The sequence below is a fragment of the Delphinapterus leucas genome, chromosome 18 (assembly GCF_059928025.1).
Source record: "Delphinapterus leucas isolate spDelLeu-1000000601 "Yukka" chromosome 18, BTC_Dleu_Yukka2, whole genome shotgun sequence".
Taxonomy (NCBI): Eukaryota; Metazoa; Chordata; class Mammalia; order Artiodactyla; family Monodontidae; genus Delphinapterus; species Delphinapterus leucas.
Window position 1 is genome coordinate 7,505,666 of NC_143146.1, and position 72,089 is coordinate 7,577,754.

Sequence of the window (72,089 nt, forward strand, 5' to 3'; positions counted from 1 at the left end):
GCAAGTCAAATATTTTGTTTATCTTCTTATAGCTGAAGAGTTATAGGATTTCATAAGCTTCAAAGTGCAACCTTTTACACTAACATTTGTATAAACCTCAATAAAGCCTAGATTTTCTTGACTCACAGAAGGAAAAATATGTATAATCTGGGATAAAATGTCTTGTTAAACTTTTAACTAATTAAATATCATGTATTTTAAAAAAAGAAATTAATTGTCAACTATATAAAACTTCTAATGTTTAGTAAGAGCTTAAATGTCTATTTCCTAATAATAGCTCATATTTACGGCGTGCTTAAAATGAGCCAGATCTTGTTTTATGTACTTATAGATTTTAACTCATTTCTTCCTCATAGAAATATCATGAGGGAGTATTAGTTTTAAGCTGTAATTCTTATTGAATGGAGGAGGACACTGAGGCACAGGCAGGTTGAGGATTCATCCAGTTACACAAACAGTAAATGATTGAACTGGGTTTAGATCACAAGCCATGTGGGTATGGAAAAGGAACCCTTACTCACCTTACCCTAGCACTTCTCATAAGGCAGAAGAAGTTTTCAAGCAGAGTTTTGTGTTTTTTAAAATTTTTATTGGAGTATAGTTGATTTACTATGTTGTGTTATTTTCAGGTGTACAGCAAAGTGAACTGTTATACATACACATATATCCACTCTGTTAGATTCTTTCCCCATATAGGTCAACAGAGTATTAAGTAGACTTCCCTGTGCTATAAAGGAGGTCCTTATTAGTTATCTGTTTTCTATATAGTTGTCTGCATATGTCAATCCCAGTCTCCCTATTTTTTTCCCCTCTTTCCCCCCCGGTAACCGTAAGTTTGTTTTCTACATCTGTGACTCTATTTCTGTTTTGTAGATAAGTTCGTTGGTACCTTTTTTTTAGATTCCACATATAAGCGATATCATATATTTGCCTTTCTCTGTCTGACTTACTTCACTCAGTAGGACCATCTCTAGGTCAAATAGAGTTTTGAGGGTCAAATTCCAATTCTTTATGTTGTTGGCAGCATGGATAATAGTAAACAGTAAAGAATCCTTCTTCTGAAAAGATAAACACCAAATGCATAAAAATAGGGAAAACATGAGTTGTTTCTTTAGGCAGCAGTCAACATTTATTGAACAAATCTGAAAAGTGAGATTCCGCTTACATTCCAGTAGGGAGAGACAGAAAGTAATCAATCAATCAATCCATGATAAGTGCAATGTGGAAAACAAAGGAGAGAGCTATCAAAGGGTGAGGTCTTCTGGGTGGGGTGGCTGTATAGTGAGATGGCATTCCCATTCCCTTTGATAGAAAATTTCATCTGCTACCTGAGTTTAGATCTGAGAAAGAGGAAGGACCAAAACTGTGTGCAGGTGTATGTACTTGAAGAACAGTGGGAAGGAGAACAGGCCTAGAGCATTACAGGTGAAGTGGTGCTTGATGGGGGAGAGGTTGGAGAAGAGACCTTGGCCTGATCCTGTGGACCTCTTAGTTTATGGCTTAGGGGAGAGGCAGGCTGGGAAGGGACACGATTGGCTGTAGGTTTGTAAATAGCAGGTCCTGGTTACTGGGCATAGAATGGGTGGGGCTGGGAACCAGTGCCGAGGGTGAGAAGCGATGGAGTCAGGGCATATCGGGATGCAGAATGCAACATCTGGATGGCACTTGACAGTTCTCAAAGCACGTTTACATCCCACACAGCTGGCAATCAAGCTGTGAGAAGAAATACCATCCCATTGGAAGGAGCAGTCCCCTCTTTAAAAGTGCAGCACAAATCACAGAATAGGTCTGATTCAGCTCAAACACTACCCAAATATGGAAAGCACACATTGCCTAAATTCACTGCAAGGGCCAGCCGGTTTTTGATTTACAGCCGAGTGGAAACAGAACAAAGTAGGTGCATTGCTGTTTGTCAACATTCAACCTCTGGAATCAGAGAGTCAGGGCTCAGGGAAAACGATGCATCCATATTGACAGCTCTCATGACAGAGCACACACTGTTTTTCTCCTTGTAAACAACAGGTCCCTGGTTTGGTGGCCTCCAGAGCGTATGAAGGAGATCAAGGCTGCTAAGCTCCCCCTGGGCAAAAATACAGATAGGAACGTGTAGCTTGCACTTTCACAGGGCAGAGAAGGGACAGAATCAAAGTGTCCTGTGCCAGGACACGGACTGGCCCTTCCTTTCCGAGCCCAACCTGCCCTTAAAATACTTATCTCTATACCCTCCTTGTTCTTTAATTTCTGACAATAAATATTTCCAATTTATTCTTTTTTTTTTCTATTGTAAACAAGGGCATGTGCTAAGCTCTAAAACTGGAAAAGATAATGATAATAAAAATGGTATTCTCAAGGAAGTTAGAGTTGTGCATGGCAGATAAGAAAAATATAGAGCAAAGGAGCTATAACCAAGCAGAAGATTTTCTAAGAGAGGCACTTAAGAATTGCTTTCAATATGCTAAACAGGAAAAACTCAGCTGGAAAAGTCAAGAAGTTTTTAAAGGTCATTGAAGGATAGGCAGGATTTGGGGAGACTGGAGAACACAGATGATTTAGATAATAAGAGCATCAACTTGCTTTTCTCGTGCAATTCTTGTGATGTGAAAATTTATCTTAAGATTACTTGTGTAAAGACACACAGAAGTAGTCCTTTATCATATCTATGCCTAATTACAAATATCGTACCACATTTACCGGCTCTCGACGATCAAGCAGCATGTTTGAGACACATCAGTTAGATGTTATGACCAATCCTTCTCTTCGCTTTTATGTGCATGATGTTTTGAACTTGCCCTGATTCTCCGATGTCCCCTCCTTCCTTCTCAAATGCTCCCCTATCCATAAACACCACTTCCTCCGTTCCCTCAGATGTATTCTGCCCCTTCTTTTGTTCATCCATAAACCTCAGTTGAATGGCCATTTAAATGTGGGTTATAGTACAGTTCTCATACTAGATTGCAAGTTATGGTTCCCTATATCCACTACAAGACCTATCATCATAGTGTACACAAAATTCTTTCTTTTTTTTTTTTTTTTTTTTTGCGGTACACGGGCCTCTCACTGTTGTGGCCTCTCCCATCGCGGAGCACAGGCTCCTGGACACGCAGGCTCAGCGGCCATGGCTCACGGGCCCAGCCGCTCCACGGCACGTGGGATCTTCCCGAACCGGGGCACGAACCCGCGTCCCCTGCATCGGCAGGCGGACTCTCAACCACTGCGCCACCAGGCAAGCCCACAAAATTATTTCTTGATCATCGTCTGTTAAGTCAGATAATGTGAATGCAGTACTTAGCTCAGTGCCTGTCACAGGATAACCCTCAACAAGCAGTACCCTATTATTGAGTGAATTGGTGGTTGGGTGGATAAATCTGTTGTGGACAAATGCTTTTCATGTCTATTTAATAAAATAAGAATCTTTGCCTTGACCAGCAGTAATCTGCAAAAAATCAAAATAATACAATAAAGGAGAGGGGCTTTTACTTCCAAGATTTCTAGGAGGGAAAGGAGTGCTGTAATTGCAAAGCAACCAAGAAAATGGAAAGAAGTTCCTTAGGAGAGAGACTTAGCCAAGAGAGTGAGGCTGGAAGAGTAGATATAAAAAGCACTGCACAGTGCCTGGCACAAAAATAGTTGTAGGAAAACTCCTGTCAGTTGAATGTTCTCCACACAGAAGGATTTAATTAAAATTCATGAATTCATGGATTTTTTTCTGAGTTGGAGAGAACATAAAAGTGTTTGGAAGTCATAGAAAGAAAGGGCGTTTCTTCTTAAGCATAACATTGAAGCTACAAGGAAGAAGCTTTTGCTTAGAAAATGGGTAGAATTGGTATAGAGCTAAAGAAGAGGAACACGACTCGGGCAGCCAGACGCATGATGCCTGGGACAGGACTCGGTACCCTCACCGTGTACTTTCCGTTTGGTCGTTTGGTTGCAGATATTACACTGTAATTCTGACATTATAGTGATTTACTAAACTCTCAATGTTCATTTAAGTTGCATAGAATTGATAAATAATTGAGGAGATTCCAAGGGGCAGAACTGCATCCCATAGGTGGCAGTTGCTGTTGTAGGAAACCCTTAGTGCGTCTGATGCAGTTTGCTTATTTTTGGTGCAGTGTTTTGTTTTTGAAGCAATAGTTTAGTAGGCTGAATAATGTCCTTTCAAATCGACCTCTTCCTAATTCCTGGAAACTGTAAACTTTATCTTATATAGCAAAAGGAACTTTGCAGATGTGATTAAGTGAAAGATCTTGGGGTGATGAGATTGTCCTAGTTTATCTCGAGGTGAGACCTAAATGCTATCACCAGGGTCCTTATGAGAGGGAGGCAAGAACGTCAAAGGAGGATGTAGGAGATGTGGTGGCAGGATCATGAGATTGGGCTGATGGGAAGAAGGGGTCATAAGCCAAGGGATGCAGGTGTCTTCCAGAAGCTAGAAAACCAAGGAAATGTTCTCCTCTGGAGACTCCAAAGAAACCAGCCCTGCAAAGACCTTGACTTTAGCCTAGAAAGCCTGATTTGGGACTTGTGGTCTCCAGAACAATAAAAGAACATACGTGTGTCGCTTTAAGCCCTTAAGGTTGTGGTCATTTGCTACAGCAGCCATAGGACACTAATACAAATGAGTATGGAGGAAATCCCAATAAATATAATTCTTGTGTTAAAGAGGAGGGTGGGGAATTTAAAGACACTGCCTTTCCACAACCAGTCTGAGTGGCCTGGGATTGAAGGAAGGCAATGTCCTGAGTGGAATGGTCTCCTAATTTTCTCTGCAACTGGAAAAGAGAGGATGGAGGTAAGGAGAGCATGACGCCATTTTTCCTCTTGTGAAGTTCTTATGACCTGGGAATTTACATCCAGAATAATCTGGTTAAAATGTCCAGAAGTAGTCCCTTGACACATCTCCATTTGCGTACATATATGCTACCAAAGACACATGAGAACATGTGAAGGTCAACAACAAATATTTCTCCTCCATTTAATTCAGTTTTAAGCTGGTCCTACTGGTGTTACTCCAGGATGGAGAACAGGCGTGTTCTGTGCTCTGTCAATACTATTGGAATATTCTGGGAACAACCTGAATCCCACAGTTGTATTACTGTGCGACCATACACTGCGAAGTTTTGACTTTCACATACATTGAGGGATGCGGCAATCACGGTGTTTGCTTCACCATGCAGTCAGATTTGTTTACTCTATTCAATAAACCATAGTTGTTTCTACCTCCTATAGGGAAGGACTGTGCTAGGTTCAGGAACAAGACACAGTCGCTATTAAGCATCTCAGAGTCAAGGGAGGGAAATCGACAAGTATCTGGGGACACAGTATTCACATATTAAGGCAAGGGGTGGAGTAGGAGCCCAAAACCCAAATGCGACGGTGGGGAGAGACTTAAATTAGATAGACTCCCACAGTGATTGAAGCGGACAGGAGGAAGGTTGTAAGAATATACAATTTAGTTTAAATATAATCCATCCTCCCACTCCTTTTAAAAATATCTTTCAGAAGACATTTATTTCATGTGTGATTGTTCAAAAAACACACCGTTCTTATGTTCAGTAAAACCCGCGGGAAGTTCTCTGTACGGCAACCATTGACGCTAACGGACTGCTGTGGTTAAATCTGCCTGGGTTACTTTGAATCTGTACGGCAACCATTGACGCTAACGGGCTGCTGTGGTTAAATCTGCCTGGGTTACTTTGAATCTGTACGGCAACCATTGACGCTAACGGGCTGCTGTGGTTAAATCTGCCTGGGTTACTTTGAAAAACTCCAGTGACACACTAAATGCTGTATTTTGGATTGTAGGGTGGCAACTGCTGACTGCACTGACCCGGAGTACACAATTTTAGGGAGAAACGGTTTCCTGTTTCACGTCTTCCATTTCATGTACCGAGAAGTAATCTCAGCAGAAAACCATGGTGATCTTGGCATACTGAAATAATTCTCACCTTCAAATTTGTAAAGCCACAATATATTTCCTTTAGGAAGCTTTCATAACCTCAAAAAGAACTCTAAAACACCCAAATCCCTCAAATCCCTACACAGTTCACAAAGGAATATATGCCTTCCAGCAATATTTAGGTTTTGCCAGGAATGTCAGTATGATAGACTTTGGAACCATCCCATATTTTAATTCAAATTCAAATAAATCCTATGCCAGGGCCTCTGTGTAAATAGAGCTCTTTCAAGGGGGAATCAAATATAGAAGTAATTTGAAAAGAAACCTGAATTCTTCCTTTAAATAAACTCAAAGTAAAACTAAATTAAACGCTAGGATCTTATTTTCTTACCTAACATCTGGATCCTAAGATAAAGTTTAAGTCAGTCACATAACAGGTTGTTGTGACTCTTGTTGATCATGGCAGTTTATTTGAAACCAATTTACCAGGGTGGCGTATCTTTAACCTAAACTGACCAGTTGTCAGAATTGATTGAGCCTACCACATATTTTCCTGTCATTTACTTGCAGCTTTTCCAAAGCAACTCAAATGACTGTGCTAGCTTTCTGGAAAAGACTTTAGAGGAGAAAATATAAAGTTTTATTTTTCAAAGTTGCCATTTGTTCTGAGATCGTTAAATAGAAAGAATATGCCGAGAACACCAAAGGTCACTTTAAAGAGTATTTATGTATATTTTAAGTCTTTTGGAAAATATTTCAAGCACATTGGAAATTAGAGATTAAGAAGATCATACACATGCTGCGAAATCTTATACATATAAGGTATTTGAATGCACCAATTTTTAAAGCAATTAAGTGGTTTGGGGACCTCAGCTTCCCTCCTGAATGCATTGTACAGTTGACCTTGAATGACATAGTAATTGGGGCACTGACCAAATTTGATCAGAATTTACTCTGGTGTCAGTGAGGGAAGTGGACTGAAGGTAATAAGTCAGCAGGCAGGAAAATGAGTTAGGAGGACTTTGATAAAGTACATTTGACCCTTGAACAACATGGGCTTGAACTGCACGGGTCCACTTATACAGGGATCCGCTCTATATAAGTAGATCCATGGGTCCACTTACAGAGATGTTTTTCAATAGTAAATACTACAGTACTATACTATCTGTGTTCAATCAATGTCCAGTTAGCAACGGACAGGCTCAGAACAAGGTGACAGCAGACAGAAGGAACTGGATCAAAGATTACTCAAAAAAAAAAAAGTATAAAGATAAAATTAGCACAGATTGAGATACTAAGATCTATTTCTGCCACATAAAAGGTATTCTTAAGCAACAAGGATAGATTTTGTTTTTCTAGAACCTCTAGACTTTTCTTAAAGGGAAGCATTATAAAATCAAAAGATTATCTTTCCTGGGCTTTGATCCATCTCTAGTTAAATAAAAGAGAGAGAAAGCGGGACGGGGAGAGATAGAGAGAGAGAAAAGGTCTACGTACTCTCTGTGTGTTTCTCCTCCTCACTCTATCCAGTTGATATATCTTGGTATAACTGACCATCCCACCTCACTTGTGTAGTCACAAAGTCCTCCTAAACTCACTTTTCTGCCTGCCGACTTATTGCCTTTATTGGGTCCTCTCCTAACAAATTTCTAGAACACTCTCTACCTCCGCTGTTATCCCATTCTCTGCATTTTATTGCAATGAGTTGTTTAGTGTCTGACTTATTTAGAAGTTCTACTGGAGTCGGGGCTTGTCTATATCGCTCACTGTCCATCAATGCTTAGCACAGGGCATGGCTCCTAGAAAGCATTCAATACTCTTTGGTTGATTATGTGAACAAATGAATAGATAAATGATATGACTTCTAAGGGGTCATATAAGGAGTAAGGAGTGTGAAAGGAGCGTTGGCTGATTTATATCATTTTCTCATTGCTAAAAAGCAAACTCTACTCCTTTCTCATCTAGCAGACCAAAGAGTAATAGTAAGATTTTAATGACCTCTTACTTTGCTTATTCCAGCAAGATTCTTCCTGATTTATAGAATCTAATAAAAAAAAATGTATGATTTGAACATTGCACAAAACCCCAGTGAAATCAGTGCATGTTACAACCAAAGTTTTGGATGTAATGGCATGCTAATCTAATGGGAAAAAAAATTGGGTGCCTGATAAAATATCTACTTAGATTTCTTACATAATATCAACAACTATTAAAGGCATTTAAAACTGATTTTAATAATTATTTAATAGAACTGATATAATTGACCTGTTAAACCCACCAAATAACCAGTCAATAAATTGTCAATCTATAAGAACAATTTGATTTGTTTAAAATTATATAAATGCAAAATGTTTCTGGTTGTTCCTTTGGGATGATGGGGCCCCATTAAACTGTTGTCTTCACTTTGTGTATGTTTGAAATTTTTCATAATAAAAAGTTAAACAATACGTGACCAAATTTCTAAAATAAGACAAAAATATGGGAAGTCAAGACACAAAAATAAACTTTGTCATCTTTATATTTGTCCTAAAACTTATATTTCCATATGAACAGCCTGAAGATTTTCAAGGGCCCATTAATATTCAATGGTCTTTAAGTTTGAGATCAGCCAGGTAAGAATAGATTAGATTACAACACATCTGTGATGTTTTCCAGTTTTTTGACAATGGAGTCTGTCAGAATGCTATTAGTTTGAAAATACTACGTTCATTTTTACTCTGTGATACCAGCAGTGTTACTACACCCTTCAAAGGGCCCGACTCACTATTAGTATGTGGCTTACCTGCCAGTGAGAGTTTGGCACCTAAAATATAATTACTTGAGCTTTTAGCAATACATTCCTTTCATTTATTTTTACAGAAGAAAAATGTCAACACCAAGAGATTATACATACAATGCACTGAAATCTATGGCATATTTTGCATGGCTGTTTAAAAGATAACCCAAGCAAAATGCATGCAGTAACTTGACTTGTAACTCTGCTGGATGAGAGAAAATGTGTTATCCATAATACATTCGGGAGTGTTTGTGTAAGATATGCACAGTCCAAGTAACATCTCTGACCAGTAATTGGACTTCCCATAATAGCAGCTTGCTTAAGGCATATATCAAGAAAAATACGCTTCCTGGATCAATTTAGATATGGTAAAACAAGATTGCACACACATTACTAGGAGGAGGGGAGTTCCCTCCTCGTAGCCTCAGTAAACCATGTAGCCTAGCAGAATGACTGTTGTGTCACAGTGTGAAGTTGGTGAAGAAATATTCACTGAGGAGCTCTTATTTGCAGGGCACAATCCCAGATGTTGCCTTGGGTACCAACATCAATTAAAGAATCTGCATTGCCCTCTAGCACCTTTTAATCTATTTGGGAGATGTCATACATAAACTAAATTAATAGCCCTCATAAAACAAAACAGATTAAGTAGAAATATAGTAACTTTCGGCACTAAAATGATGTTTCTACTATAATACGGCATTGGTACATGTGCAGTAAAAACTGGTTTTAGAGTCAAGGATAATTAGCCAAAAAATGCATTTTTTATTTATTTTGTTTTTGTGAAAGGAAGGTTTTAGCTTCACAGACTATAATAGTAAAGACAAGAGGGAGACTGGGTACATGAGATACTGGGATCAGATAGTGGAAAACGTAGGCAAAAAATTATGCGATACAATCTCAGTATGGAAGAAAAAGCAAAGTAATTGGATTTCATTATAGGTGTACTGAGATGGGTCATATGTAGATGAGACCTTAGATTACACATACTCTAGCTTATTATTTCTTCCTCTGCTATTTTTCTTTATGAGCTATCTCCCTAACTACTACAAACATAAAAATACCCAACAGATACTAGAGCCAGATTAAATCTTTGAACACAAACAGGGCCTTATGCCCCATCTATACTTATCATGAGGTGAATTGTGTCACTCTCCAAATTTATATGTTAAAGTACTAACCATCAAAGCCTCAGAATGTGACTGCATTTGAATATAAGATCTTTAAAGAGGTAACTAAATTAAAATGAAGTCATGAGTTTGGGTCCAAATCCCATATGCCTCATGTTCTTATAAGAAGAGAATATTTGGGCACAGACACAGACAGAAGGAAGATGACGTGAAGACACAGAGAGAAGACAGTCATCTACAAGTCAAGGAGAAAGTTCTGAACAGATCTCCCCTGTGGCCCTCAGAAGGAATCGACCTGCAGACACACCTTGATCTCAGACTTCTAGCCTCTAGAACTGTGAGAAAATAAATTTCTGTTGTTAAAGCAGACAGTCTGTCGTACATTGCTGTGGCAGCTCTAGCAAACGAATTCAGTAGTTAAAATACATATACCTTCAAACAACAGGAAAACATGTTAAAATGTAAAATGATGCATCAGGCTTTTCTATCCTGTATATCTTTATATGTCAGCGCAGCACGGTAGAATAAACTGAAAACTGAGAATGTACCATCTACATCTACACATTTTGCTGGGAGGAGTAATTCAGTCTTCAGTCCTTAGTTTCTCAGAATCGCTCTATCTGTTATATAATTGACAAAAGGTTCAACACAGAATGGAGTTCGTCATCAGGCTACTTATGAGGGATAGTAAGCTGCCAGTGAACTGAAGCATAGGACAAGTACAACGGTACAGAGACACTCCACTCCACAGGGAGTCAAAGTTTTACTAAGGAACTATTTATGTTTTCTCTAATAATAAATAGATACTTAGTAGAAGAGAAGAAAAAGGACTTGCTTGTGCAGTCTTTAAATATTAGATAATTTTCCTTTCATTCTGTTGGGGGACAAAAAGGGACAACTGAATTTCTGCAAGGTAAATACAACATATTGTATTGGATTCTTAAAAATACTGTATTTGATTACAAACTGGAGATCCAAATGAGCCTGGTGGCCATGTTTACTGGAGAAATTTTATCCTGTTTACATTTATTGTAAGTGATTTTGTTAAATCATAGGGGATATCTGCAAATTTTTAGGCACTAATTTTCAAAGACGATGAAGCCCTCTGGGTGACTTCTGCATTTCCTTAGCAGATAGTTTAGTTTTAAACTACATACTTTCCCTTGGCAAAGTGAGAGATGAAAAGCCTGCTATAAGATTGATTTTGCATCTGTAATAGTCCTCCGTATCCGTGGGGCATACATGCCAAGACTACCAGTGAGTGTCTGAAACCGTGGATAGTAGCAAACTCTATATATACTCTGTATTTTCCTATATATACATAACTATGATAAATTTAATTCATGAATTAGGCAAAGTAAGATATTAACAAGAATAACTAATAATAAAATAGACAATTAGAACTTTATCCTGTAACAAAAGTTATATGAATGTGCTCTCTCTCTCCCCCTCCCTCCTTCCCTCTCAAAATATCTTATTGTACAAAGACAATGCCTTTTCCATCTTAACTAAGCACTTATTATGCACTGTGGCTGTAACTTTTGCAGTTTGAGCTGCGACAGCAAAACTAGCATAAATTTCTTTTCCCTCCTTCTCAGTTTTCATGGATAAAGATTGGTTCTTAACATAGATCTTAGCAACCTCAGCATACGATTTTTTCCCTTTCTTTATGAAGTTGAGGACTTTCACTTTTTCACTTATAGGAAGCACTTTATGGCTTCTCTTTAGCATGTCCAAACTGCCAGCATGACTACTCTTGCACTTCGGGGCCATTATTAAGCAAAATAAAGGTCACTTGAATACTAGCACTGCAGTATCATGACAGTTGACCTGATAACCAAGAAGGCTACTAAGTGACCGCTGGGTGGGGGGGTCGTGGTGGAAACAGGGATGATTCAGGACTTGGCAGGACAGAGCAGGACCCCCTGAGATTTCATCGTGCTGCTCAGAATGGCGTGCAATTTAGAGCTTATGAATTGTTTATTTCTGGAATTTTCTGTTTAATATTTTCAGACCACAGTTGACTGGGAGTAAGTGGAGCTGCTGGTAAGGGGTGGTGACTTACCTAAAAGAATGCTTTGGAAGAAGTACTACTAACTGAGAAGCTCTCTTCACAAGCACATGTCCAAAAATTCAAATGTCACTCAGATCTTAGAAGCAGTCTTTGCCCAAACATTTCCAGTAAAATTACCTTTACACTCTTCATTGTCATATTTTAGAAAGAAAAACTGTACTTTTACTTGTGGCTTTTTTTTTGCAAGATTGCAAGTTACTCAAATTGTGTGTTGGGCATATCCATTTTAACCTGGTAGAACGTGTAGATTTAAAAAATATTTTTACAATAAATTTTGGCAGTTCCTCAAATAAATGACCGGGGATATGCCCTTGCAATGTTTACACAAAGAAGAGGTGAAATATTTGGTCGCATGTTCTTATCCTTTAGACATGATCCTAAACATTTTAATTGACTAGATGATTCATTAAAAATTAATTAGTGTAATTAATGTTATCTAAATTTATCCCAAAACAAAGCATCTTCCTACAATAAATGCAGACAGTATCTATATATCGAATGTCAAAAAGGGGACAAATCTTTAGATAGTATAACATATACCTTAAGGGATTCAAATATTTCAAGGCAAATGCACTATTTTACCTTTTAGAAATGTAATTAGAATTCTTTAATCAAAATTTAGTTAAAACGAAACAAAAAGTAGCTAGGAAGCGTATGATACACTATTTTATTACATCTCTTCTAATGTGTTTGAGCCAAGCATATCTGACCTATAAAGTGTTCTGAATACTTGTTAAAATGTCCTGATTAAACAGTGATGGTTTAAGGGTAAATAGAAAAAAACGTCATTCCAAGAATTTTAACTTCATGGAATTTGCTCACAAGTATTTTCTTCACTGAATGTTGTTTAAATGAGAGTTTCACACATTATGAGCAATAATAACATTTAACAAGAAATAAAACTGTCACTGAAGAGCATTTCAAGCTAGTGTCTAGAGACCAAAAATCAGGCTTCATTCAAATAGCCAGCTAATGACAACTTTTTAACTGTCAGGCTAGTCAAAGTTTGACCACATGTGTGCAATTATAAAGCCTGAAATGTTTCATAATCTTTCCACTACATAGTGAATGAATTCTACCAGGCATTTCAACAGTCTGTGAGATACATATTTTATTTTTCTTCAATTAATTCATCCAAGTTACTCCTATACGACTTAATTATATTGCCTTTTTTGTAAAGTCCAAGACTTAGGTAGCCAACTACCTAAGGCCTTTTATTAATTGATACTATTTGTTGTATAATTTAATACTAATATTAATTACAACAAGGGTAATATATCAAAAATGTAATTTGATATTTTCTATTGATCCAAAGATAGATGTTCATATTTTGAAAAAGTAATAATGGTGAAATCAATTGCTTCTAATCATAGACTCGTAGGTTTGGAGTGTTGCCCTGCCTAAGTAAACATCCTAACCTCCTACCCATTGCAGTGATCTGTTCTGTCACAGCTGAAGGGTCATTCTGCCCCTGCTTGAATTCTTCTCTTGCACTCAGTCTCTCCATACCCAGCAAGTCCATTCTTGGAGCACTCTCAGGGCTACAGAGCACTTCCTTGAAGGACGTTAGACTCTGTCTTCCTGTAATTTCTACCCTTAGTCCAATTTCTGAAACTTACAGCTAAGTCTTCCCTCAGCATGACTGTGCTGCACGCATTTGGAGACAGTTGTGTGGAACAATTTCTGTTTGATCAGTTTACTCTTTCCAGGGCATTGAGTCAGTGCTAGTGCAAATGGATAATATACTTTCTTTCCCACTAGTGCTATGAGCTCCCAATATCAGGGTCTACTTTGAAATGGAATGTGAAGCTCCCACCATTCATAGACTATTGGAAATTATGAATGCCATGGGATTTGTAGACTCCTCAGATAAAAAGGGAATTCTTGATTGAGATGTGCTCTGGAAGCCCAGCTTGGACACTTGTGTAGAGACTGAAGTAGACAAAAATCTCAAATGGAGATTTGCAAAGAGTTTTTGTGCCTTAGGGGATCAGCCATCACTAAGTTCTGTCAAATACGCTGAGGATTTCTGCTGGTTGGAATCTTTTTTTTTAGCAAACTTTTTCACATTCTGTCTTAATTTTTCCATTTTGCTTATGTTTCTGGGCTACCATAATTTTATTCCCTTTTAATTGTTTTTTTCATATTTTGATTAGATATTAAAAATAAAACAAGTACTCCTAGTATGAACTAAGGCATTTCTTTTCTTTAACATTGTTTTCCTATATTTTGAAATTCTTTCCATCTTTCCATAAACAATGAATCCTAAAGCCATCATCACAGATAGTCAGGCTCAGATTATACTGAAGACTGTTATCAGTGAGACAGTTGTAATGTGCTTCTTTTGATAGTGTGATAGAAATTTTGGAATCTTGGTATTTCTTGGGCAGTGTTATATCAAAATTATTTGGGAAGGAATCATGTCCCTTGAATAAATAATCTTCCATATAAATATGTGCAGCTGCATGCACCCAGTAAGTTATAAGTGAGTGTGCATTCCACAAATGATATATGTCACGTAATCCATGTATATGCACGCATGTGTATGTATGTGTGTGTAGATATACATACAGATATACATATATCTTTTTTATTTCTCCATTTTCAAAATATTTTTCTCCTACATCCTAACATCCTCGCTTATGATCATATAATATTACAATTAATTGTAAAATGAAAAATGCAGTTGTTCAGTGCACTACTTGGCACACAGTATCAACTCATTACAGATATATTTCCATTTCACTAGACTTAATTGATCTTTTGTTTGAGCACTGGACACTCAATGATTTTTTTGGAGATTTCAGCCTAACTGATTAGGATGTTTACTATATGCAATGTTAGTAGCCTTAACTGTTTTTAAGATATTTTATTTCTGTCCAGAATTTTTTTTAAAAAAGGAAAAGAAAAAGTAAATTCAGTATGTTCTTGTTTATCCCAAGCTATCCCAGCAATACTTTGGTCTTTCTAACAGAGTCTCATAAACACAAGATGAATGAATGAATTTATCAAGTTCTATAAAAACAGCAGGTTCTGTGACTGCCTGCACAGACCCCGGCTCTTAATCATAGAATTATTCATTCAGTAGCAGCTGAGACTGGCTGAAGAATAGCTCTACACATTTTTAGAATTATTTTCAAGTAAACTGACATGCTGCTTTCTAAATGTAAACTAGATAGTATATAACCACGACGGCATTTTAGAAGTCTGATAAGGCTGTATAACATATGGAAAACTGTTTTTACCTGCAGTGATGAGATAAAAGAGATGATTTCATTAATGGAGCACAAACAAGGTTTAGTACTGCCTGAGGTGGAAAATTGTGATTTATCCTGTGCCACCCAGAATGGGATGAATGGATTAATGCCCCGAGGAATCATGTTAAGGGCCAGAAATTCAATATCAAGATGTGCTGGAAGTAGCAGGTGAAGGGGAGAAAACTTGGCAAGATGAAAAAGAAAGAGGGGGCTATGGAAACACATCTCAGCTCTTCTTTCTCTCTACAACATAACTGCAACATGTTATGGTCAAAAAGAACACTTGTTAAAAAGCGGACAAATGAGCTTGAAAGCAGCCTTCTATAGCTCAGGTAACACATAAATTATTCTTGGAGCCCTCAGGGAAAGTAAACAAGTCCCTCTTTTTAATCGTGTATGGTATGATAGAAAGAAAATCAAAGCTGTGCTAGTATCAGCTGTGTCATTGAGGGGTGTAGCCTCCAAAACCTCTCCAGGAAGAAAGGAAACAAATTACTATAACTTCATAATATTCTAATCAACACAAAATGATGGTTAGAAATAGGTAGTGGAGAGCAGACATATTACCTATAATACCTGCTAACGAGAAAGTCTTACAAGGAAGATTTTTAAAAACTACACTTTCTAAGTCTGTAGGTCTCCGCAAAGAAACTTTTTCTGACTAACCACTCCGTCCCTGAGATAACCTTCATATTCCTTTCCTATTTAATTGCCCATTTCCTCCCACAAAAATGAAAGTTCTAGAACACAGGGACATCATATATTTTCTTCCACCTTTATTGCTCATGCCTAGAATAGTGTCTGATTGCTGAGTAACAGGTACTTAATAAAAAGGTGATGAATAAATATACCCAAGAACAAATTAACTACAAAAATGACTTGTCCTGTCTTTTTCTCAAGTATCTTAAGAATAAATAGAGTGAGCTGTTTGCTTTCTAAAAGTAACACAGAAATGTAATTCACTACACTTGGAGATATCACAAATGATATTGTAGTCTTACTAGTAGCAAAATTAAGTTTTATCACAGAGTTTAATCAGTGAATGCATGGTGCTCAAAATACCTAAATGCATGAAAAGTATGGTTTTGAAAATATTTGCATGCCGCGGGTTGAAGCTCAGTGAGCGAGAGTCACTGGAAAATGCATTACACGTCATTCCACTTCCGCTTTTTGAATTCGAGAGTAGGGATGATGTAGGTGTATAATCTTGTTCTTGTATTTTGGTGAAAGACTACTCCTCTCTTAAACAGAACAAATGGTGACTGAAGTCAATGCTTTCTTAAGAACCGGTTTTCATCGGCCCAGCTACCCATCCATTCAGTCAGAAGATGGGAAGGGAGAATAATGTTTAGATTCTTTCTACAAAGGCCTCCTACAGTGACACAAAAGTAGTGGAAGGGTATTCATGATATTTCCTCCTTCCACCAACTGTGTCTGATTCAAGGGGGCCCCCAACTCTCTCCCCAGCTGCAGAGGCATTTTCTTTATTTTGAAAGTTAATTCCACTCACAGCTGGAACTCAAAGCAAAGAGTGAACATGGGGGGAGGGGGGGAGGAAAAAGCTTTCCTTGAATTTGATCTTGTACTTGTTACAATGACAAAAAGTAATATTCCTCAAGCCAAAAGGAGCCTCACTGTTTAGTTTCAGGTTACAGGCTTGGAAGCAGTGATCTGACAAGTAGCTCCGTGCTTTAACACACGCATAAGCATTATTTATCTAGGCGGAGGCCCACTGTGCCAGACAGCTAGTGTCATTTTATAAATACGCTGCCCCCTTCATGGCACCAAGGATAAAATACTATGAAATCTAACCATGATCAGAACCTTACTAGATGTGTTATTGTCATTCTTTCACATCTGTAGTACACACATTTGAATGTTTCCTTCACGTTTAAGGCACCAGCTAAAGACCACAGATGTCTACTATATATACAATAGATAACTAATAAGGATGTATAGCACAGGGAACTCTTCTCAATACTCTGTAATGACCTAAATGGGAAAATAATCTAAAAAAGAGTACATATATGTATAATTGATTCACTTTGCTGTACTGCAGAAGCTAACGCAACATTGTAAATCGACTATATGTTAATAAAATTAAAAAAAAAAAAAAGACCACAGATGTGCATGCAAATTTAAACCTGGTCTTTGTTTTAGTAAGTTCTATGAATTACATACTTTACATTCCTAAGATAATATGAGGGAGAAAAAGTAAATACTGGATATAAATAATAAACTAAAATGAATATTCTCTAAAATGTTCCAAGAGTAATTTCTGTTGATTGCTTTTTCAGAGGAAGCTATTCTATTTGCTTCCAGATCATATTCCTCAAAAACTCTCATCTTGTTTACCTGGTAGATACGTATGGAACAGCCTCCAAGCAAAGCCTAATTCTCTTTCACCTCTTTAGGAGAGAATTAGGATTAGATATTATTAGGACTAAATATTTTTAATATTGTAGAATTTCATCTTGCCTCTGTATCATATTAATACAGTTTAGCATGTGTATGAGTTTCCTCTTTTCAAGTATAAAAATTGCAGCAAACTTGATGCAAAACCACACGAATGCATTCATTTACAGTTCTGGAGATTAGAAGCCTGAAATGAGTTTTATGGGCCTAAAATCAAGGTGTCACCAGGGCTGGTTCCTTTTGGAGACTCCAGGGGAGAATATGTTCTTCATCTTTTCCGGCTTCTAGAAGCTGCCAGCATTCCCTGTCTTATGACCTCACCATTCCAATCTCAGCTTCCTTTTTATCTCTGACCTCCTGCTTCCCTCTTTGATTCCATCAGGTCTATCCAGGACAGTCCAGGATAATGTTCCCATCACAAGATCCTTAACTTAATAAAATCTACAAAGACACTTTTACCATGTAGGGTACCATAGTCACAGGTTCTGGGAATTTGACAGCTTGCGGGTACACTTTTCAGTCTACCACTGCATGCAAACCATAAACAGAAAATATATATTACCAAATAATTTTGCAATGCTGGGAAGATCAGACTGTAATTATTAACTATCACTCTGAAAACATATTACTGGGATAAAGTAATATCTAATTTCATCCATAAATGTATCTTCATTACATGCATGCTCTTTTGGCAGTGATCTTTAATAAAAATGATCAAATTCAAAATATTGATAAGAATGCTAAATCTTAATGGCATCACTTCTTCATAAGTATGAAGAATGTATTTTATTTCTTTGTGAAAGGCTTTTGGAAAAGAGTTGGGTTCTTAAATCTTTTAAAGGATTCTCATGTTGTTATTTTATGAATTTTCAAAATTCAGCATTTATTGTCTTCCTAAAGAAAGGTGTAGTACACAGTGAAGTGACTGTTCATGGACAGAAAATATTAACCATAAGTCTGTACATGCACAGTCAATAGAATTATATTGTTTATCTTTCATATAGGAGATTTGAAAATTGAATCCTAGAGCTATGCTCATATTAATAGTAATATAACACAGGTTAGGCATAGCAATTAAACTTTTTTGGCAGCAAAAAAAAGTATGTGGAGATGGAGTTTGCATCATATTTCTAAAACTACATTTTTAGGCACTACCTTAAATGGTTATTCTCAGGATTTTTGAGGGATGTGGTAGAAGTAGTTCTCTCCCTTAGACCCGATTTGTCCAAAGACAAATCGGCTGGCGTCTGCATCAGGACAGTGAGAACAAAGCCCGGATCGTTAGATGGTACCAAGAAAACTGCATCTTACCAACACTCGAGGTTTATAACTACGATCACCTATTTATCACTTTGGGGGTGTATGTGTGTGTTTGTGAATATAGTTATACAAGAATCATTTCCTTCATATTGGTTTTCATACACCAATCACATCATTTCATTGCCTTGCTTACAGCTCTCCCATGGCTCCTTTACGACGTCTTATCATGTCTCTGTGTGAACTGGTCCTGCTTCCTATTCCAGCCGTATCTGTTCCTGTCCTTCCCTTCTTTACCACACCCCATTACACCCAATACACTGCCTCCTACTTGTGCTTCAAAAGCATCCAGGCTGCTTCTGACGGAGGGTTCTGTGCCCTTAACATCACCTTTTTCTGTCACGCTCACTCCCACATCTTCTCATAGGTAATAGGTCTTTTCACCACTGAGATCCAAACCCTACCCAAGCCCTGCCTACTTTCATTCTCTTTTCAATGAAAACTAGGGTTTCATTCCTTCCGAGCACTCATCACCCTCCGAGGTGATTTTTATACTGGTTGTTTTCTGTCTTCCTAACTTGAATAAAAACTCCAGAAATGGAAGAACATTATTGCTTGTTTCATTGTGCTGTCCCAGCATATGGAACAGTGCTTAGCATATGTGACACTGAATAAATATAGCTTTTAATAATGATTTTATATAGTATTCACAAGCTCTCCTGCTTTCCCTAAGCATGAATAGCTGAGACAGTAAAAGTGCCAAATAAACTTTAGAAAACACAACATAGAATAGGTCTTAAATGGTTTTTAAAAGAAGGGAGTATCTATCACTCCTTTTCTTGCAGTTATCTTTCCAATTATTTCACTACAGGTGGAAATATTTCACCGTAACTCATATCTAGGGCATAAAGACATATGGAATACTTTATATGATATCTACAACCTACTACTATTATTGTTGTTATTATCATTACTATTACTATTATTATGTAAAATTTATCCTCAACTTTTTTATTATTTTATGTATGTTATCAGAACAAAGGCAGATAATCTTTCTAATCATCCAGTGAGAATTATAGCATGACTCCATCGGCCCTCCCTACCCCCCACCAAGAAAAATTTTAATCAACCTGAAAGGCTTGATTTGGAGCACAATGACAGACATTTGTGAGAGGGGTAGAGTCCAGAATGACTGTGAGAGATAAGTATGTATCTGAAATTAGGCATCAATAGAGAAAATTCTCTTTTATTATTGATAACTCAGGAAGTCTGCCCGTCAGCATCCTTTTGTTACTCTTGTCTTCATCTCCTGAAACTTGTCTCTGCATTGTACAATAAAGATGCTTGAATTTTTCTTTTTTTAACTCTTCATCATAACGTTTAGTCACAATGAAGAAACAAACAAAAAAGAGAATGAGAGGGAGTGTAAGTTCACCAGTAATCATCTATTCCATTTTGTTCAATAAATACAAAGTTGTAATAAACAGCATGCTTGATATATACTGGGACATATCCATGTGTTCCTTGCTCTAGTTTTATGGGATAGGCATTATTTGTGTTCCTATTTTAAAGGCAATAATAGGGAGACATATTCTTTCAATTCTGCCCTAAAAGAATGACAACTTTGACTTGAGTAAAACACATGAAAATACTACCTTTAACTTAATGGAATGGGAGCTCTTAAAAGCACTAGCTGACTGAGAGTCTTACCCTCAGAGGTGTGCTCACACGTGGGGTCCATGCGAACGATCGCCCATGCAGTGACTTGTCAAAGCACCTGCATAGTGTTTGGTTACTCCAGTTCAATGTTATGATGGCCAAGCAGGTAGACAGGCCTGTGGTATCAATGGGAGGATGCTAAGGATGCTGCCTGTATCTTGACAATGGCTCAGTTGTTTCCCTCAAATTGAAAGGGAAGTAATTAACCACGAAAATTCACCTATTTTTCAAATTAGTAAATTTGAATAATTCTTCTTTCCTAAGACTCTTTCTCTGGAAGCAATGACCCTGAAATAGGAAAAAAAATCATTTTAATGATTAGATAGTGTTGGAATTTAAACTCTTCTTTTTTTGAAATTAGTTGAAAATGTGCTAAATGAGCACTGAGAAACAACTTTGGCTAAGGATTTTGGACTTTCTTTAAGTTCTGTATTTTTCCTGCACTAGTAAAAAAACCCAGAAATAAACCTATCTAAACAGTATGAGAAAGAAAAATCTAATAAATAACGAAGCAGAAAATTAATTTTTAGACTACCTGCAGAACAAATTATAATCATCCTTTGAATGTCACGTACAGAAGTTGAGATATTAACTTCAGACATTTTCCCCACTATGAATCCCAGTTTTATTAAGTTTTCAATAGTAGATGAAAGTTTCACATTTTATTAAGTCTTCAGAAAATATCCCAGGAAACACTGTGCTTCAGTGAGTATCAAACAGAGGCACATATAAACACTCACACTGTGCATATAAAACAAATTAATTTTATTTAAAAATACAATTTGCTTCAGTGCCACTTGCAAAAGATATACTTTTCATTTACGAGAAATTAAATGTGAGTCTCCAGAAAATAAAGCATAATTATCTCTTAACATCACAACTCACACACTCATCTGGAGAGGAACATTTCTCATAATTAGAGGAATCGTGAAGAGTATCTGTCACTTGTGGATGCCTTTATTGATTTGGTGCTTATATAACATAAAGAAAGATCTTCAAGAGGTTCTCACGTATGGGCTACAACAGTGAGAGCTTCCAGATGTCATTTTTGTGAAGTCTTTCACAATCCTTGATCACAACTTTTGTTTGTGTAGGCAAATGCTTTTATTAAAATATGTTTCTTTCTCATTTTATAAGGGACCAAAGTCACTTATATTAAAAAGAACAATTGCAGGTGACTGTCAATGTTTGGAGGGGAAGAAAGTGACAGTAAAGAAAATGATAGAAGATGATAGATTCTTCTTTGAAAGTAGCCAAGTATCTAAGTTCTCATTGGCAGTTTAGCCATGAATTCTAATGCTGAATGCAGTCATCAATACTGACTAAAGTAAGTAAAAAGGTGAAACTGTAGTGGTAAACACTTGTTTTATCACAACAAAAATTTTGTCAAACCAAGTCTTGCAAAAAAAAAAAAAAGTTTAAAGTAGCAAATAATAAATCTCACTGTTTGAAGGGATAGAATACCAATAGTTGAATATTTTGTCCCAAGATAGTAGAACAATTTGAAATCAGACAGAAAACACAACAAAACTGTCTTGTGTATTAATATTGGGTCAGCTTATTGTCTTTTTAAGGGATGATCTGGGGATAGGCATCAAAATTTATATAAACTGAGTAATCATGACATAATGATGTCATAGCTTTCTTTCCTATACTAGTGATAACACTAACATATGTGAAATGTGAAACATTTCCTTTGTCTCATGTCTTGGGTTCCTGAAGATCTTGACATTATCCTGGGAAACGTTTCCCTACCTCAAAGCTGAGATCCACGCATTTGCTTCTTGGTGAGTCTAAGTCAGAAAAGAATTCAATGGGATTGGGAAATGTGGTCCTCATAAAGATGTCCCTATACTGAGTGTATTTGGGCTCCTTCCAGGTACTGACCGTGTCTAAACAGTCTCCATATCCCACACAATCCCTCACACTTCATAAAGCAGAACTGGACATAGATCTGTCCTCCATAACCATCTGCCAAAGGATGAATTTCATCACTTGCCTTAATATGCATATGCTCTTGTTCTGTTCATTCCTAGCAACAAGTTCCAAATCTAAGAATATGTGTCAGTGAGATTTTAGGTGATTCATTTCTTCCAACCAGACTTAATGTAGTACCTTTATGTAATATAACACCACCATCACCAAGTGATACAAGATTTAAGTACAAAAAAGAAATCTATTAAGTACAAAAAAGAAATCTACAAGCTATTGTCATGATTTAAGCCAATAAATTCCAACCAAAATATAGCTGTCTAAGTCAACCTCTACCTCAAAACCCACACACCAGCCATGTTTTAATTGAAATCATATATTCTAGTGCCAATGGTGTGTGTTTTTTACACTGACATAGTTTATTTCCACAACTGTTTCCTTTTAGCTATTCTATGAAATAAAATAAAATAATAAGTCAGATTTGGCACCAAATTTTGGACTTAGTGACATTTATTTCATAGTTTTTGAGCTCTTGCATTTGTAAAATTTATGCTTTCTCATATATTTCAGAAAGGGTGCTGAAAATGAACAAATAAGGATGCTTGATGCTTGGATCTTAGTATTTAAAATGTCGGTTTCACTAAAAAGAGTTACCAAGAACACATCAGATATTTCAGGTTGAAAAGAAGTGAAAGCTATCTGCCTCACATTATTCACAGCCAATCCAAACAGGCTACTGTGGTATTCATAAATCCCTCTGAATTAAGTCAAACATGCATAAAATCAGGCTTCCTTTGTGGTAAAAATTTCTTCCAGCTGAGCCCGAGGAGAGAATAAAAAGTTATCCAAATACCTATTGTTAAACCGAGGACGACTTTACAAAGTAAATGCCTTACCTCTGCTGGAGTCTTCCTGACAATTTCCTAATTTTAATAAATTGAATGTGAGGACTGTCGTCAGCCTTGTATCCATTCAGAAATGAAGATCACTGAAAATGTCATTGTATTAGCTTAAAATAGTGTCAGGGTGTTTAGTGTTTTAAGTGGGAATCTATTTTCTTCAAGATTCAGGTAACTCACTTTGAAGTAAACAAATGGCATACGTCCTTCAACAAGGCCTGGTGCTTCCTTGGAAGAAAAAAGTACAATTTGTTATGCTTCTATGAACAGAAAATAAATATGTTTTGCAAAGACAAGGTCCCAGTCTATTAAAAAAATGCACAATATGAGAGTTGCAAGTTAAGTTTTATTTGGGGCAAAATGAGAACTATGGCCTGGGAGACAGCGTTTCAGATGGCTCAGAGAAACTCTCCAAAGAAGTTGGGACACTGGTCAGTATATATGTGATTTTAGTGAAGACGGGTACGTGCAGTCAAGCACGCATTTTGGCAGCGGTTTGCTTCTAGTCACAAGGAGCAGATGTCACAGTAAATGATTTTAGTGCTTTTCTAGATATGAGGACATGCAAGAATTGGGCTCATAAAATCTTCTCCTGAAAATATCTGACTATCTAAAGGCTTGTTCTGCCAGTTTTTCCCAGAACACAGAGTGCCTCATTCCTGTTCTCCACTCTGAACTCTTTTTAGGGTGTGTTGATGGCCAGCGGCTGCAGTGGCTAGTGACTTAATGCTTGTAGAGGCAGATGGCAAGTGCCAATTTTTTGTTGGCAGTCCATGCCCCAACATATTTAAAAGAGAATACTGTAAAGCTGTCTAATATATAATTATTGAAAGGAAGTTGTGTTTCAATTTTGAATTGGACCTAATATGAGAAAGGAGAGGCTATTCTTAATATAAAATTTGGGAGTGAGGACAAAAACAATCACAGTTGCCAAAACAACAGATATTCAAAACATTCATGTTGAGGAAGATTTGTACCCATTACAAGCCAACAGACAACCACCAAACTTCCTACTGAGACTGGCGCAAAGATAGACCTGATTCATTTTCCGTTTCCAGATATTGTGCCATCTGAACATGTGGCTTATCTGATGGCACCGAAGGAGAGCAGAATTTGTCACCCCAAAATATACCGGTTTGGCATCAGAATTATTTTAGGCTGATTATTTTTAAGAAACAGCAGACACAGAGAAGATCTTAAAATCAAGGAGAAGTTACCCAATTTTAAGAAACATTTATATTTAGAAGAGAAGTCTCCATTCGTAAGGGTATCTCCCTCTCTGTACCAGGAAGAAAAGCATGACTAAATCTCTAGAAACTCTCATTAATGGAGAAGATGACAGCTTAGTTCTGCATGACAGCCATATCTTTGTTTATGGTGCTTTGCCTGATAAGCTGCCGTAACTGGCCTCTCTTCCCTAACGTCTTCTTTTGTCTTTACCTGAAGATGGTCTTTAAGGTGGTGGCTTGGGTCATTTCAAAGAGTGACTCAAATTTTCCTGGCTGTCTCTCATATGTACAGGAGGTATTCATGTTATTAAACTTCTGTTTTTCTCCTGTTATGCTATTTTTTTTATTACTGGGGAGTCTCAGCCTAGAAGGGTAGAGGGAAAATCATTTTTCCTCCCCTACATCATGGATGAAATCTTTCCACTTCCCTAAGTTACAGGAGAAGAATAGATGACAGTCCAGTAATTTTTTTACCAAACCCGCTGAGTTTGGGATTTGTAGAAGATGGTCTCCTCATTTCAGATGTATGGAACACAGCCAACTCCAAAACCCTTTGCCAATGCAACTTTCTGATAATCGCTGAAACTGTGTGCCCTCTAATTGAACATTTAATCCTGGTCTCATTCATTTATACTTTAGCCATGGAGATGTTAATTTGAAAAAAACTATTCTTCAGTACAAAGACCTGTCTTCTTTTTTAAGAGGTAGTGCTTTGCTAAAGGTTAGCAACACGTCTTTCTAAAGTAGTTAAATTATATTTTTCATTCTAGTGACCTCATTTCTACCTTGCGGTTGCCATTCTTTTTAATATTCAATAGGGCTTTAGAAAAGTGGGATGTTTTATAGCAGGACAGTAAGTATTGTAATATTTGTTAATATCAACTAGATGATTTATGAACCTTCCAAGTTAGAGATTCAGATTTCCCACAATAGTGGAAACCCCACTGTGGAGCATGCAATGAAATGGATTTACTCACAGGTGAGACAGTACCCTGCTAACACTACAACTTCTTTTAGATAAATGTTCTTCACAGTCTAAGATATATGCTGCTGGCCCACAAATGAAAACCATATAAATCTACAAATTGAAATATAGACTTGAGCCATGAGGAAAACAGTAGTTGCTGACTTGGTGTCAAAAATCCCAGATACTGTTGCTCCAGTGGAAGACTCATTAAATTCTTCTGTCCAGGAATGAATATTGAGAAATTCTCCAAATTCACAGAACATTATTGAGTTGATTAAAATACAATGGAATCTAGAGACTTCCTTCCTTGACCTCTGCAATTAAAGGAATGAAAAAGATGATTAAAGGATGGTGTATTGAACAATTAATATATGCAATGTCTAGAGGAAGAAACCAACATTCTTAAGAACTAGTAAAGCTGTCCTATGGAGGTTTGTAACATAAGGTTGGAGACAAACACATAAATCATTCTGACAGAAGAATCACTTTAAGTGGTGGATAGTTTCAAAGATTGCTTTCAGCACAGGGCATTAAAGATATATTTACTTCTATGCAATAGACGCATGTAGGGTGGTTGATTCTCTAAAAATACGGAGTACCTATAGCACAAATCCAAAAGAAGGTCAGGGTTTTTCACACCTTAGTGGTGTGGGGTGAATGCTACCATTCTTAAAATTGTTCTTAGCCCTGCCTGTTTTCTTCTCACTCACCCTCAGCGTTCAGTTTACAGTGCCTGGTATATAATATATCTCATTAATTACTTACAAGCTTAGAATTACAAGTCATGTTATGTGGAAACTCAAGGGTGCAATTCAGGGTGCATTAAGAAAACAAAGGTCTTATGTCATCCGGGCTAAAACTGAATTCTTAGGTATTAGAGAAGTTTCTTTAAAAGCAGGGGCATTGAAAATATATTTCAGTTTGGAACTCATTCTGAACAGAAGGGATAATAGTCAGAAGTTATAGGGAAGTATCATAACCAGACATCCATTTTGGGACCTAGGTCTCCTTAAAGCAGAATAAAAGATTTAGGGAAAAGAACTGGAGACAAGGAGTCTACTTGTAAAGGAATCACAGTCATTTAGAGGTGAGTGGAGCATTTCATGCTGCTAACTGCTAGAGGAAAATCACAGATGGTTGCTGAAGAGAAGAGTACATTCAAGTTAGGAAATGTTGAGTTTATAGAGTGGTCCATAGGATTTTGGAAATTTAGATCTACAGATTAGGAAGTTTACAATGCTACTTACAGTAGATTTGGCTCTCATAGTACATATATGGTGGTTAAAAATCATGGTGGCTAATATCATGGGCGAATATAGTCAATGTGTTGAACAGTGTGGTGCAGGGTTGTACAGAGAAAATGCCAAAGAAGGAAATTTGGAGAATATATTTAAGGGACAGGAATGGGGAGGGGGAGAGAGAGAGAGAGAGAGAGAGAGAGAGAGAGAGAGAGATAGAGAGGAGCGATGTGAGGGGAGTTTTATCGCAGAATCTGTTTCAAGAAGAAACAACTTTGAATTCTATAGGGGAGAATTCTACAGCAACTTAAAATACTTCACTTTCCTTAGCTCCATAATCACCTTCTACAGACCTGTTCAACGGTTTCCGTGCTAACATGAAACAAAGAAGCTAAATTTTCTTCTAATAATGATGACCAAGTAAGCCTCTAATATTTTTGTTCATTTCTTTCTTTTTCTAAATATTAAAAATAACAGCAACAATAATAACAGCATGTCTACACCTGTCTCCAATTCCATGCTTGTTCTTCATTCTTCAACCCCTTTCAACTTGTCTTCTATGTCCACCACTCCGATTTTTTTTTTTTTTTTGCGGTATGTGGGCCTCTCACTGTTGTGGCCTCTCCCGTTGCGGAGCACAGGCTCCAGACGCGCAGGCTCAGTGGCCATGGCTCACGGGCCCAGCCGCTCCGCGGCACGTGGGATCTTCCCAGACCGGGGCACGAACCCGCGTCCCCTGCATCGGCAGGTGGACTCTCAACCACTGTGCCACCAGGGAAGCCCCACCACTCCGATTTTGAATGGCCCTCCTGATTAATGATAATCAGCAACTCACCAAATGCAAATCCCTTTTGTGTAAATCATCTGCCATAAAATATAAGAAATATTTTGCACATTTTACAGCTACCTCCTTGAAATTTCTCTCTCCTGACTTGGCATTATGCTCTTAGGTTTCTTCCATTGCTCTGTACGTAATCAGTCCTCTCAAGTCTTTACCACAAGATTTTTACCACAATCCTTTTTTCTTATCATTGTGTAACAGGACAAGAATCATACACAGATATTTCAAGTAAGGACATCGCCAGTGCCTGCCCATGAAAAGAACGTGTTATACTATAGGTTAAGCTATAAACCTAACTCACTATATTATGGGACAGCCCATTCAAACATGGGCTGCCTGTTTAAATCAATCAGGTAGCTTTAAAATGACCAGTTATTGGCCCCTCTCAGGATAAATATATTTGTGAGACAAGAGGATATTTTGTATTTCTAAAAGTTCTCCATATGATTCAAATATTCAACCAGAGTTGAGAACCACTGATTTTGTGGGAAAAGGTTCTAAACATAAAATCATATACTGATTGTTATGAGTTAACTTGGGTTAATAATTGACTTCTCCTGGGAGCACAAGGGAACACTTTAGAAAGGGACTAAACATTTGAGGTCTCTGTTTAAATCTATTGATGAAAGGGAAAGGATTAAAATAAGTGCTGTTTTTCAGTTTGGCAAGGATTCAGAATTATAATCTGTAAGATGATTGGATGATATAAAGACATATTACAGAAGTAAAAGATGGGTTTAGAGGTGGACCAGTGACATAGTGGGCAAAAGTGTCCCCCAAGAATGAGTAGGGGTGGGAGATGTGAAGAGAATGATTTCCCTGATGTCCAAGTTTCTCAAGCCCTTTGTTCCAAAATACCTGCTGGTCTTATCTTAAGATAGCATGCCCTAGTGGCTAGAAACTAGCTAAAAAATCACTGATTCAGAACCCACACATCGTGAGTTCAATCTTGGCTTTGCTTCTTTTTTGTTTTGTGATTCCAGACAACTTAATTCACGTGTCTTATTCTGAATATTACCATCTGTGAAATCACAATGACTGTACCTAAGATCATGACCATGACTGGATGAGATAATTGATATGAAAATACTAACACATATTAGGAACTCAGTAGAGAGTTATCTTTTCATTTATTTATTTTCCATTAGAAATAAGGCACTTTGCCTATCCAATCCACCAGCTATTTTTTTAATGTAAATGGGTGCATTTCCATATCTCTAATTTTATGTATCTTATTTCCACTTCCTTCTTTAAATGTCCTTCTTCTAATCACCACATACAGATGCATTTTCTATCCTCAAAGACCTAAATCAAGTGCTGCATTTCCTGATTGTTCTAAATGTCCTGGCTTTGCTAAAGGTAGACATACAAATTCTAAAATCGTTATTTTTTCCCACATAGTAATATAGTACCCACTGATAAATTCTTATTAGATCAATGTTAAATATGTTATTTGTGCTTGACTATTTGAAAACCACAGAATAGGTATGTGTAAAACTGTGGACTATGGAATATTTATATAAATAAAGATTTCAAAGAATATAAGTTAATAATACTATATACTTTTGCAGGGGCAGCTGACAGGGGAAACAAAAAAGAACAATGAACATCCACCGTAAAAATTTGCCACAGTAAATAGAAATCATCATACCTTTCACTTTAAAATTCAGATGTATTTTAAAAGGGGAAGCAGAGGAAAGTGGGTTCAAAAATTCTTGTTTAAAACATGCCTTCCAAGGCCACCCACCCAATATTCTAACCTCAAACTGGCTAATTAGGTACACTTGTTTTATGAGGCTTGTGCTTTAAGAACTAGGATAACTTTTAATAGCATAGCCAGGAAAAACAACAGAAGTAGAAAAATATTTTTACAGTTGAAAAACTTGGCACCGGTTTTTCTGCAACTGAGAACATATTTTGGCTATCCGTTATGATGCCTGGAAAGACAAAAAGAATTAAAATGCACACAGAAGGTTTTCGAAAAGAAGTTTTCAGTAATTTGCATATTGGCACAGAAATGAATGCATCCTCTTGACTGTTAATTTAAATAATCAAACATATACAGCATTATAAAAAAAGGAACAATGAACCCCAAGGGATGTATAATGTAGCATAAAATTAAAAAGAGGTTGACCTGACTGACATTAAATTTGATTGAGAAGCTTCTCTCAAAGGGTACCTGAACTTTCAATCCTACAACGATTCATGGGTCAAGTGAATTTCTTATATTAGTGGAAGTCTTTCATGTCAGGAAAAATCCACAATCTCTGAAATAGCCCCAAAACCCATTTATTTATTTGAGTTGAATTAGAACCTAAAAGACTAGGATTATTCTCATATTCCAAATCATTTGTACATAATGTTTAATTACTATGAATTTTACTTAACGGTTAAAATTATTATGGGTTTTGATGGTAACTGGAGGTTTACAGATGTCAGTGAAGTCATTCAGACGGGGTCAGGAAGAGATTTAGATCTTAATTTAGTTTTTATTTAATCTTTAAGACTATAAACCTTAACAAATAACATAGAAAATAAGACATTTAATTCTAGTTGTATTCTGACAGCAATTTTTTTTATTTAAAATACATACATTTTACTTCTAATATATACGTTTGTATATGTAATTTATAATACATAAGATAGACATACAAATTCTAAAGATGTTATTTTTCCCACATAGTAATGTAGTAACCGTTTGGTAAATTCTTACTGGATAAACACTAAATACTGTATTCATGCTTGACTATCTTAAAACCACAGAATTGATGTGTGTAAAACTATGGGTTATGGAATATTTGTACAAATAGAGATTTCAAAGTACATATATACATAATATACATAATATGATATAAATAATACATCTAAACATGTACATAATATATATGTTATATAGAATGCATTATATATTATAATATGCATATGTTATAAGTATAAATATAATAGGTAAAATTTGTGTGTATATATAGGTACAAACACATGAGCACACATATATCTGTGTATATAAGAGAGAGAAAGAGATACAGAGAGAGACCTTGTACAGAATTTGGCTCATCCTGTTTGACAGTCATTATTTCAACCAGATAAAGATGCTCTCTGTGATCTCGGACGGCCTCCTCCTGCAGCGGCTTGAAACAGGATGTCGGTTCCAGGCCAGAGACTGAGGTTAGGCTGCAGCAGGGATAGCGCTGAATCCTAGCCACTAGACCACCAGGGGCCAGTGGCCAGTGACAAGGCCCTGGCCCATCAGCTGTGTAGATATGAATTTCCACATAGAGATGGAAAGTAGTGAGACAAGTATTTATTAGGAGGAAAAAGGGTACGTGTGAATAGACACACGGGAGGACTCAGAGAGAGAGTCACTCTCTTGTGGGAGTTTGAATCACTTATACAGGCCATATCTTCCATGTTTCCTTTGGCCAGTCATCTTGCTTTGTCTGGTTCTGAGTCTGTATTTGGTATATCTCAGGGTCCTCCCATATGTTAGCGCACATCTCTTAGCAAAGAGGTTTATGGGTAGGTTGACATCACCTACTATGGGGTGGTGCCCCTCCCTTTTTCATCTTCAAGGAGCTTTTCTGCGCATGTGCAGTCGTGAAGGTCCCCTTGACTTCGAGAATGAGGAATACGTAGTCTTTTATCTCTTATCTGGACAGGGCTTAGCTTCTTTTCCCTCCTGCTATTTTGGAGTATCTGTCCACAGGGGATGAACTCCAGTTGCTCAGCCTGGGGCCCATCTATCTAACGCCTCATCGGCACCAGGCTAATGGGATTTGGGTTGTCTGTGTCCGCACGGGAAGGATCCTGTGGGAGCCCAGCATAGCCCCACTGTCCCATGGAGCATTGTGTGGATTGGAGAGCTCAGGCAGCACCACCAACAAATGCGGGGGCTGGATAAAGAGGAGGGGTGTCAGGAACCGCACAGGCCGAATCGTTTGACAACACATCGAGAGGAATTAGGAAACAACCAAGAATACTAAAGAGTAGGGAGCTTTGGGGGAGGGTGCTGAAGCCCATTAGTTATAAAACTCAGGGATCTGGAGCTAGCAGACCTGAATGTTAATTCTAGCCGTTGACTGATGTGTCCTGGCAACATATGAATTGCTTCAGCAACTAAGTCCATAAAGGAAGAAGTGAGAATCCTGGATGAGCCTAGATTAAACTGAAACTGCTTGGAACAGAAGAATATCTGGACTGGATTAGAACAGACTCTACTCCATGAGCCACTTTGATGGAGAATTACCATCATTGCCTTAGTGATGACAGCCTTGAAATCAATATTACAACTCAGAATCCACCTGCTTTGTGGTTCCGTGTTTGGTAGTAAACTTTGTCGATAGCCCCCTTCCAAATGTCTTCTTTTTTGGTTGTTGTTTCTTTGCTCACATATCTTTATAGTTAATATATTTTTGTCTCTGAGTACTTTTCCTTAATAAATATATTTGTAAAGCAAAACATTAAATAAGCTTTTTTTAATTTTGATTTTTTAATATATTCCACCAAATTTTTACCAAGAAGTTTTCTAAAAGATTCATTCATAATTTGAAATACTCTAAATGGCAATTTTGGAGTTTCAAAATTAAATATTCAATGCTCTAAGAACTCTCATAATTTAAACAGTTCAGTTACCCTCTTCCTTTTTTTAAGTATTAAGTATCATTTTCTTTGCAAGATTTGTTTTATTAGTTGCAATTAACTAATATTAAATTGTCAAATAGTCATCTCTGGGCACACCCTTTGTGAGAGTAATCATTAACTTTCAACAAAAGTAAATTACAAGGAATATCCTGGTATTGTGATCACCCCCAAAGTGGGCTGCACCTCACAGCCAAAATAGTTTCCAATATTGAGACAGATGGTACCGTACATGCAGCAATAGAGTATGAATATATGTATTATTCACTTGATGAGGCTTTTTGGAGAGAGCAGGGTCATTTTAAGACCAAGAAGATCCTAAAATTGTTTGAGGATTTGGGGTGGTTAGGAGGTGGGGCTGGGATGAAGTTTCCCTGGTAAAGGCCATGGCTTGTGTGCTTGGAGCATTCAGGGTTCTTATGAGCTGGACAAGATGGGGGCAGAAAGAGAAGCGGGTAGAGGGCTTGAAAGCTATTAGCAGCCAAACATGATAACTGTAGTCAGACTCTATTATATTTCACTATTCTTCCATAACAAAACCGTGTTTGAGTAGTTCTGACCTGTGTTGTGCACTGAATTGTGTCCCCCCAGATCCTTATGCCAATGTGCTAAGTCCCAGGAGCTCAGAATGTGGCTGCATTTGGAGACAGGACCTTTCGAGTTAAAAGCGAGTCCTTGGGTTGGAGCCTAATTCAATATTACTGATGTCCTTATAAAAAGAGGAGATTGTGACAAAGACAACACAGATGGAAGGACAGCATGTGAGGGCAAAGCAAGAAGGTGGACAACTGCAAACCAAGAAAGAGGCCTCAGAGAAAAAGTAAACCTGCTGACACCTTGATCTTGGGCATCCAGCCTCCAGAATTGTAAGAAATAAATACCCAGTCTGTGGTGTATTGCTATGGTGGCCCCAGCAAGTTAATGTACCAGGGTTGTCAGACATGCTGGTCTACTAGAAATCAACAACATCCATCAATTATTTAGGAGAAAACATTTCTTTTTTGTTTGTTTTATTTTTTAAATTAATTTTTATTGGAGTATAGTTGATTTACAATGCTGTGTTAGTTTCTGCTAAACAGCAAAGTGAATCAGTTATACATATACATATACCTACTCTTTTTTAGATTCTTTTCCCATATAGGTCATTACAGAGTATTGAGTAGAGTTCCCTGCGCTATCCAGAAGGTTTTTTTTTTTATTTTTTATACAGCAGATCCTATTAGTTATCTATTTTATACATAGTAGTGTATGTATGTCAATCCCAATCTCCCAATTCATTCCACCACCACCACCCCTCCTCACCCCTCTTTCCCCCTTTGGTGTCCATACATTTGTTCTCTACATCTGTGTCTCTATTTCTGCCTTGCAAACCGGCTCATCTGTACCATTTTTAAAACTTAACATTTCTGAGGGAAAAAAAATATATGGTTCAAAATGCATTCAAGGAAATACAAATAAAAGCCACAATAAGAGACAAATGTCCACCGACTAAAATGGCTCAAATTAAAAACCTTCATATACCAAGGATCGGCAAGAATCTGAGGAACTTGAACTCTCTTACACCGCTGGTTAAAAGCAAAATGGTGTAGCCATTGGCTATTAACATATATTTACATACATATATGTTACACGACCAATCAAGCACACCTCTAGCTATTTCTCTAAGAAAATGAAACATCCATTTCACAAAGACTTGCAGTTGGATTTTCACAGCAGCTTTTTTCATTCCATCAGGAACAGATGAACTGTCCACCTGAGGATAGAATGTAAGGCTGAGAGACTACAAGGTGGGCCACACTGGGCATTTGATGTCATTTCTTCACTCTAACGACCTCCTTGGAAAGAAAAGTTTGTGTGCAGACTTTTTGTCATGACTCAATACCCTCTGTCCATGGCCATCTCTGCTTCCGTATGATATGGCTAATAGAAGACACTATTGATGCTTCATCTAGTTATTTTAGAGATAGCCATTATCGATCCCTGTTTTACTTCAGTAGTGAGAAAAGGATGATCTCCAAGAGATAAAAGCCATGTTAGATCCCACATGCCACGGAGCGGCTGGGCCCATGAGCCATGGCCGCTGAGCCTGCGCGTCCGGAGCCTGTGCTCTGCAGCGGGAGGGGCCACAACAGTGAGAGGCCCGCGTGCCACAAAAACAAAAACAAAAACAAACAAACAAACAAAAAGCCATGTTAGAGAAAAGCAGAGCGTTTTACAAATGTGTTGTAGTCCAGCAAGAAGGTCCTGGTCATGATGTAAGACTTTAATTTGAGTCCTTGTACAAAACAACCTACCAAAAGTTTTTGATTCTTACTTTAATTCTGTTTTGATTCTATTAGTTGCCTCATTGGGACAGTGTGACAATTTCTTCAGGCCATAATAATGTCAAAATTGTAGCTTTCTAGAATCCATCTGCTTTTGTTACTACCCCATAATAACACAACTGGGACCTGTTTTGAATGCTACTGACAGTGTGAGGGTCCTGACATATTATTTTGGAAATTTCTGCTAATTTATGTCACCAAAATCACTGATTTGAGACTGAGCGTTTGCCCAGGCATTGCGTAATTAACTTTTTATCAATTACTTGTTGAATTTGTAGATTGAACTTGTTTTTGCTACCTAATTCTGAGATATACTATTGATAATTCGTCATAATCCCCTTAAAATGTAGTACAGTGGTATAGAGACAATGTGGTTTAAGAACGACATTATATCTTTAACTTTAATTTTCAGAGTTAACAAAATATGTTTTAGATAAAAGAATGAGACTGAGTTTAGATAATTCACATCAATGCAGATAGGTTAGCTACTTCTAGGCAATAAATTAAAGCAGTATAAAATAACTTAACACTTTTTAAAAGAAATATTATTTGAAACTTATTTACATGGTATAGATCTTCCAGGTAAAGACTTCATTAATGGATTTATAGCAAAAATACTGACCAGAAGTTAGACTTGTGTTCACATCTAGCTTCTTCTATTTTGACATAAGGCATAACGTTTCTTTGCACGTTAGTTGTCTCCCCAAATCTGAATATAACGATACAACTGACATCATATGGGTTTTGTGAGATTCAAATGAGGTATTACAGGCAAAGTATGCAACAAAAATCCTACGGACCCTTTTTTTTTTTTTAAGCTCCATTCCAAGTATTGTGATACAAACAATTAGATACCAAGGTATTTAAGCTAACGCACTGCCAGCTAGATAAACCTATGGCAAATTTCAGTGCAAGAAAATGAGGGTGAACAGCCTTAATAAATTGTAAATTCAGTATTAAGTGCCGGTCAGAGTACAGAGCTAGAGCCTCTTCATAGGTGAGTGCCTGTGTCACGTGATGTGGATGAAGTCAGGAGCAAGGTTACAAGGCAGAGTGGTTAACACTGATGTTTAGCAGGCAATTCCCAGAGTTGATTATATTTGAGTAGAGTATTAGAATATGGAAATAGGGCTTCCCTGGTGGCGCAGTGGTTGAGAGTCCACCTGCCGATGCAGGAGACCCGGGTTCGTGCCCCGGTCCGGGAAGATCCCACATGCCGCGGAGCGGCCGGGCCCGTGAGCCATGGCTGCTGAGCCTGCGCGTCCGGAGCCTGTGCTCCGCAACGGGAGAGGCCACAGCAGTGAGAGGCCCGCTTACCGGAGGAAAAAAAAAATGGAAGGGAAAAAGGTTTACACCAATCTTGCCATGAACATTCCCATAGTTAATATTTACATCCGAAATGATAATCACTGTTGACAGGTTTTGATATGATTTTAGCCATAAGGCAATTCACTTATTGCACCAAGCACTAAATATATATATATATATATATATATATATATAATTTACATTAAAAATAAAAGGAATTACATCAAAATATATCTGGGAAATTAAAACTTGATGTTCAAGTTGATTTAAGTTCCAAAAATATAGCCACTTGTCAAAATTTCGCAAGATACAGGCTGGACACTGAGAGTGTCTACAATAGTGTCTTTTTTAGAAACTGGAGTCCAATTTACTTCTTTTTAAACTAAACGTTTTTAAATTCTTATCAAGCAAAAAAGCAGACAACAATGACAAATATTTCTTAAGCACCTAGGCAACCCAGGAGAAGCAACATTTTGAGACTTTCAGACTTAAGAATTCTTACGTATACCACACCATGTGTTCTCCCAAAGTTCCACTGAAGAAGGGAAAACTAGTATTTTTGTTTTGTTTTGTTTTGCAGTACGCGGGCCTCTCACTGTTGTGGCCTCTCCAGTTGCAGAGCACAGGCTCCGGACGCGCAGGCCCAACGGCCATGGCTCACAGGTGCAGCCGTTCCGTGGCATGTGGGATCTTTCTGGACCGGGGCACGAACCCGTGTCCCCTGCGTCGGCAGACGGACTCTCAACCACTGCGCCACCAGGGAAGCCCGAAAACTAGTATTTTTTAATTTGGTTCTTGAAAGTACTCTAAATTAGAATGAGGTATTTCACATGATAAACAAGTAACTTAAAATGTTAAGTACGTTTCGCATTTTACTCATGACTTCGTGTGAATAAGGTCATTTCAGGTCATCCTGAGGATGACTGAGCCTGAGAGGGGCTGGAGGCTTTAACTATAAAGATTTCTTCCTCCACTAGCTTTATACAAAATAATGACTTTTCTCAGGTTGCGTTGGCAATTTTCTAACAGTTGGGCTCATTGACTCAAAGCTAGTCTAAAAGCCAATTTAATAAACTACAAAAATGTCTCTGGCTAAATGATGGCCTTAGATGAAGGCAATGGGAGTTACTCAGGTGGATCTGATGACAATCTTCAATTCACAGTGCTTTGTACCCAGTCCAACTCAAATGCCCTCCGGTTGGAAAACTTCAGGTAACTCAGAAGCAAATCCTTGACTTCAAAAAAGGTTGATATTTACCAAAAAGTAAGGCTTAAAGCATTTCAAGTAAAATTGTTTTCTGTAGCTTTAAAAATATACAAACCAAAAGAGCCACTTTCCCTGCATACAATTATATATAATGGTCTAGAATTTATATATATAATATATATATTTTTCCCAAGAGGGAGGTCTATGCAATGAACAATACATGTTCTAGAAAGTGCAAAATTATGGCAAGCCAACCAATATAGCAAGCTATAACATCAATACATAGTATTTGATAACTTTCTAGAATAACTGTTTTCAAATGCATCAATTTTAACTGAAGTAAATGTGCTGGGTTAACCAATCCTGTATAAAAATGCACTCCAATTTGTAGTCGTTTAAAATAGCAATAACTTCTCACCATTCAGTAAATTGCTGGGTGGTCCTGTGGTGCTTTCACCTGCCCTTCCTCACGCAGTTGCTAGGTGACCAGACTGGAAGACGGTTTTTCTAGCAGATCTGGCAGTGAGTGTAGGCAATTCCCTGGAAGCCTTCAGTTCTCTTGCATGAGGCCTCTCACCCTCCAGGAAGCTAGACCAGTTTCCTCCCATGGGGGCCTCAGGGTAACCTCCCAAGACAGGAAGATTGAAAACTGCAAGCTTCTTGACATCTGGGCCCAGAATTTGCCTAACATTTTTATCTGGGTAAATCAAGTCACTTATCCAGGCAGACTGAAGGAGAGGAGAGGAACAAAACCGCATTGTAAAAGAGTATGGGAACAATTATACCCACTTTGAGAATAGCATAGTCTTCCTTAATTTCCTCATAAACTGAGAGACAAATGCCTCTATTATATTCCCAAGTACTGGTCCTATTTCCACAATTCTCATAATATTGAATGATATCCATTATGCTTTACATGTATGCCATTATATAAATTTGGAAAAAGTTCTAGACTTTGGAATATATAACTATATTATACCTTTGAAAAAAATATAAGAATAATTTCTATATTCACACTTTAACTCTCTATGGCATTTCAGCCAAGACAATAATCTAATTAGTTAATTCTTAGTGCCATGACCACTGACTGCGACCCCAAATCAATGCTGGTGCATTTGGATTTTAGTAGTTATTTATTATTCTCATTTATCAAATTCTCATTATCAAAAGTTGTATTTAGTATGTTAACTGATATGATCAAGGTTGAAAATGCTAAAACTTTGTAATGATATGGTTTACAATGAAGAATAAGTAATAGATTTATTATTTATGAAGCATTTATTTATGTATTCATTTATTATGTATGTACCCTATTTTTTAATAGCTTTATCTGCAACATAATGTTGAACTCTATCTAAGTCAACTCTCTCTGTGGTCCAGGAAAACAGCAATGGTTGAGAAAGCTCCCTACCTATGTTTTTGCCCCCAGGAAGTTACTAACTTCAAAGGATCCTATTGCTCCTGCATATTCTGAGATAAATGCCCACCTCCATCCTTCCTAAATGACTAAGATAAAGCTGTCTCCATTCTTCCTCATAACCTCTTGTGGACTCTTGGGTGATTCTCTTGCTGGCCTGCCTCTATAAGTCCCCAGACCCTTTTCCGTTTCTTTGAGAAGTTTCTTATTAATGATCTCCCAATTGCTATAGCCTGAAAAAAATATCACCTCCTTAATTGTCTAGAGCATTTTGTCTTTTACATGTGACATAAGTCAATATGAGAAAAATAACAAAACAGTTTATTTCAATACAATTCAAAGAAACGAACTTTGTAAGTTTAAGCCTTGTGATCCCTTTCAAAGCTCTTAATTATCCATATGGTAAGTATAATCTTCAGTGAATCCAAATATTCACTTGTTCTTTTTTTCCCATTATTTGAAAGCCTTCACTCTTGATCAAATAAAATATGAGGCTCAATGACATGCATAAAGGATATATTCTAGGATTCCTGTAATAGAAAAATTTATGAGAAAATTGTAAAGAAATAACAAAGAGTGGCAGGGAGGAAGTAGGATTTTTGTGACTCACCTATTTTTTGGCTACTGTTCTCAATGGGAACATTAACCTGCCACAGGCTATTTTATCTTTCCCCTCCACAAAAATTTAACAACCATTTTTGACTCTTTGATTTCTTCTGATTTTCAATTCCCTAATTTAAGACTTTAATTTTAGAGGCAAAGAGAAAAAATATATATATAAGGGGCGTTCTGTGTTTATGTTTGGTGGGGAGGGAGGGTAGCATACAAAGTCCACCATGTGTTTAGGGAAGGAAAGGGTCTTTCATCTTGTCTTAATATCTTTATCAATTGTCTGCCAACTTTTACTTTAAAGGATTGTACAGTAAATATTTTCAGTTTTTCAGGACCTACAGTCTTCCAGCTACTCCTCAACTCTTCCAGAACAGCAAAAACTCAGACATAAACAATAAGTAAATCAATGGGAATGGCCACGTTCCTGTAAAATTTATCTACAAAAACAAGTAGCTGGCCAGGTTTGGGCAACTGCCTGTAGTTTGCCAACCCCTGATCTAGATTTTTGATTAATTTGAGAGAGAAGAAATAGAACCATATTACAAAGCTGTGCGTGTGTGTGGGGGAGGGGCGGTTTCCATAAGCTTTATCCTTGAAGACACTGTAATTAGATAAAATTGCAAAGGAATTTCTGAAAAACGCACATATGGACTATTGATTCTAACTTTTGGAGCATCCACCCAGAAGCCCTAACCTGTCAGTTACTTCAGGTTATAATACACATTTTCTCTGTGTACCATCTAATTGCTAGAATTGTTTCATTTCAAAAACTTTTAGGCAACGTTCTCTCTGCTGATATCTTAGGTGATTTACTGGGGTAAGCAGCAATCTAACAGTCATTAAATTCATCCTGTCTGATCATCTTTATAGACAACAATCCATTCTGTTTGGTCTACTTTTGTTTATAAACTAACTAGTTTAAAATGGGTAAAGAATCCATGGAAGGACAATAACAAGTTTAAATGCTCCTTCTAGTGATTGATTCTACACTCCCTATATTCATGGTAAATGATCTAACCTTCATTAAAACTTTGCTTTGACCAACTGAGATAAATAACCAAAGGTAATCAGTTTTGGAATGATATTAATGTACTGCCCATGAGAGGCAATTCCACATTTCCATCCAGTGAGATAGTTGGCCCAAGATATAGATTTTCCACTTTACCCTAAATTGGAACTAACATCAGATTAGGAAACAAAGAAAATAAATTGAATCATGAAAGCAATTGTGCTGAAGTTCAGTAAAACCTACCATACAAGGCAAAATAGAATATATCATCTTCCTTCCTCTCTGAGAATTTGCTCTGTTGCCAAACTGTGTCCACTTTCCCCCAAAGAAATCTTGCTTTGTGTACTAGACATAAAACAAAATTAGTTGTTCCTGTGTACAATCCAGAAATGGAGCATACATACACTTACTGAGTTGGTGAATATCCATGGACAGTTAAATTATTCAGTTTTTTTTTTCCCCAGTGAAGTTTCAGATAAGGACTCAGTAAAAGATTATCCTTCTAGATAATTGTATTTATTTATTTTTTAATTTACTTTCAACTGAATGAAACGTTCTCAACAATATATTTGATATTGGGATAAGCCTGGTTTTCAAAACATAAATCATTTCTTCTTAACTTCTCTTGAATCACTTTACTACTTTCCTTAAGTACTTGAGTCTTATTTTTATGTGAGGTTCACGATTTGGGAGCTTAGGTATATATTTGGTATAGTTTTAAGAAATAAATTTATTTTTCTTTCTCATTTACCCATAGATGTGTCCATACTTTGAAATCATTTTATAGAGGAAGGGGCCACTATTTTCCTAGTACTTTACTGAAATCAGAAGATTTTACTTGCCTGGAGAAACTGAATTTTTTGTTTTGGACCATTTTAGCGAAAGAAATAATTTGGATTTTTAACTTAATAACTATTCAAATAATTCAGTTACACTTTTTAAAAGATGGTATATAAAATGTAATTTTTCTTTTAAAGAGCTCTGTCATTTCCTGTGTGACTATCTCTACTCACCACTAAACATAGATAACTGAGGTTAAAGTGAATGTTTGACTTGAAATGAAGAAATTTTACATATATACATCACTTTACATAATGGATTCCACACACTCCCTGACTGGTGTTTTTAAATAATGTGTATTTTAAAATTAAGCCACATTTTTAAATGACAATGAAACCTGCTTTCTCCCTGCCAAAGCAAATGGAACAGAGACAGCAGATATTCCCGCATTTGTGGGTTTTTTTTTTTTTACATAGTTCTCTCCATAATGTCTTAAAAACAGCCATTGTTATACAAGAACATAGAAAGGTCATAGAAGATTAACTATAAATTTAATTTGACACTTAAAAACTACTATAATTCAATTTAAATTGTTAAAAGGATCCTATAAATTTTAGATTCATAGCAGGAAACATTTAGTAGCTTGAAATAAAGAGTATTATTATTTTTACAGACTTTTTTATTGAAGTATAGTTGACTTAAAATATTAGATTAGTTTCAGGTGTACAACATAGTTATTTGATATTTTTATAGATTATACCCCACATAAAGTTACAAAATATTGGCTATATTCCCTGTGCTGTACATTACATCCTTGTAACTTATTTATTTTATATCTAGTATTTTTTATCTCTTAATCCCTTTCCCCTTTCACGCCCCACATTCCACACCTCTAACATCTGGTAACCACTAGTGTGTTATCTGTATCTGTGAGTGTATTTTGGTTTTGTTATATTTGTTCTTTTTTTTATATTTTTTAGACTACACATGTAAATGAAAAAACACAATGCGATCTTTGACATTGGTCTTAGCAATATTTTTTGGATCTTTTGCCTCAGGCAAGGGAAACAAAAGCAAAAATAAACAAATAAGACCTAATCAAATGTAAAATCTTTTGCATAGGGCAGGAAACCATCAACAAAAGAAAAAGGAAACCTACAGAATAGGAGAAGATATTTGCAAATGATATGTCTGATAAGGGGTAATATCTGAAATATATAAAGAACACATAATTTCAATATCAATAAAACAAACAATCTGATTAAAAAATGGGCAGAGGACCTGAATAGGCATTTTTCCAAAGAAGACATATAGATGACCAACAGGAACTTGAAGAGATACTCAGCACCACTAATTGTCAGGGAAATGCAAATCAAACCACAGTGAGATATATCTCACACCTTTTAGAATCTCTGTCATCAAAACAACAAAAAATAACAAGTGTTGGAGAGGATGTGGAGAAAAGGGAACCCTAGTACACTGTTAATGGGAATGTAAATTGAAACAGTCACTATGAATTCATTTATTTATTTAATTTATTTATTGGGCTGCATTGGGTCTTCGTTGCGGTGCGCGGGCTTTTCATTGCAGTGGCTTCTCTTGTTGCAGAGCACAGACTCTAGGTGCGCAGGCTCAGTAGTTGTGGCGCATGGGCTTAGTTGCTCCAGGGCATGTGGGATCTTCCTGGACCAGGGCTCAAACCCGTGTCCCCTGCATTGGCAGGCAGATTGTTAACCACTGCGCCACCAGGGAAGTCCCAGGTACAGTCACTATGGAAAACAGTATGAAAGTTCCTGAAACAATTGAAAATAGAACTGCCATATGATCCAGTGTTTCTACTCCCGAGTATTTATTCAAAGAAAACGAAAACCCTTATTTGAAAATATATGCACCCCAATGTTCATAGCAGCGTTATTTATAATAGTCAATATACAAAAGAGTACTAGTTTTTTACAGTAACTAGACATTTGGTTTTTCTCAACTGGAAATGGTTGTCTTAATATTTCAGTTTTAGTAATTCATTCCAAGGGCTGTTTTCTTTAGTCTGAGTCTCTGCTTTGTTTCTCTGCCCAGCACACACACACTTATACTGAATATCAGAACTTTCTGTCCTTCCTCAAGGGATTCTGAAGATCCCAGGTTTTCTCCTAAACTTCAGTCTTCCTTACAAAGGCACCATCATCTGCTGAGACGTCATCCTCATCTTAATTGCTATATTCTTTGAGTTTCCTTGTATTATTTTCTTCACCTGTTACACCCCTTACTTGCTGGAACTACTATCTCTTGTGATTTAATGCTGATCTCTGACACCTACCTGACCTGTCTGAGCTTCCTAGGACAGCCATGGGTTGATATGGTCCAACAGCAGTAACAATAAATATTTAATATTCAACATTAATAGTAATGACTTGCCTTTATGTGGTATATTAGAGCTTTGTAAAATATTTTTCATAGCATTTCATCCAGCCCCACAGCTGCTTTGTGATACAAGTGAAGCATCAATAAGTCTTTAAAATTAGACTGAGTCTCAGAAAATTAAAAGAACTCACCTGGTGTTACAGAACGAAAAGATGGAAAAATGGGGACTCCACTGAAGTTTTCAAACAAATTTATTCATTCTAATACCTATGCCTATGCTGTCTCTGAGTGGGGAGAGAGACACAGAGTTAGAGACAGGAAGAGAGAGAATTTCATTCTGGCTGACTCTCTTACCAATCATAGTTCATTATTTAAAATCGGTTATTATACACATATATACACACATTTGCAAACACACACGCACACGGAATTGTCACATAACTACTTCAGAGAAACCACCCATTGACCTCATTCTTATATCCTTTTTACTTGCTAAATACACAAAACCTAGACTTTGGAGATCCAGGGAAGAATTACAGAATATATTATATTTTGGAAGTAATGGAAATACACTATGAATATGTAATTTACTACAAGATGCTAGATATACCAGAGGATCTTTAGAAATCATATTTGAAGTACTAAAAATCAATTTGCATATCACTGCAGTAAGGTATGTGTTGACATGAATTTTTGAATGATAGTATTGCACTATTGATAATATTATTAAGTATCACCAACATAATGTTCTACTTCATGGCTCAGTTTGCATTGATCTGCTCAATCATTCAGAGATACTAATTAGAAAGCCAAACCAAGAAGGAAACTGTTATTTTACTGTGGCAAAATTCTATTTAAGATATTTTTCAAAAATTAGTAATGAAAGTGACCTACCAACAAAAAAGAGGCAAATTCTAATGTATGGAAATATAAGTGATACAGAAATATTAAATGAATTATGTTATCTTACCATTTTATACTAGACTATATCACATCCAGTTGTACTTTCAGCCAAATTTGCCTTCGCACAGTTTTAATTCATAAACCACTATTCATTTGAGAAAAGTGACAATTTAGTTTTCTCGAATATAAATATTCACTAATTTTAGAAATAATATATTATCAGAATCACAGTCATTGCTTTAGAGATGGAAGCATATGAATGCATATAAAATGTCTAAAAATAACATGTCTTATTTTTCAGCTGCTGGCAGATTAAAGAAAATGCCTCAGCACCTTTTAATCTCAACTCTAAATGCATTTTGTTATGAAAAAAATAAATGAGTACGACTCAATTTGTGTATCAAAAAACATAAATAGTTCTCATAATTTATGTTAACCACAAACCAGATGTTACTTTAGTAATTAGTTGAATTCATTCTAATGGATCTCCTCTATATATAGAAAAATCTTTCGTTAGCATACTCTGTTGTGGTTCACATCCAAGGTTAATGTTGTTTTTCATTTGAAGCTACATGAGTTTGTTTTTAGTAAGCTATGCCTTTTTAAAATATAGTCTCCTTACGTTTGTAACACTGACTTTTTAATACAGATTAAGAGTAACAACCTGGAAAGAACAAAGGAAAACATAGGTTCATTAGGTTATTTCACTTAAAAAAATAATTTTATCATTAGCAGCACAAACTATATACCACACCAAATATCAAGTGTGTTCGTGTTCAGTGTGTTCAGTGTCTTCATGGACACATAGACATGTACACACACAGACAACCATTTGAATATCAACACAGAGTTCAACATCTGAAGGGTAATGTCATTTGACCCCTTTGTGGTGGATCATACCATTTCATATCATTTCATCGTATGATGACAAGTGTATTATAAGATAGCATGCTTCCTTTGCAGTATAATCTATTAATGGCATAAAGTAGTGCTTTGTTATTTTAATAATAGACTTTATTTTTTGAGCAATTTTAGTTTACAGAAAAATTAAGCAGGAAGTACAGAGAATTCCTATAGATCGTTTTACCACCCTTCACAATGCGTTCTATTATTGATATCTTGCTTTAATGTGGTACATTTGTTATAATGAGTGAACCAATATTATTATTAACCAAACTCCATAATTACATTCTCTTCTTGTGTTGTACATTCTGTGGGTTTTGACAGCTGTGCAATAACTAATATCTACCATTATCGTACCATACAGAGTATTTTCACTGCCCTGAAAACCCCTCTGCCCTACCACCTCACACCTACCTCCTCGTCTTCCAAACCCCAGACACCACTAATCTTGTTACTATCTCCCAGCTTTGGCTTTTCCACAGTGTCATAGAGCTGGAATCATACAGTATGTAACCACTTCAGATTGGCTTCTCTCACTTAGTCATATGCATTTAAGATTCCTCCAAGCCTTTTCATACCTTGATAGCTATTTTTCTCAGTTCTTTTTAGTGCTGAATAAAATTTTATTGTCTGAATGTACCACAAAGAGCTCATGTAGCTAGCTCAATAAAAAAAAAAAAAAGCCCAATAAAAAAATGGGCAGAAGATCTAAACAGACATTTCTCCAAAGAAGACATACAGAGGGCCAAGAGGCACATGAAAAGATGCTCAACAACACTAATTATTAGAGAAATATAAATCAAAACTACAATGAGCTATCACCTCATACTAATCGGAATGGCCATCATAAAAATCTCTACAAACAATAAATGTTGGAGAGAGTGTGGAGAAAAGGGAACCCTCCTACACTGTTTGTGGGAATGTAAATTCATACAGACATTATGGAGAACAGTATGGAGGTTCCTTAAAAAGCTAAAAATGGAGCTACCATATGATCCAGCAATCCCACTCCTGGGCATATATTCAGAGGAAAACATGGTTTGAAAGGATACATGCCCCCCAAAGTTCATTGCAATGCTGTTTACAATAGCCAAGACGTGGAAGCAACCTAAGTGTCCAATGACAGAGGAATGGATAAAGAAGATGTATTATGCACGCACGCGCGCGCGCACACACACACACACACACACACACACACACACTGGAATATTACTCAGCCATCAAAAAGAATGAAATAATTTCATTTGCAGCAACATGGATGGACCTGGACATTATCATACTAAGTGAAGTAAGTCAGACAGAGAAAGACAAATACCATATGATATTGCTTATATGCAGAATCTAAAAAAAAACAAAAGATACAAGTGAACTTATTTACAAAACACAACTAGGCTCAAAGACTTAGAAAACAAACTTATGGTTACCAGCGGGGAAAGGTGAGGGGAGGGATAGATTGGGAGTTGGGGATTGACATGTACACACTGCTATATTTAAAATAGATAATCAACAAAGACGTATTGTACTGTACAGGGAACTCAGCTCAATATTCTATAATAACCTAAATGGGAAAGGAATTTGAAAAAGAATAGATACATGTATACCTATAACTGAATCCCTTTGCTGTACACCTGACACTAACACAACATTGTTAATCAACTGTACTCCAATATAAAATAAAAAATTTTTTAAATTCCATGAAGTTCCAAAAAGAAAAACTTGAATTTGCTGTGTCAGCAACTAGTTACATAGCATTTACATTTTATTTACAACTAATTATATAGAATTCACGTAGTTTTAGGTATTATAAGTAATCTAGAGATGATTTAAGGTGTATGGGTAAGTATATAGGTTATATGCAAATACTATACCATTTTATGTCAGGGACTGGAGCAGCCTCAGACTTTGGAATCCACAGGGATCCTAGAATCAATCCCCTCCAGATACCAAGGGATCTACAGGAAGGTTGTTATAAAGATGTCAAAACATGTATTATAGATTCTTAGATAACCTAAGCAAGTAAGTTAATTCAGGAAACCAATGGGCTTAAGTTTACTAAAATCTACTATACAAGGCAAAATAGACTGTATTTTAGATGAAGGGTCATGATCATCCTTCCCCTGTGAGGATTTTTGCTTCACTGCAAACTGAATTCTTCATAGGCTGAATTCAAGTATCAAAATAATGTATGACAATTCTTGCCCTAACCACTGAAAGTGATGAAATCATTTTCCTAAGACATTTCCATCACTTAAATGTAAGTGATAAATAACTCTTCATTATATTAAAATCTGCTTTTGAAGGAAAGAGAAATAGTCCAATGAGAAATTGATATACCATATATTAATGTATTACCATGAAAAGTTAAATGATAGGGTAAAAATGAAGATATAAACTTCTAGCATCAGTATATTCTTACATGGATAATATGAAGCCACTTCCTGCCTTTCTCTCTCTTTTCCTCCCTAGTATTTTCCTGTCTTTATCCATTAGTAAATAAATGACAAAGGAGAGGATCTCTCACATGATTACTAAGAGACCCGGGCTAAGCCCAGAGATTTCAAATAACTGTGTTATTGAGCTCCACTGAGTTGATTTCTGAAGTCGTGCTCCCTTTGAGGTCCCAAGGTCTCCTTTTTTTTTTTTTTTTTTTCTTTTTTTGCGGTACGCGGGCCTCTCACTGTTGTGGCCTCTCCCGTTGCGGAGCACAGGCTCCGGACGCGCAGGCTCAGTGGCCATGGCTCGCGGGCCCAGCCGCTCCGCGGCATGTGGGGTCTTCCCGGACCGGGGCACGAACCCGTGTCCCCTGCATCGGCAGGCGGACTCTCAACCACTGTGCCACCAGGGAAGCCGCCAAGGTCTCCTTTTAATATGACCCATTTACAGCAAGCTATATATATAAAAGGCATGATGTGCTCACAAATAAACATTTTAGTAACTCAGCATGAACTGAAATTGTATAAGATGCTATTTTAAATCACTTCCTCTTGTATCCTACACTGTGCTTTATTTTTCTGTGTTTTCTGCATCTTCCAAACAAACATCTTCCTCTTTAACATGAATTCTATTCTTCTTAATGATTAATTTTCAAGTTTTGTGTTTCAAGTTCTGATTAGCTGTAAGATAGCTCATAAATATTGCCTAACTCCACAGAAGGAGCGTTTTGTGAAAGTGTTAGATTCAGAAAACAAAATGATTGAGTTAACTTTAGCTTAAATTGTGATCATTAAGCCTAAAGAAAAGCATGCTAAATTTTTGTATATTGGCCATGGCACTTAGCATAGTGCCTACACCCTTGTAGTTTATAAATGTAAATTCACAAAAGGGTGACTTAAGTAAACATTGCGACCTCACGTCTGTAGCAAACGTTTGGTGACTTTTCTCCCCTTCCTTCCTTTCTCCCTCATTCATTCCTTCCCCCACCACATGACCTTCCTTGACAATCTTTTTACATTTTCTATCCTGGGTCCCCCAAACTCGTACTGTGAAGCTATTGACATTTTGTGCCCCATAGTTCTTTGCAGTAGGGGAGTCTGTCCAGTGTATTACAGGATGTTTAGCATCATCCTTAATATCTAGTCACTAGAGACCACTAATACCTGTTACCATTGAAGACAACCAAAGGTGTCCAGATATTGTCAATTGCCTCATGGGGGTGGGGGGCAGGTTGAGAATAATTTCTTTAGGGTGTGGTGTTACTTGCTTCACCAAATGACAGAATAAAGTAATCTTAATGACAAAGAACCAGGAGAAGGTAGAACTTGGAGCAGAGGTAGTTTTGGTGTCCAGTTATCTGGATTCCTGGAAGGTGTAGCTGGTTGTTATTTTTAACATTTGACCAAGGAAACTGGTTACAGACATAACACATTGCTTTGCATCAGTGCAGTCAGCGCCCTGCTTTATTCTTACTTTGGGTGGAATATAGCAGACTGTGCATAAACCATAGTAAGACAATCAGACACTCAACCTATGGATTGTTGACAGGAGAGAGAAAGAACCTTTGAAAAATAGACAGTGGGGAGAAAAGAGCGTGGTGCCGTCTGCTTTCTGTATCTGTGGTTCCACATCCGCAGATTCAACTAAGGATCGAATTGTTGAATCCCTGGATGTAAACCGGCAGATGTAGAGAGTGAACTGTGCTGTTTTATATAAGGGACTTGAGTATCTGCAGATCTTGGTAACCAAGGAGGCCCTGGAGCCAATCCCCCGCGGACACTTAGGGATGACTGTTTTTACCCTTTCTTCTTCCTGCTCACACTTGTAACATTCTTCTAAACCACAAAGTTACTTAGCACAAGCCAGAGACCAACAAAGCATTCCAATGTTCTTTTGATTCTGAGGATGTTTCTGCACTCTCATCAAATCCATTAAATTTCATTTGACTTGAGAAGTCTTTTGTGCCAAGTTTTCACCTAAGAATCTTTGCTAAATATGTATTAGAGAACACTGGAATACTTAAATCTACCAATGTATTCTCTCGAGTCACTCTCTGGGATATTTCTACACATTTTGGAGAGAATGAATGTATTGTACTTTGCTTCCAAGAAAAACCTTTACATTAGGTCCCCTGTGAAGGAAAACCCAAAATTGCCTAAATACATCTTACCCTGTGTGAAAATTTTCTTATCATATGTATTAAGATCCCTGTATAAATCATTGGGCGATGTGTACATGGTTCAGAGGAATTAATTCATGTCATACAGTGAAGTCTAGATATAACTAGGATTAGTTTTAGGTAATGAAAATCAAACTTCCATATTTAATGTGATGGATGATAATGAAGACTTCCTACAGTTAAGCATAAAACGTGTGTGCATGTGTGTTTGTATGTGTTGTGTGTATGAAATTATATGTATATATTTATATAGAGAGAGAGAGAGAGAGGGAGAAAGAGAGAGTTAATTTCTGTTCAGACAGTGAAAAAATAGCAACTCTATACTTAATAAAGTCACGTAAATTCAGTATGTCTAGAGAATATTGCAATTTATTTGGGATTTCTCTCAGGATAAAGTAAAAATTATCCCACTGCCACTGTTTTGAAGTACAGGGGAAAACAAGTTAATTTAATTAGACATGCTAATTGCTGGCTGACACACAGATAATAGAAAAGCATTACTTGAAGAACAGCCGTAATTAAAACAACTAAAGAATGTATTATGCACATAAAATTAATAACGTGCCTTTTTTCTTTATCTGATATGGCACTTATATCAGAACTCTACACGCAGCAGATCAAACTATAATAAACAAGTTGACTTTCCTGTTGGAAAAACCTATGTAGTTATGTTAATGAAGGGTGTAGCATCAGTGATACAATCATTACCCCCCCGGAGGACAGGTAAACGGATTCATGTAGGATGATTTAAATAAACAAAAAGGGAAAAAGAAATCTTCTCAATCTTTCCTGACCATAGTGATCTGAAGAACTCTTCCATTTTCCACTGAATGCATCTGCCTTTTTCCACCAAAGAATTTCATATCTACTGCTGTAAATCATTACCTAGCATCGCTTCCTTCACTACAAGATACAAATTTCAGGCTCGATGCATACAGAGTGCTGACATTTATTTGCTGAGATTTATATTCGTTTTAAAAAGTCTGTCAACATCTGAGAATCATTTTTGACTGCATATCTGGCTTGAGACTTTGTGCCTTTTTTATATAAAAAAGCCCATGGCAAACTAAGAAATCTAGCATTTTGTCTAAATGAATACATAATTCTATCTCTTTTTCCTTCTGAAGTCTTAGTTGGTTTCTTAAAATGTGTGTGTGTGTTTGTGTAACGTCAGTGGAAGAAATATGAAGTAGGCAAAAATTAAATTAAAGATTGTTATAATTATTTAGAGCAAATGATAAATTCATTTTTTCATTTGAAATGAACTTGCAGCAATCATTAAGAATTGGTGTTTAAAAATTATCTTTATTTAAAAGAGCATTAATTGTTTAATAAACCTAAAAATAGCACCACTTTAGGTACATCTTGAAGACTACTATATAATTTTTTTTAAATCCAAAATAGTGAAGGCATTGGGTCCTTTGGAAAAAATCCTAGGCGAATATTATTAATTCTGTAGTAACTATATAACAAGCAGCACTACTGAAGTTTTGGTAGCTCATATATAATTTAAAACATATATATAGGGCTTCCCTGGTGGCGCAGTGGTTGAGAATCTGCCTGCTAATGCAGGGCACACGGGTTCAAACCCTGGTCTGGGAGGATCCCACATGCCGCGGAGCAACTGGGCCCATGAACCACAACTACTGAGCCTGCGCGTCTGGAGCCTGTGCTCCGCAACAAGAGAGGCCGCGATAGTGTGAGGCCCGCGCACCGCGGTGAAGAGTGGCCCCCACTTGCCACAACTAGAGAAAGCCCTCGCACAGAAACGAAGACCCAACACAGCAAAAATAAATTAATAAACTCCTACCCCCAACATCTTTAAAAAAAATATATATATATATTTTTAACATCTTTATTGGAGTATAATTGCTTTACAATGGTGTGTTAGTTTCTGCTGTATAACAAAGTGAATCAGTTATACATATACATATGTCCCCATATCTCTTCCCTCTTGCGTCTTCCTCCCTCCCACCCTCCCTATCCCACCCCTCTAGGTGGTCACAAAGCGCTGAGCTGATCTCCCGGTGCTATGCGGCTGCTTCCCACTAGCTATCTATTTTAAGTTTGGTAGTATATATATGTCCATGCCACTCTCTCACTTTGTCCCAGCTTACCCTTCCCCCTCCCTGTATCCTCAAGTCCATTCTCTAGTAGGTCTGCATCTTTATTCCCGTCTTGCCCCTAGTTTCTTCTGATCATTTTCTTTTTTTTTTTAGATTCCATATATATGTGTTAGCATAAGGTATTTATTTTTCTCTTTCTGACTTACTTCACTCTGTATGACAGTCTCTAGGTCCATCCACCTCACTACAAATAACTCAGTTTCATTCCTTTTTATGGCTGAGTAATATTCCATTATATATATGTGCCACATCTTCTTTATCCATTCATCTGTCGATGGACACTTAGGTTGCTTCCATGTCCTGGCTATGTAAATAGAGCTGCAATGAACATTTTGGTACATGACTCTTTTTGAATTATGGTTTTCTCAGGGTATATGCCCAGTGGTGGGATTGCTGGGTCGTATGGTAGTTCTATTTTTAGTTTTTTAAGGAACCTCCACACTGTTCTCCATAGTGGCTGTATCAATTTACATTCCCACCAACAGTGCAAGAGGGTTCTGTTTTCTCCACATCCTCTGCAGCATTTATTGTTTGTAAATTTTTTTGATGATGGCCATTCTGACCAGTGTGAGATGATACCTCATTGTAGTTTTGATTTGCATTTCTCTAATGATTAGTGATGTTGAGCATCCGTTCATGTGTTTGTTGGAAATCTATATGTCTTCTTTGGAGAAATGTCTATATAGGTCTTCTGCCTGTTTTTGGATTGGGTTGTTTGTTTTTTTGATATTGAGCTGCATGAGCTGCTTGTAAATTTTGAAGATTAATCCTTTGTCAGTTGCTTCATTTGCAAATATTTTCTCCCATTCTGAGGGTTGTCTTTTCATATTGTTTATGGATTCCTTTGCTGTGCAAAAGCTGTTAAGTTTCATTAGGTCCCATTTTTTTTATTTTTGTTTTTATTTCCATTTCTCTAGGAGGTGGGTCAAAAAGGATCTTGCTATGATTTATGTCATAGAGTGTTCTGCCTATGTTTTCCTCTAAGAATTTGATGGTTTCCGGCCTCACATTTAGGTCTTTAATCTATTTTGAGTTTATTTTTGTGTATGGTGTTAGGGAGTGTAAAATATATTTGGATCATAAACTGCTTCGACAGCTAAAACTGTTGATTACTTTGACAGAGAGTTAGAAACATGCAATAGACCTAATAAGGAAGGAAGAGTTAAATCCACTTGGAGCATGAACATGACATTATGGAAGAAGTAAGATGGTAAAAATGTTGTCAAATCAAGACTGAATGGAGAGGGACTCCCCTGGTGGCACAGTGGTTAAGAATCAGCCTGCCAATGCGGGGGACATGGGTTCAAGCCCTGGTCCGGGAAGACCCCACATGCTGCAGAGCAACTAAGTCCATTAGCCACAACTACTGAGCCCATGTGCCACAACTTCTTAAACCCACACACCTAGAGCCCGTGCTCCACAACAAGAGAAGCCACTGCAATGAAAAGCACACTCACTGAATGAAGAGTAGCCCCCGCTCACCACAACCAGAGAAAGCCTGCACACAGCAACAAAGACCCAACACAGGGCTTCCCTGGTGGCGCAGTGGTTGAGAGTCCGCCTGCCGATGCAGGGGACACGGGTTTGTGCCCCGGTCCGGGAAGATCCCACATGCCGCGGAGCGGCTGGGCCCGTGAGCCATGGCCACTGAGCCTGCGCGTCCGGAGCCTGTGCTCCGCAACGGGAGAGGCCACAATGGTGAGAGGCCCGCGTACCGCAAAAAAAAAAAAAAAAAAAAAAAAAGACCCAACACAGCCAAAAATAAATAAATATTAAAAATATTTAGAAAAAAAAATACTGAATGGAGGAGAGTTATAGAGGCATAGTGAACAGCACAGGACAATGCAAAAGGTAGTGTGACAGGGCACAGAATGCTGGGAGAAGGACCTTTTGAAAATAAAACGATAGGCTAGGTGACAAATAAATGAAGGAAAGGGTCCTCTAAAAACTCAATCCTGGCTTAACTGACCAAGTGTTGTTGCCAAGATAGAAAGGGGGTAATCTGGAAGATATTGGATAGGTCTGGAGAAAACAACACGTTTTTCTTTGACCCAAATTGAATTTAAGTTGAGGAAAGATAGACCTTGGAGCTTGAGAGAGACTAAGAGCTGGAGCTAAATATTTGTTATTCACCTACACTGGTTTTATTTAAAATTTCAGGAATGGAAAGGAGTGCTGAACAAATTAGTTTAGATAAGGGGGCCAAAGGATATCCTAGGGAGAAATGTCTAAGAGGTGGAGAAGAAAATATTGCCATAGGGAACATACAGTCAAAATTTCGGATATTAGAAAAAAATCAGTATCATAGAAACTAGGGATGAAAACAGTTTAAGAAAGAAGGGATGGTCACACAGGGATGGTCAACAGTAGTAGTACATGAAGATTGATCCACAAGGATGAGGGCTAATGAGGAAAAAGAATATGTTGGTCGGTAGGTCATTGGTAATGTTTGTGGGTGATTTTATTAAAAATACAGGGCTAAATGCCAGAGAAAAAGTAATTGTGGGGTGCTTGTATGACAAATAAAGACAAAATTAAATTTATAAATAGTAAATATATTTAATGAATATTCTCATTAATTTTGCATATGCTATTTTTTTATTGGAAAAGTATTTTCCAAGGAAGAAGAACCATGCCTGTCTAATTCAATTTTATGGTGTCTCTAACACCACATTGGATTACTAGGTGCCATTGATAATCATGTTGAATGACACTGGGAAAAGATTAATATGTTTGGAGAAATTCTTGTGGAATTAGAGTTTGACTATCCTATGGGTTAAGGGTTCAAAACCCAGCTGTTTGGCAACTGTCAGAGCCAACCATCTATGAGTTAGGGTTTAAAATTTGCATTGCAAATAACCACCTGGTAATGATAGTTACTATGTGCCATTGCTTGCTCATTACACATAATGGATTGCCTTGGGAAGGCCAAGCATTCAACAGGCAGACAGCTAAAACTGTGTCTGAATTTTCATGCCAAGGGGAAAAAGGTGCCCATATTTTCAATACCATTTTAAATTATGGAAATCTCCCTCCTATCACATTTTTTAAATGTTTGGTTTTTTATTTTAACCTTAAACTTAAACCTTTCGAGAAATTTTCCAACTCTCTACTAAAGCCCTTTAATAAGAAGTGTTGCTTTTTAATCATTGTTCCAGCTAGGCTTTTCTTTCTAATCATCCCCTTGCCAAAGAATCCAAACAACATGAATTTCCCCTGAAATTCTTCCTCTCTGCCTTCACTGTCATATTTAGCTCTGAAATGATTAACAGATGCCATTTATGGAAGTTATTCACAAATGAAACTTTGGATGAATTTTAAAATAAATAAGAATTACTTTTCAACTCAGTAAAAACAAATACTGATGCTTGTTTTCACATCTTCCATTAATTTAAAAGCATCTTGTACTGAGTAGTAATGAAGCCAATTTGGAGGGCCATGTAAGACACACTCTGATCTATCTCATTTCCAATTTCATATTTTTATGACGTGATTGAATTTAAAAGTGATAAAAAGGAATACCTTGGGATTTACTGTCTCAGGAGTTTACTGATAAATCTATGCAAGGTTAAGTACTCATCTGAATAACTGACTCGAAACAACGTAAATAATGAGTAAAAAGGTCTAATCCAAAATATTTCCTTGCTCAATACCAATATCAAAAGTCTCTTCTGGGGCTTCCCTGGTGGCGCAGTGGTTGAGAGTCCGCCTGCCGATGCAGGGGACACGGGTTCGTGCCCCGGTCTGGGAAGATCCCACGTGCCACCGAGCGGCTGAGCCGGTGAGCCATGGCCGTTGGGCCTGCGCATCTGGAGCCTGTGCTCCACAACGGGAGAGGCCACAACAGTGAGAGGCCCGCGTACCGCAAAAAAAAAAAAAAGTCTCTTCTGATTATGTTTAATGATTCTTTTATACTAATTAACAGTATTTAGCCAGTTGGTAACATTCGCAGTAAATCTGAAGAAGCCCAGGAAGACTATTTTCTAGAAATGTAATCTTTCATATTTTTAGGCTAAGGGTATTATTCAAGATTCCGTCATGTTTTATTTCCCTAGTAAGTTTAGGTAAATTTTATTTACAGATATCATAAACTCATGTGTTAAACAATCCCACTGAGAAATAAAGGAGATTTCCACAATCAACTTTATTATTAGCTGGCTATTGGTAGGAAAATAAAATAAAATATGAAAACAGTTATCCTCTTCTTTATGACAGTGTCAGATGATTTGGAAAAACTTAGATAGTTGATTGAGAAAATCATATAAAAAGAACAAACTAAGAGTTAAGAACCAGAATTTTGATTACTTATAGCTGAACCATATTCTCTACTTATGTCTTAATGCAATGCTTAATGCCTTGAAGAAATAAGTTAAATAAATTTAGAACAGAAGACATTATTTTATATAAAATGTCATTAGGTTTTTAGGCAAAAATCATGATTTATATAAATTTAGTTTATAGAGCTAGTAGTTCATTTATACAGACTATCAGTTAAGAGACCCATAGAGCATTTAAATAATTTGCCTTACAAAATTTTTATTTCCATAAAAAATTTTATTAAGAGATTTAAGTTCTAGGAAGTTTAAAATATACTGATTTTTTTTCAAAAATTATTTATTGATAACCTTTAATATACAGTCACTTTGCTATATTCAGAAGAGAAAACATATGGTAAAAGATCTTAAGGTAGTCTGGGGGAAAGGCAACATGAACAATGCAAGACAGATACAATCAAAACTACAACTTAGAGCATTGTGGGAATGTAGAAAAAGGAAAAGGCTCCTTTTGGAAAACCAGTCATTTTTGGCTTCTGGCCACATTCCCAAGTATACTTGCTTAAAGATTCCTCTCTCACTGAGGCTTTTCTTCAGTTGGTTCATCTTTGCTGCTCTGTTCTATCCATTACAGTTCTACAAGAAAGCAAAAATCAAGAGCCATCATGGGCATGTGAAGCAATACCAGGTTTACCAACTGTTCTAAGGTGTTACTAAACAAATGGAACAGGTGGCGTTCCTGCAGGTCAGAAGCTACCGTCCCAAGTGGAAGATGAAAAATGGCATCATGGTGGACCTGACCACAGACCTGTGAGTTGACACTTAAAGCAAGTAGAGAAGGGCAGACATTCCTGAATGTTCTTCTTTTTTCACTCCAGTTTTTCAACAGTGCTTCCTGTTAACTGCACACTCCAGACAGTATGAATGGAAGGGAAAAGGAGGTACAGATGGGGGTGGTCAAGGAATCAATGAACTTAAGCACAAACAAGCCAATGAGTCCAATTTTGGTATGTGGACTTAGCTCTCTGGGAGGAATGACCTGTGATAGACTCTATTTTCTACTGATCATACCAGATACAGAGTGTTTTCTTTTACCCATATGTATATATATTTTTCCATTCTTTTTCATTTTTTAAGAATTGGTATTGGAGAATTAATAAAAGAGAAATTTCTCTGAGTAGTCTTAGGTTCACAGAAAAATTTAAAAGGAGGTACAGAGATTTTCCAATTACTCCCTGCCCCACACATGCACTGACTACCCACTATCAACATTTGTTACAGCTGAGTAACCTACATTGACACATCCTAATCACCCAGAGTCCACAGTTTACATTAGGTACACTCTTAGTGTTGTACATTCTGTGGATTTGGACAATGTATAATACGCCTATCCATCATCATAGTATCATAGAGAGTATTTGCACTGTTCTAAAATTGCTCTGTGCTCTGCCTATTCATCACTCCTCTTGTCCTGCAAATCCTGGCAATCACTGATATTTTAATTGTCACCATAATTTTGCCTTTTCCAGAATGTCATCTAGTTAGAATCCTACAATATAGATTTTTCAAACTGGCTGTTTTACTTAGTAATATGTCCTCCATGTCTTTTATGGCATTATAGTTCATTTCTCTTTTAGCATTGAATAATATTCCGTTGTCTGGATGTATCACAGTTTATTTATCCATTCACCAACTGAAGGACATCTTGGTTGTCTCCAAGTTTTGGCAGTTATGAATAAAGCTGCTATAAAATTAGTGTGCACGTTTTTGTGTGGACATATTTTCACCTCCTTTGAATAGATATCAAGGAGTATGGTTGCTGGATCATAGGGTAAGAATATGTTTAGTTTTGTAAGAAACCTCCAAATGTTCTTTTTTCCAGTGACTATACCATTTGGCATTCCCATGAGAAAAGAATGAAAATTCCTGTTGCTCCACATTCTTGTTAGCATTTTGTGTTGTCACTGTTCCAAATTTTGGCCATTCTACTAGGTCTTCAGTGGCATCTAATTGTTGTTTTATTTTCATTCCCTAATGACTTGTAATGTGGAGCATCTTTCATATGCCATTGCCACCTATATATCTTCTTTGATGAGGTATCTGTTAAGAATTTAGCCTATTTTCCAATCAGGCTTTTGTTGTTGTTAAGTTTTAAGACTCCTTTGTGCATTTTAAATGAAAGTACTGTATCAGATATGTCTTTGCAAATATTTTCCCCTGTCAGGGGCTTATCTCCTCATTATTTTGGCATTGTCTTTCACAGAACAGAAATTTTTAATTTTAAGGAAGTCCAGCTTATCAGTTATATCTTTCATTGATCATGCATTTGTCATTATATCTAAAAAGTGATCACCATAGTCAAGGTTATCTAGGTTGACTCCTAAATTATCTTCTAGGAGTCTTATAGTTTTGTATTTTACATTTATATTTATGATATATTTTGAGTTAATTTTTTGAGAAGAGCATAAGATCTGTGTCTAGATTCATTACTTTGCTTGTGGATGTCCAATTGTTCCAGCATCATTTGTTGAAAGAACTATCTTTACTCCAAAATGTTGCCTTTCTCCTTTGTCAAAGATCAATTGACTATATTTATGTGGATATATTTCTGGGATCACAATTCTATTCCATTAATCTATTTGCCTGTTCTTTTACTAATACCATACTGTCTTGATTATTGTATCTTTATAGTAAGTCTTGAAGTTGTGTAGCATCAGTACTCCAACTTTCTCCTCCTTTAGTGTTGTGTTGGTTATTCTGGGTCTTTTGCCTCTCCATATGAACTTTAGAATCAGTTTGTCAATATCCATAAAATGACCTGCTGAGGTTCTGACTGGGATTGCATTGAATCTATTGATCAACTTGGGAAGAACTGACATCATGACAAAATTGTGTCTTCCTAATCCAGCAATATGGAATATCTCTCCATTTATTTAATTCTTTTTTGATTTTGTTCCTTAGAATTTTGCAGTTTTCCTAAAATAGACCTTGCACATTCTTTGTTAGATTTATGCATAGGTGTTTATTTGGGGGGGTTACTAATATAAATGGTATTGTGCTTTAACTTCAATTTCTACTTGTTCTTACTGTTACATAGGAAAGCAAATGACTTTTGTATATTAACCATTTATCCTGAAAACTTGCTATAATTATTTATTAGTTCCAGGAGTTTTTTGGTCAATTCTTTAGGATTTTTTGACATAGATGATCATGTCATTTGGGAACAAAGACAGTTCTATTTCTTCTTTATCAATCTGTATACTTTTATTTTTTTCTTGTCTTGTTGCATTAGCTAGACCTTCCAGTATGAGGTTGAATACCCCAGCAGGTGAGGCTCCAGTTAAGCAGTTTCCCCTGAGGGCAGATCTTCTTAGAACAGAGTGCTCTGGTTTATTTTGAAATCTTTCCTTTTCCCCTTCTCCTGCTAAAATCCAGAGGGGATTTTTTTCTGATTTTTAATGTGAGAACCGGGTTGAGCTCCTGGAGGTAAAATTCCCAATATTATGGAAGTCCACCTATGACTGGTCCCTCTGGAGTTTTGAACTCTCAGACTTGTACATGCTGAGCCTCCAGCAATTCATCAATTACAATTCAAGTTTTTCTACCCCAGCACTGGTTCCCATGGCAGTTTCAGCCTATGAGTGTTTGCTCAGGCAAGCCTTGGCTCCCTGAATTTGCCTATCTGTCTCTCTAATCTTAGGGCCCAAGGTTTGCTCTGTGCCCTCAGTTCTCTTAAGGATCCAAGAACAGTTGCTGATTTTTCAATCTGTTCAGTCTTTACTTGTTAGGATGAAATGGCAATTTCCAAGTTTCTTATATGCAGAACTGGAAACCAGATGTCCTACTAATTTTTTTAAGCTGTTTACTTTGAGATCATTATATATTTACATACAGTTGTTAGAATTAATCCAGAAAGGTCCCATGTACCCTATACCCAGTTTTTTCAACATGATAATATCTTGAAAATCTATAATACAATTTATTTTAGTAGTACATTTACTTTTAAATTGTAGTCTCCTTTTCTTCACTCCCTGTGAACAATTCTGCTTCAGCTATGATGTTCTTCCATTTGTAGACTCTCTTCCAGGAAAATTAGGTACAACTGACCAAAAAAAGCAGAGTCTCCAGCATCACCTGAGTTATTTCTTTCATCAGGTAACCATATATATGTATTTTTTCATGTAATCAGCTGAGGGCTTACTCAGGGCAACTCAGGATTACATGAAAAAATATAATCAACTCAGGGCTACGTGATCTTTGAAGCCCAGGTCTGGGCTTCATCATAAGAATTTCTAGTTTACAGTTCCTGAAATGCTGCCATCTATTTAACACTTTCCCCCATGGTAACAACTTAATGGGACTAATAATGTAATATCAGCTCCTTTAGGCAAATAAACTGTTGTATTTACTAATATCCATCCAGTGCTAGATCCTTGCCTATCACATGGTTAGGACTCAATATATCTTTGTTAAACAAATAAGCATGATTATTATTCAGTCAATAAGTTTCCAATTATATGTGATTCTTATCAGGATAGTCATGTATCTCCGTCATTTTTAATATAATTTTGGCATCTGGGGAAATTGACAAAGGGAAAAATTTTGTACTAAATGATGAATTAAAAAGTTAACACACAACAGAATTATTGTATAGTTATCAAGTTGAGTTTTAATTTTGTTTTGTTGCAATGTGAATAATTCACTAGGTCTGATATTTAATTTGTATTCCAACTGAATCTATATTATGTCATATTTTGTAGATTTGATGAGTGATCATATGCAGAAAATGTACACCTCCTAAATATGTGTGCATTTGTGCCTGTATTCATGTTTGTGTGTGTGTTTATACTTACACATACACGAAAACACACACATTTACTATTTGTAATAAATATATATATATATTTACAATTATAAAAATGCTTAAATATGTATAGTATTCAGAAAGAAGTTGTTAATATTAAATGTACAAATTATAATTCTTACCTTACAATATTTTTCCATAATACAGTGTGCTATTTGTGATCATTTGTAAATGTATATCTTTCTTTAACTAACTTAGACTTTCAGAATTAAGGAAATTCCACAAATTTTTATTAGTGAAAATTCTGTTTTAGGAAGATCTTGAATACACAGTCTTGGCATAATTTAAAAAATATTTTTGTAATGTTTGTCTTTAAAACTTGTTAATAGTCTCATTTCTCATCTGTAATGCATATATAAAGTTTATTTGATGATGCATAGAACTTCAAATCTAAACAGGTCCTCTCACTATTAAACATAATTCTTTTGACAGAAGAGCCAAAAAAATTATATTAAAACTAATGATATTTTGCACTAGATAATAGGAGACCTGATAAAGATTAACTTTGCTGAATATTGCTTCAGGTTGCACTTTTTAGATATTTTTGCACCTAATGAGAAACAGGCCATAATAGTTAGTGATTTATTCATATGTTCACTCTCATTTAAACATGAGTTCTTCCCACTTCCACATATAAACAAGGTATCCCACTCTAAAGGGGCAGACATGAACTCTTTGAAGCTTTGTGATTCTTTCCGTTTTAATGTTCCTTCTGGGAATGACATGAATGAATTCCACTTAAGAATCAGGTGTGTTGAGCTCTCTACATAGCATCCTGTGGTCAAAGGACATACATGACATCCTCATAAATTAAATGTTTGTAGAAGACAATTGTGAAGCCTGAAGGCAAAGATTTATAAAGGATTTAACCTAACAGGTCCACACAAGAATGAAATTTAATATAAAAGTCAAAGGCTAGGATTAATGAAACCTGTATTTTTGCCACTACTCCTTATGTCCCATGAACTAATTTTATCATCTCAGGCAAAACCTTCACTTTATTTGGCCTTTCTCTATTCAATTATAATATTACAGGAGTTCAGTGGGAGAGTGTCTAAAATTTGTTTCTGCTTCCATATTTTAATATTTTACTTTTCTTTTAGATTAAACACCTTTTCTATCTTCCAGAAAGGCAACCTATACATTTCTTTGTCACTTATCTCGCGTTAAAACATTCGAGGATTTTTGCTTCCAAAGGTTAACATGAGTTCCTTGAGGGCAGGGGCTGGGTCTTTCCCCAGAGATGCAACACTGTCCCCAGAAGATGGTGGATTTTAAATAAATGTCTACTTTTAAACTGAATGCTATCCCAAAAAATTCAGCAATGGCACGTTTTGTCTTCCATTTTGAAAGGGCAAAGAGAAGACCAAAAGAATGTGATCAATCCATCAGGAACACAGGAAGAAATAGATATGTTCTAAAGATGTGTCCAAGAAAAGAGTAGATCAAAGAAGATATACAGAAATTTCAACATTTTTAGAGTTATTTTACACTTTTGAAATATAGCAATACAATGGTTATATGGGTATAGCAATAAAATATGCAGTAGCATTGAGGAAAAAATTCTACATGATTCAAAATGAATTAAAAATGCTATCACATTTGGATATATAAATAATAAGGTTTATTTGTTGTTTTATAACACATTTCACAGCAATTCTAAAACCATGGATTATATAGTAGGTCATATGTTCACCAGCTTAAACTGCAAGGATGAGTGAAAATACTCTGCTAAGTTTGGCCTCTACTCAAACCTAATGCATTTTATACTTCAAGTAGATTCAATGCATTCAAGGATAGAATGCAATTTATTTTTTGGCAAACATATGAGTTCCCAGTTTGAAGAAGATAGTATTGGAAAACATTTTTCAAAGCGATATTTTGATGCATGAGTATAAATCAATCAACCAATATAGTATTTGATTTAAACACTCTGAAATCTTTTTAACATGAGTTAGAAAAGCATTTCAGTGAAATGCATTTAGGTTTGACATTCTTGCTTTAGATTTTTGGGGTTTTTTAATATAATTTCTAAAATTGTTCATCTAGATTTGTTCTAGCACACAGATGTTTTCTTTTCAACCTTCACCTAGATTGCACTATAAGATTGGAGGTATAACTGTGATGTGATTGAGAATTTTAAGAAATAAAGTAAATATTGTGGTTGTTGAGATTAGACAGAGTGGTAAATTTAGGTCTGCACAGAAGGGTAGACCAATCTCTGCATTGAATCCTTGGCCATGGTTTAATCAAAATTGCCAGGTACTGATTTTCCAAAAGACCACTATATTATCTATTGCTAATGAAAGCCCGGTTCATTCCTACAAGACAAATTACAGTATCACCTTGATGGAGTCTTAGTATCAGAATAGAAAAGTCAGAATAGGATTTCATGTACTGAGTTTGAGTGGCTTAAATCAGGCCTTTCAGTCAAGGGATCTGAGCAGGACGGAACAAAGTGCATGAAATATTAGTTCAACATTAGTCCACAGAGTGAGGTGAGGACCTTGAAACAAGCCTGGACAGAAAGCAATGTTTTGATTAGTGCATCCTTTGCTCAATTAAGTCATCAATTGTCCCAAGAAATAGGCTTGTAGCCGAAATGAACAAAACAATGCCTTGAAAGGGAGCCATTGAGTAATCTGTCATCAATGGCATTATTGAGTAGTTATAGAGTTATCTTCCTGGCCAAGAAATTCCTGGAACAAAGAGTAAACCCCCGTCTAGGGAGGCAGCTTTCTAAACTTTCATAGTTAAGTCATGTGAAACCAAGGTCTCTCCACTCTGAAAGTAGAGATGGAGATCATTTCTGATGGCTGGGGAAACTCTCTCCTGCTCTGGAAGTCGTCATGCAGGGACACCTGGACATTGCTCTCTTTGCTATTGTGAAGGGGGTCAGCCGGAAGTCCACACATGATGAAGAGTGAAGATGGGAAAATCATGCAGAAGAAGAGTGAGAGCACTGACAAAACCAGACCCTAAGATGTCTATGGCACTTGACTTTTCACATACGTGAACCAATAAATTGACTTTATGGCTTTGGACATCTTACACTGGAGTGTGTTATTTGCCTCTGAAAACATGGTAATTGAGAAACACACTAAATCATTGATAATGGATTCCTTGGCAGGTAGAATTGATGAGTGGAGAAGAGCCTGTTCCCTTAAAAATAATGATTGTAAAGAATATTTAAAGATATGCGGAGGCCCTTTAGAATGTAACATGAGGGAGATGAGGAATATACAAAACTTCATTTCATTAATTCAACAAATTTGCTGGCTGCCTATTGTGTGTCACATGTAGTTCTAGGTGCTAGAGATATATAAGGAAATAAAATAGAAAAAGAAATCCCTGTCCTCATAATTCCACTTTATTTTTAAATAATATATTCATACTAAAAGAGGAAGTTAAAGGGATTATTAACAGTAGTTACCAATAAATAGTGAGATCATGGCTGCTTTTATTCTGTGTATTTTATATTTTTAAAAATACCTATTTAAAAAATTTCCACAATAAACGCTTATTATCTATATTCCTAAAAATGGCTCTAAAAATACTAAAGAAATGGAAAGGCATTGATAATTTGGAAAAAGATTTCTTTGGCTTTAACCCAATCTGTATACACAAGAAGCATCTAAAGCTACCCAAAATATAACTGACTTAAGATACCAACTGGGAATTTCCAATTCCCATCTCAATTATCTTAACCATGTCCAATAAAGAACTCAAAGAGATGTAGATAAATGAAAGACAATTTACAGTATTAGTCCTGAGAAGTTACTTACACAACAGAAATAGACCCAAAGACATAGAAAACAAACTTATGGTTACCAAAGGGGAAGTGGGGGGAGAGATAAATTAGGAGGATGGGTTTAACAGATATACAATACTAGATATAAAATAGATAACCAACAAGGACCTACTGTATAGCACAGGGAATTCTACTCAATATTTTGTAATAACCTTTAAGGGAAAAGAATCTGAAAATTTTTACATATAAAGTAGTTAAATATATATATATATATATATATATATATATATATCCTAATCACTGTGCTGTACACCTGAAACAAACATGACATTGTAAATCAACTATACTTCAATCAAAAATCAACAACACAGTTTATAATTTTTAAAAAGGCTGGTTAAAATTTGTACTAGCCTGTCCTTTTACAATTTCGAACACACTTGTTTACCACAGAAAACTTAGGACACATACTAAAAAGTGAAAAAAATTAACAGATAATATTACAACTCATGTAATTATTGTAAGCATCATTTGTTTCAAAATGCCATATCCTTAGATGCTATTTTTGAAAAACTGTATCATTCTGTATATACTGATTTTCAATCTACTTTTTAATCTATATTTCTATTACCCCTATTTTAATAAGATTTACTCTATTACGAATATCTTGCCTTGCATGACTTCAAAAGAAATGAAGATTTCTAAATGTATTTTTCATCCATAATTAAAGGTACATTTCTTTTTCAGGAATCTTTTACAGATTAACATGTCTTTGCTTTAATGAAGTTTACTTAATATCTCAAATATTAGAACTGAAAATTAAAATAAACTTATAGCAAGAGAATAAAAAACAATATATCAATTATAATGGTAGAAATTGCTTTTTCAAACAGTGTACAAGGTTAAAGAAAATAGGAAGCAACTTGACAGTTGTATGTATATGTATATATATATATATATATATATATATAAAATCAGGGAGAAGAAAAGGTCAATATCTCCGCCACACATCTAAAGTTTTAAGTGGTTTTACTTATTCACTGGTTACATATCAATTTTCAGACAGCAAATACAATTTTATGACAAGCGACCTTATCCCTGTCAGTTAGAGATTTGTCTTCCAGCTGCACATCAACCCAAAATATATTATTATTCTTATACTCTTACAGGAACACAATAACACATCTTCATTAAATGTCAAGTGTTTATCTTATAAGACTTAGAGTTCATAAAAATATAATACAGAATTGTGTCACAATAGTCAATTGAACATGATATAAGTTAACATTTTAGGAAAATAAGTCATACTATAAAATGTGGTATCCATCAGATTTTTAGTATTCTGAAAAGTCTGCCAACTGAGGTTTTTACTATCTATGTAGAATCATAGAAACAATGCATATTTATTTTATATTGTAAATCATTTTGGAAGTATTTTTCTGTATGTTTGTTATGTATAAATACATTCCTTTGTCAAAAGAGCAATAAGAAGACATTTACGCAGCAAACCATAATTTCTTCCCATGTCCTCTTGCTTTAGACCAATAAAAGGGTTGGTTCAAAATCCAGTCATTTGTCTTATATTCAAGTTCATCTTGGGTGGTCTTTGATTTTATTAATATAACAATCAATGCCAGTCTTTACTGGTCCTATCAAGATTCTACATGGATAAATATCTGACATTTTTTTCAGTCAGATTTTATTACAATAATATAGACAGAGCTAACGTTAAACCATTTGAAAATGTGATTTGCACTTAAAAACAAATGAAACATTCAGAGAGATTAGAATATAAGAAGTACAATATGTATGAATAACGAATATCCATAGTAAGTCTTGTATTGAGAATCCAAAAAGGGAGATGAACAAAATCACATAATGGAATACTTGTTGGGCAGATCTTACTGTTATTTCCCCCCTCCCCTCCCCCTCCCCTCCCCCTCCCTCTCTTCTAATCTACTTTAATATTAATGTTGGGGGAGACTTGTAGGAACCAGATAATAACAAGCATTTCCTTGAAAACTCTAACTCATCTCTAGAGTTGCAGCCATATTCAGGTTGTAATTAGATTTTAAGAATCCCTTACAATTTCAGATTCTTCCATAACTTAAAATGGATTATCTGCAAGGCTTGGATTCATAGGCAACCCATGTTATTGCCTTATTACCTTATTTATTAAAATCAAATGATGGATGAAACATTCGAATTTCTGTTGTTCTTTTTGAAACGTATTCCATATGAATATTCCTTAGAATTGATATACACACCCCTCTTCCATCTTCTAGAGGCTGCAGCATTCAACTGGTTCCTAACTGCTTCACTGCAATCTCTGCTTCTATCCTTCTATTGTCTTCTCCTGCTGGCTTTGACCTTGCTTGGAGAAGAAAAGTTTTTCTCTTCCTTCTGCACTTTTTTGGCTGGCCTAATAATTAAATTGACATAAGACAGAAAAACAAATTTAATTTCATATGAATGGGAGCTCCACAAAGATATGAGGGGCTCCCCAGCAGTCAGGTAATTGAGGTGTATATGCCATCCTGAGCTAAGGAGATGGGGATGGAGATCTGGGGTCTCAAAAGTAAGGAAGACAAGTCTAAGGAAGATGAGAAAAGCAGGTGTGTAGTAAACAAATGTTTGCCATACCATGCAGATATCTTCCTAATATAAAGAGTTATTTTTGGTATTAGCTCTTTCTTGGTACAGACCCTCTATCTAAGTTTTTCTAGACAGTTAAGAGGAAGGTAAAAAGCCCTTATGGAGTCTGTTGGTCCTTGACTGTCTTCCTCTGGAAAGAATACACATGCCAAAGTGGCACATTCTGAGGTGGACAGCCCTGAGCCCCATCACATTCTTTCCTATGTCTTAGGAGAACCCCATTTGAGCTGCTGCAGGTAAAATGCAGGACAATCTCCCCATCTCAAGATCCTTAACTTAATCACATGTGAAAAGTCCCTTATTCCATAAAAGGCAAGAGTCACAGGTTCCAGGGATCAGTACACTGATGGTGGACGTTTATTCTAGCCTACGAAAATAACATGTAATCTGGAAAAAACAAAAATAAATGGAAACAAACAACAGAAGACCCCAACCCCCTTGATACTTGGAAATATATTTGAATACTGGTTTTTAAGTGACTTGGGATTACAATTTCTTTCCATACTGTTCTACCTACATTACTTGGTGCTACAAGAAATTGTGGTAAATTATCAAAGTCATATAAATGCTGTGAGTTCAATTTTCAACTTATTAAATCATCTACATCATTACAGTTATTGCATAACTGGGTTATTGTTCACATGTAAAATGGTATCATCACAAAATAAAAGGTATCTAATTTTTGTAGAGTGGAATAAAGGGAGGATGAGAGTAAACGTTATTATTTCTTTACCTTTCATGGACCAAAGTAAATTTGTCCTATCTAAAACTGTTAAATCAAGATAAATAGGTACACGTTTAAATTTAAGGTATTAAAGGCAGCTCTAGAGGGAGAAAAAATATAATAGAAGAATCAACAAAATGTGAAGGGTTGATGGGGAAAGAAGACAGTGAATTGGCTACTGGCCTTACGTGTCACAGTGGGAGGGAGCTTGTGGTGGCCAAAGTTGATAAATCCAGGAGAAAAATCTACGTTACATGAGGTCATAATAGTAAGTCTGCTGTTTATTTTCTGTTTACATCTCAGACTGGTTTCTAGTTTTTCCTCTGCTTCCTTTTACACTTTAGCATTCTGAGCCCCTTAGTATTCACTGCTCAGGCTCCCCGGTCAGCCAGTTTCTGGATGGTGCTCACCTAAGTGAAGCACTGGAGAGGGGCTAAGAACAATGGGAGAAGCCCACAAGCATCCCCTCCCTGGGACAATCTAAAGGCTGCCTACTATAACACACACTTTACCCCTCACGGCGAACCCAGGCTCAAAAAACCGTGGGTTTCCCTGGTGGCACAGTGGTTGAGAATCCGCCTGCTAATGCAGGGGACACGGGTTCGAGCCCTGGTCTGGGAAGATCCCACATGCCGTGGAGCGGCTGGGCCCGTGAGCCACAACTACTGAGCCTGCGCGTCTGGAGCCTGTGCTCCGCAACGAGAGGCCAGGACAGTGAGAGGCCCGCGTACCGTGATGAAGAGTGGCCCCCGCTCGCCACAACTAGAGAAAGACCTCGCCCAGAAATAAAGACCCAACACAGCCAAAAAGAAAGAAAGAAAGAAGCTTTCATTTAAAAAGAAAAACAAAACTGATTAACATTATTATATCTGGGATCTGGGATCATTTGATGCCCTTCTACTAATTATTTGCAGATCTGTTCTGCTCTTAAAAGTCATACTTCTAGTTTAAAAGAGACAAACAAATGAAACAAAAACAGTGTTTTGTTTTTTTTTTTTCTTTGTGTTACGCGGGCCTCTCTCGCACTGTTGTGGCCTCTCCCGTTGCAGAGTACAGGCTCCGGACGCGCAGGCTCATCGGCCATGGCTCACGCGCCTAGCTGCTCCGTGGCATGTGGCATCTTCCCGGACCGGGGAACGAACCCGTGTCCCCTGCATCGGCAGGCGGACTCTCAACCACTGCGCCACCAGGGAAGCCCGAACAGTGTATTTTTGAAGTGAGGGCAAATATGTTATTTGTCTCTATTTTGTAGAGTGATTATCAACAAACATTTATTAAGCACCTAATACGTGCTGGGAAGTCTGTGAATCACTTGGGATATTTGGGTAAATAAGATAGAATGCTTGTCCAGAAAATGAACACATGGCATATGCACACAAGTATAATCAAATTATCATACACAGTAACCCGGTGATAAAGCATTTGACACATAAAATCACGTAGGCATCTATAGAACCTTTTACTGTGAAAAATGCAACTGGTTAAATATTTAGATATTTCACCATATTTAAATGTCGTGTTATATCATTTATGTATTTTACATAGCATAATGTTGTACCATATATTTGTAATTTATTTTATTTACCTATAAGCACATTTTGGCAGTAACTTAGACTCTCAGAGAATTTTCAGTAAATTGACAGGAAAATTAAATAAAACAAACTATCAATTCAGCTAAATAATTGGCCAAGATGTCAATTCTGTCAAGAAATTGTTTCGACTGAAATGGCTTGTTGTTTGATGAAGTTAATTTTTCAGTTTAGTCAATGCATTTAAACCAATTTTGTGTGTGTATGAACAGCTTTAAACTGCTGAGGGATTCCGTTTCCAGTCCGAAGTAACTAACCTTAATGGAACTCTCTTTGATGGTATTGGCTTAATATTCAGAGAAGTCAGTGGTCGTCCCAATAAGAAATGATAAGCGTGGAAACATGTTTTTGAAGCATGAAGTAGGATAATTTAAGAGCCTAAAAGCCCAGGTACAAATAATTATACAGAAAATTGGTTAATTACAACTCAGAGATAAGTGGAAAGTGTCCAACTGCAACTGGAATTGCTCAGTTGCCTCCACAATTATCCAATTGTAGCAATAATTATCGGCTGCTAAATTTTTTCTCTCTAAAATAAATTCAATACCCGTATATGCGTTTTAAATCTCAAGTACACATATTGCACTTCTAAAATTTTCTTCAAAGCATTGCTAGTTTCCATCCTGCAGATTTTCTTGAAAACATTTCCAAGTGTATTATCTAAAATTAGGCATAAGACAAAATTAACAGTTAATGGACTCAATATTATACCCACATAATTAATTCTCTTCATCTATATAGCATTTACTGAGGAAGATTATAGGTTAGTTTTAGGTCAAAGGGTGCCTCTAAGAGCTCATTCAACACAGAACTTCCATTTTCATCTGGTGAACCAGCATTATGCGGACACTATTTGGCAAAGTTATTCTTGAAAATAGAAATTATTCATAGCATGTATATTGCTCAAGTATAAGACCATGGGGGAGCAATGCCTTACTCAGGAATAACAGGAGAACTCCAAGTTTGCTTTACAAATATTTTACTGTTTTCACATAGTAGATTCTCAAAATAGTTGATAAATGTAATTGACTTAATTTCCAAAAGATAAGGGCGAATGCATAATAATTTAAAATTAATGACTCCACAGAAGCATACATTGCAGACCTGTATTTTGACATTGATTGTAACTCTACTTCTCATTGCATCTCCACCATCTTCTCATTGCATCTCCACCATCTTTTGTGGGCTGGGGGATAATATTCAGAATCTAAGGGATAAAAGCAGCTTGAAGAAGAATTGTTAAAGGACAGATTTGTGAGAGATATCTGTCAAAAGAATGAAAAATAAATACACTTTTAAAATAAATGGAGAAGAAGGGAAGGAGAGATGAAGAAAAGGTGGTTTTGCTAAGGTAGTTGAAAGGAAAATTTTGAGGTGAGCATTATAGGTCTTAGGTCTTAATTCCCATAGTAACTTAACAATGTCAATTTTAATGCATTCTCTCCCAGGAAAATGTTGAAGAAAACAATCCCAACATTACCTATTAATCTCTATTTTCAAGCTTGGTAATTACACAGATTTTATTTTTATTTAATCATTCAGCCACTGAGCTGCTTTTAGTGAAAAGGCAGATGGCTGTGGTGCCCATTTTTTAACTGTGAGGGTCACCTGCTTTATTGGAAAGAGTAAATGCCATGAGTTCTAATGTAGGCAGTACCACTTTAAATCTGAAACTTTGGGTGACAGGCTTAATTCCTCTAGCTTTGACTACTTAATCTCTGAGTTATGGAAATTGTCCTTATTATGGATTGAATTGCGTCCCCCACACGTTCACATGTTGATGTCCTCACCCCTACACCTCAGAATCTGACCAGTTAGACATAGGGTCTTGGAGATGTAATTAGTTAAGATGAGGTCACACCAGAGTAGGATGGAACTACTAATCCAATATAATTGGTGTTCTTACAAAAGGAGAGACCCGGAGACAGTCATGCACACAGGGAGAAAGCCATGTGAAGACGAGGGCAGAAATCGCAGTGATGCAGCAGAAGCCAAGGGATGCCAAAGACTGCCAGCAAAAACCACCAGAACCTAAAAGAGTGTCATGGACCAGATTTTCCCTCACAGACCTCACAAGGAAATTTCCAACTCTGCCAACATCTGTATCTCTGATTTCTGGCTTTTAAATCTGTGAGAGAATAAGTTTCTGTTGTTTAAGCCACCCAGTTTGTGGTACTTTTTACAGCAACTGAGCAAATCTGCCTATGGTTCTATCACTCTAAGTGTCTGAGTTCCCACTTACTCGTTAAATAGGGGCAGCAAATATAGCACAGGCTAACCCAGCAAGAAGGCCATCAAAAGTGGTTTTAACATATGGTAGTGTTTAATTTCTCTGCCTGTAAATACATATTCAGAAAAGGTTCTCTTACCTATTTCTCCAGCAGAGGGTAGGAAAAACTTTAATCTGT